The following is a 50611-nucleotide window of genomic DNA, read 5'->3' as shown; positions in this document are numbered from 1 at the left end:
GATGAAGAAGAAGGGAGGAGAGAGAATGTTCAATTGGAGAAATAGGGTAAATTGGAGGGAAAAAAGGAGAAAAAAATAATAAAAGGGGAGAGTGACCGGAACACGTGCAGGTCAACACCAAAGGTCGGAAACCAGGTAAGGTGTGACATCGCAAAAAAAAAAAAAAAAAAAAAAAAAGAAAGCGGTTTTAGGTGTGTTGTTACAAAAAAAAATAAAATGAAATAAAATTATAAGGTATTTTTTTTACAAAAAAGTTATTATAAAAGGTGATTTTTTGCAATATTTCCTAAAAATAAAGAAGTACTAAGCAGACACTTGCCCGGATGGGTCCCTCAATGCTTGGGTTGAGAGATATTATCCTGAAACCTTGGGGATCCATAACTTTGTCTCCGGGTTTGTGATCAGGACAAAACTTTTTTTTTTTTTTTTGAAATTGGGTGTCTCGATGAGATTTACACGCCCAAACTTTCGTGTTTAAATTAAATAAAAAAATATATATATCTTATGTAAGGAAAATTTGACATTTGGTACCAGGTAAAGTATCTTGCTTCACATTTACTACCCCTTTAATTTTTTTTTTTTATTTTACTACCACTCAAACACACTAACTGTTAAATTAACTACCAACTATGTTACTCCGTTACTGTTTCTGTGAAGTGGGGTCCACTCCAACGGCTACTTCCTTATTCTTCCCATTTAAATACGATTCTTCTTGCTTTGCGTTCATTGTAATCGTTCTGGTATCAATTGGAGCAAATTAAAACACAAATTCATCAAATTCAAACACAAATTCCATCAAACAATCAAAAGTGAATTCAGTGAGTGTGGTTAATTGGTGATTGGTGGGTTGAATAGGGAAGAATTGCGAATCTGAAAAAGGTCGGGTCTTTAGTTTAATCAAACAATTTAGGCCAGTAATCTTTAATTATATGATTAATTAGTAACTTTATTAGTACATAGGAATGATGTTTTGGCTTTAATCGAATTGTGGTGGGTGTAAGTTCTACTTAATTTCTGGAAAAGAAATTAGGGTTCTTGAGTCTAATGTTAAATTGGGGGTTTTTTGTTAGGTGTGATAATCATGAAATTGAAAGTGTTGGTGGGTAATTAAAGTATTTAATGTTGTAATGATTCCTTAATTTTGTGAATATGCAGGGAATTATGGCTTTGGTTAGGTGCTCACCCTCAAAATACAAGAAGTGTGACTGTGGTATTCCCATGGCTAGGCTAACTTCATGGACCAGAGAGAATCCAGGCAGGAAGTTTTTGACTTGCAAGTTCTATGATCCCAAAACTGAAACAAGGGGCTACAAGAGTTTTGAGTGGGTGGATGAAGATGATGGGACTGATTGGCAAAGGGATGTGATCAACCAATTGATCCTTGACAAAAAAACTCATGAAAGGTGAGATAAGCTTACTGCAAAGAGAAGTGGAGGATCTTACTGGACAAAGAAGGTGCCTCCTGACTGAGAATGACAACCTGAAGCTAAAGTGCAAAGCTCTCAATGGTGACAGGAAGAGGTACTCTAAAGAAGGGGAGCAGAACAATAAATGGTTTGGGTGTGTAGATGTGGATGTTGTCATTTGTTGTGTTTTGATGATGCTAGGGATGATGTTAGTTGTGCTAAAGTAAGCATAGGATAGTTGTGCTTAAGTAAGCTTAGGTTAGTTGTGGTTATCTTAGCTTAGGTTTGTTGCTGTTAGTTGGTGTTATTACTTGAAGTAAGCATAGGATAGTTGCTGTTAGTTGTGGTTATGTAACAGTAAGTCTGCTGAACTGGAGTGGACTCCTTGAAATTGTAACAACTATAGCTATGAATGGAAAATGCAACATTTATGGGACAACAAACTTAATTTGTTATCATTGCAATGTTAAGTTGTGCAATTGTTCCAAAAGCTAGCTGAATTAATGTACTTAGTAATTAAAGACAAAAGTTGATACTTAAAATTGTTCATTTACTAAAACGTAAGCTACAAAGGGTACATAATTGAACTAAACAATTTTGCTCTTGCCCTTTGCTCCCTTCTTTACTGGTACTGCTGTTGTTGTTGTAGATGCTTGAGATTGCTGAGTGGATGAAGTAGCAGGTTGCTGCTGGTTTCGCTCTTGGGAGAATGACCTATTTGCAATTCTCCATGGCCCTACACCAGCTGCAGTCTGTATGACAATAAGAATACAGACTGAGATAAGCATATTTGACATAAATAAACATGGCAAAACAAGATAGGACTTATAACACAAGCTTACATTATTTGCAGCCCTTTGTGCCTTTTTTTATCCTCTGTTCCTGCAACCAAGGTGTGTTTAGGACAGGTTTGGTTGATGTCTTTGGCTCAGAGGTTGCAACTTCAGGCTTAGGTTCATTCCCACAGGTCTTTGCATAATGACCAAGCTGACCACAGTCTCTGCACCTTTTCTGAAATTTGGGTGGTTTTGGTTGTGGCTCTTTGCTGCTAGATGCACACTCTCCCTTTTCAAGCTTCCTTTTCTTTGATTTTGGCCTGCCTGGCATTACCCTTATTGGAGGGGGAACTGGTTGTCTAAGGTCCACCCTATCCCAATGCTTGGGTCCTGGCATAGGGTTAATTGCAGCCTCATAGGCTAGAACATAGGTGGCCCTACTTTAGTAAGCATCCACATAGTCATCTGGATCCACTCTTTTATCTAATATACATGCAAATGCATGTACACATGGGATCCCAGTTAACTGCCAGTGGTAACAAGAGCACTGCCTAAGTCCTAAGTCAACTGTGACTTGGTCCCCATTCAATTTCACCTCATAGTTGTCCCCCCTTGAATTCTGGACTATGCAATATCTTGCTGCCTTTTCTATCCTACCAAAAACCTTACCCACATATGGCATGTTCTTCCCATCTACTTTCTGAACTGCTTCCCATTTCTCACATTTCCTCTTCATCATGTAATTCCTTAACCACTCCATCTGAGTGAGAATGGGTTTATCCCTTGCATCTTTTATAACAGCATTAAATGTTTCACAAAGATTGTTCAGAAGCATATTGGACTTGCAAAAATCATCAAAGGCATGTCTTGACCAGTGTTTGGCAGGAATATTTGCTAGGTACTCAAAAACATCTTCTGATAAGAATTTTATAGACTCCATTGCAACCTCAAAATCAAACTACAATACACAAACAAACAACTATAGTTCAAAACTAGACAAACAACACAGAACAACACATAATTGGAAGAGTTTACTAAAGGATCAAGAGACTAACCAAAGTAGTTGCTCTAGCTGCATTCCAGAAAAGCTCTTCGAAAGTGGAACCAGTGAACTGGAGCTTAAAGTTAGCCCAGATATGCCTTACACAATATCTCCTTTCAGCTACTGGCACAAGATCATCAAAGGCTTCTAGCAGCCCCTACAAATATAAATAATACAGTTAATCACACTCAATGTACCACAAGTGTTATGGACAAAAATAAAAGGTGTAATGCATGAGTTGAGTGGAAATAACATCACCTTCTGTCTGTCACTCATGAAAGTGAGCCCTAAGCCACCACTGCAATCACCCACATCCTTGTTCAAACATTCTATAAACCAGCCCCATGTTTCTTTGTTTTCCACCTCAACTGTTGCCTAAGCAAAGGGAAATATCTGATTATTCCCATCCTTGCCTACAACAACCAGTATCTAACCTGGGTAGGCCCCTTTTAAATGACAACCATCAAGGCCTATGAGAGGCCTACAGCCTTTGTTAAACCCATTCTTCAAAGCTGCCAGACAGATGTACATCCTCAAGAAAATAGGGGGTTCTGGTCTGTTTATACCATCAACAACCACATACACCCCACTATTTGGATTATACTTAAGCACAACTTTTCCATAATCCCAAATCCTTGCATATTGCTCTAAAGCTAAACCATAAATCATCAATTTTGCTCTGGCTCTTACTAACCAAGCCAAAGAGTAACCAATCTGTATTCCTAGCTCCTTTAGCACCCTTGCTCTGAAAATCTTGATTTTCCATGTAGGATTCCTTTTCCACTCCTCTACATACCTCTCTGCCAGGTACTCAGCTAACATACAAGCATTCATCCTGCTTCTCATGCACCTATGCTTTAGCCTTAGCTCTCTGATTTGCCAAGCTGAACTGTCATACAACCTCCTTGCTGACACCTTAAACTCACACTTCTTCACCTCATCACCACACTTGCATAGAGGCAGTTGGCTTCTCTTTGGATTCCATTCATAATTGCACCTCCTCCTACAGAATGTAGTTATCCTCTTCCCTCCATTATGCAGGTAGTAGTACTCATACCTGTTCTCTATAGCATGTGTTCTGAGTGCCTTCCTAAGCACAGCACTGCTAATGAACTTCTGCTTGTCTAGGAGAACAATTGGCTTTTTGAATTCAGTGTCTTCTCTGAACCAAGGGCTTGAATCTTCTTCCTCATCTGACCCATGTAGAGACTTGAGTTCATCTGAGTCACTGTCCTCCACCTGCAGCTCAAGATTCTTACACCCAATGTCCTTCACTAGCTGACTTAGCTTCTGATTTGACTGCTCGCTAACATCGACAACCTTGAAGCTATTTTCCACCACCCCTACTAGACCTCTTCTGGTTTGTATATGCCACTCTTCCTGTTCCTCTTCACTGTCATCCAATTCTTCTTCACCAGCCTTCCACTCAATGTCTAAATCACTTAACTCAGAAGAAGATGAACCAGACTCTGGTCCACAATCCTCATCCTTGAATAGCCTTTTCTTACACTTTCTCACTGACTTCCTTTTCTTGTTCACCTTCTCCTGCTCAATCACCTCACCAAAAACACCCTTCCCCTTCTCACTCACACCACTCACAGCCCCCTCCTTCCCAGATTCTTTGACAAACCTAGGGCTTCTCCTACAAACGGACTGAATAGGTTTTTTAGATTTTTTAGATTTCAGTTTTGCTCTAGGTAAGGTAGTTTTAGGTGGCTCACTCTCAGTACACTTACTCAACCTTGGGCTACTCCTACACACTGGCACAATGCTCAAATCTGGGGTCTGTTTGGTTTTTGTTAGGCCTTTTACTTTTGAGCACTGTTGTGTTTGAGAGGGGTTGATGTAGGATGGGTTTGAATTAGATGGATTAGATCCATTATCATTTGGACTTGGGTCAGTTGGAATAGAAGGGGCGGGTGTGATCCAGATGCAGATGGGTTGGATATGGATGGGTTTGACACAGTTATAGCAGGAGGGTGATACCCGTCCCACTCTTCCAACCCCATAGTTTGAAACAGCTCCACATGCCCTTCACTATGTTTGGACTCTAAGAAGCCTCTAACATTATCATCATTATCAATCCTCCTCTTCCCAGTTGCCCAAGTCTTTCCTTTCTCCTTATACCACAAACTATAAATCTAAGGAACCTCCCACCCCATCACAATAAACCCTTCACTACAAAGATGCCTCAAGTATCTCACACTCCTCACAAAAGACACTGGGACATCATACTTCTAAAAAACAAACCCATCTTCATAAACCAAATATGACTTCCCCCTACGATGCTTTTCCACAAACCGTCCAAATAACCTAAGCTTAATGTCAATAGTATCATCCTCACCATCCATATTTTCTACAATTAAAGCAAGTCAAACATTGATCAGTCTATTTTATATATATTTTTATTCCCCGTCCCACGGTCATATTTGTGCTAATTTGAGCTCTGTCAAACATACAACAAATCAATTTTTAATACACAAAGTAACAATTATAAACAAACACATCATACCACATTACTGTATACCCACACATGATTAGTTAATTGCACAATTAGGGAATAACTTAGTCTAAGCGCAGAAATCTAGGGTTTACTAAAACAATAATTTTGTCTAAATTGCCCACATTAACAGTATAATATTGCAAATTGACCACAATTGTTGCTTTGTTGGACCACTACAAGTACGAAAAAGGGTTCTTACCTGTCAAATGCTGTCAGGAGAATCTTCAAGCTTCCACTTCAGCAATGAAGTTGACGCTGCTTCCAGTAGGACCTCCTCCTTCAATCAACTTCTTACACGCACACAAACCCTAAATCTGAGGATAAGTTAGAGAGAGAAGTAGATTGACCAAGTGAAAGAGAGAGAAAGAAAGATTCAAAAAGAAAAAAGGAAAAAAAAAAAAAGACTTCTACTTGGCCAATTATGGAGGTTGGGAAGAATTAATGGCAGAAGAGAGAAAGGGAGAAGAGAGTTACGGGGAGAGAGATGGAGTTAGATGGAGGTAGTTAAGTGTGTGGGCCCCACTAACGTTTCTTTAACAGAAACTGTTAAGTGGTAGTTAATTTAATAGCTAGTGTGTTTGAGTGGTAGTAAAATAAAAAAATAAATAAATAAATTAAAAAATTAAAAAAAAATTAAAGAGGTAGTAAATGTGAAGCAAGGTGCTTTACCTGGTACCAAATGACAAATTTTCCCTTATGTAATTAGGAATTCAATCTATGGATAAGATCCATAAGAAGTATATGAAATCTTATAAATAAAAAGATCACAATTTTATTTAAAATCAAAATATTTAATCTCTATACAAGTCAAATTCACAAATGAGAGTTTAATTTAGTTAAATTATTTTTAAAAAAAAAATTGTTTGATATTAGAGATCTTATCCATAAATCTAAATGAAAAAAATTAATTTACAACTTTAAATCAATTATACAATACGTGAATGAGATTGTAAATTAAAATTAATTTATGACGATTTGTTGGGCAATATGGAATGCTAGGAACAAATGGATCTTCGAGGGGGAAGTGAGCAACCCGCAGGGTTCGATGGAGTATGTCTCTAAGCTTATGAGGGAGCTAAAAGGGGAAGAAGAGGCTGCGGGTAAGGTGGGCAGGGGACTGACTGTGTGCTGGAAACTGCCTTTTGCTAAAGGTTGGGTGAAGTTAAATGTGGATGGGGGTGTTTGCGAGGGGTTGGGGTCTTGCGCTGGAGTGGTGGTTCGTGACTGCAAGAGTGAAGTGCAGATGGCTGCTGTTCGCATGTCTGAAGACAGATGGCAGCCCAAGATAGCTGAAGCAAAGGCCCTAATGTTTGGGCTACAAGCTGCGGTGAGCTCCGGGTTTCGAAGGGTTGTGGTGGAGAGTGATTGTCTTGGTCTTATAAATGCAATTTCATCACAAGAAGCTGTAAGAAATGAGTTTCATATAGTTTTAGACGATATTCGTCATGTTAGTAATGCTTTAGAGTTAGTGTCCTGGTCTTTTGTTCGTAGGGAGAAAAATAAAGTAGCTCATGCGCTTGCCCATTGCATGCCATGGAGTGTAGGTAGTAGTCTTTGGATGTCGATTTCCCGTCTTGTGTTGCTCGTTGTTTGAAACTTGATCTCTCTATGAATGGAAATTAGTGCTCTCTTAGAGCATTTCTCCTTAAAAATAAAATAAAATAAAATAAAATAAAAAAAATATAAGAAAATGGTTTTTGTAGTTAAATAACCAATGTGATTTTAGTTTTTCAAAAAATACATAATAATCCAGATATTGTGATAACCAAAACATGGGATTACATCTAGTATTAAATAAGTTAATCTATTAGTGATTTATTATTATGTTAAATATTTTATGCTTACTTGTTGTCACCTTATGTTAGTAGTTTATAAATACATGATCTATATTTTCATATCAGCCTAATAAAATACTTATGTATATATCATTACTCAGATAAATTCAACAGATTTTATTCCATTGTTTATTTTTAAAATTCCACTACTGTTCTTTTATTTGTAACGTGATCGATTTTCATGTTCGTTAATGCATAACTTCAACGGCTAATATCTTCAAGTATAGATTTTTAAAAAATATTAAAATTAAATTTTAATAAATCTTCCTCGTTCTTTTTTACTTGACGTGTTTCGTTTATTACGCTGGCCAATGTAGAGCCTTACTTAACTAGTACTCTCTCCGTCTCTTAATTAGATGCCTACTTATATTTTGGGGGTTTTAAAATTAGATGCCTATTTCTATTTTAAGAATGTACTTTTTGACAATATTCCTGATGAGTTGTCATCAAGATTACCTACATAAAAATGAATAACTTGTAAAACTTTAGTACGGAGTTTATTTATTGTCAAACCTTTCAATTGCTTTCAATAAATAGATCTCATCCTTGTGATGATGATTTTTCCCTTGAGTTTATTTTCTTTTTGTGTTTGTTTGGTGAAAATTGAAGATATAGGGTTTCATAATCTCCACAAGAATCCGGAAGACCACATGAGTATTTTCACTCAAACGACTACGCATTAGTGGATTTGAACTCACGTATTGTATTGCTTTATATTTTTTATTAACACAATTGTTAATCAAATCTATGATGTATTTAATTTTAAGGTGGGTATTTATGTTGGAATTCTTGATCTTTTGGGAATTATATGTAAGTTTCGTTTGAGTATATTTTATTAATAAAATCCCTTTTCTTCTTTGTTAAAAAAAAAAAAAAAAACCTACATACATGAGTAATTTTGTTTAAGGTGGGATGTTGGTTTGAGACTTTGAGAGTTAGGAATTAAACAGGTCTCCAAAATTGCTAAAAAATAATCAAGATTTAATGGAGATAAATCAGAAATCCTAATTAGAGTAATAGGATAGACAAACAAAAAGATTATGGGCCTATCACATCACGTCTCCCCCAATTAAAATTCAGATCTTCTTCCCATCTTCCTTCAACCCAAAGTGAAATTTACAAATATTTTTAAAAAAAAAAAGTTTTACTTTGATAAAATACTTTCCTGTATAAATAAATAACAATCAAATAAAGAAGAAGAAAGAGAAGTCTGCCATCATCACTATCTTTGTCTCTGCACTTTCGTCGGTGATTCACTTTGCAATTCTGGGCTGCTGTTGCTGTTGCTGCTGTTGATAGCCCAGAATAGATTGATTGTTTTAGATCTGCTTTGGTGGGTCTTTCAATGGAGTCGGAGAAGAAAGCGCCTGCTGTTTCAGATATGGGCGCCTGGGCTATGAACATCATCAGCTCCGTCGGTCTTATTATGGCCAACAAGCAACTCATGTCTTCTTCTGGCTATGCCTTCAGCTTCGGTTTCTCTCTCTCTCTCTCTCTCTCTATATATATATATATATATATATATATATATCCGGAATTAATAGTGGCGTTGATAGTGTAATTTGAATGAGTAATGTGACAATTGTATATCGAGTTATTGTTATTGGATCTGCTTTATCTGACCTGAATTGTATTTTTTATTCAACCCTTTAAGTTTTTTCATAATGTAGTATTATTTGTTTTGAAATCTATGTATTGAATGGATTGATCCATATTTGGGGGTTGAGTTATAACTGTGAAATTGCTTGGATTTTGTGATGTTTCACAGCTACAACCTTGACTGGTTTTCACTTCACTGTGACTGCCCTGGTTGGTCTGGTATCGAATGCGACCGGGTATTCTGTGTCCAAGCATGTTCCTGCTTGGGAGCTCCTTTGGTTTTCCGTCGTTGCCAATATGTCTATCACTGGGATGAACCTTAGTCTTATGCTTAATTCTGTCGGTTTTTATCAGGTTTGTGTTTTTCCACTATTACTAGCTTGCCTGTTAATTTCTTTGCATTTATCTTCTCAATGTCTGTGTGTATTGGTCAATGTATATTACTATCTTTGTCAAGTGTTTGATACTAAGGTGATCTTTGATCTCTATTACATAAGGAGCAGTGATTAATATCATCGAAACTTTGTTACATTTAAGGTAAGAAATTGAGAAGATGATGTAGTCAAGGATTTCAAGAAACTTATCGTTATTAAAAGATATTGATCTAGTAATACTTTCCTGTTCTGAAGATATTTGTTGTACAAGAGCAATGGTACTCCCGCCTTGGGTATTTGTTTCACGCTTGGGTATGCTCCCAAGTGTTAGCCATGATTATTCAATGAAGATCTTCTATAAATCCACATTGAAAAGAAATAGAAGACTCCAAGTAACCTAGTGTCTACACCTTAAAGTAGGCAGGGTGGTTGTACTATAAATTGAAAATTAAAAGTTGAGGTGACGAGCATTCCAGAAAGGGGAGGGGGGAATGGGGATAGGGGATAGAACTGATAGCTTTTTCTTGTATGTAGTAGTTGTTATTCTGGTTGGTTTTGTTGTTGCCTATACCGTACTTGTATGCTTCTATGAGGTATTCACAATTCTTGCAGCTGGTGGATTTTTGGAAGAGAAAGCATTGCTTATCAAATTGATTGTTAACAATAAAGATTCCTAGGCACTCAACTAGATCTCCAAAATCTGCTGGAATAAACACATGTATACTAATTATATATAGACCATGTATACTTAGGTGTATGATAATCACCTGTTTAAACTTCTAATTTACATGAGTTGGAGAGAATGAGAGATATCCTCACAAGTCATAATGCTGTGTGATTGTCACTGTTTTGTTCAAAAGTTCTCTAATTTACTTTTTCCAGTGTGATTTATAGTGCTTCTAATTTCCCAAGTGTTTGCTCATTGAGTGCCTATGTTGTTACAGATTTCAAAGTTGAGTATGATTCCTGTGGTTTGCGTTTTGGAATGGATCCTTCACAGCAAGCACTACTCAAAGGAAGTCAAGATGTCTGTTGTCTTTGTGGTTATTGGTGTGGGTATTTGCACTGTAACTGATGTCAAAGTCAATGCCAAAGGTTTTATATGTGCTACCGTGGCAGTGTTGTCAACGTCATTGCAACAAATTGTGAGTATACATTTTCTATACTTTGTTTTATTCTGTCCACTAGTAGGCGTTTAAATGCGGCCATATCTTCCTATCTATCTATTGTTTATGCAGTTATTTGTATTGGATTATTACTGTTACCCACATTTCCCATAAGCAGTAGGAGAGTCAGCCCTAATTCATTGTCCATCCCTCTCTCACCGGTTGTAAATACATATGCTATATAAGTTGCTAAAAATGTGTCGTCTAATGTGTGTGTGTGTGCGTATATATATATATATATATATATATATAGCTGTATCCTTCTAATCGCATGTGTAATTGCTTTTTTTTTTTTGGGTTGGATTCTTCTCCATGTTAAATTGCTAACATGCTCTTTAGGGTAGGAAAATCTTGGTCTCACAGCTCTCACCGGGGGGTGGAGGGTGTGGGATGGAGTGTTAAATTGCTAAAAATGACATAAAAACTCTTACATTTGACGTTTACTTGGATGGAGAGAGACCAAAGTTGACTTAGGATGATAGATGTTAGGAATGATATGAAAAGGTTGGGTTACAAGAGCAGATAGCACTTGCTAGGAGGGCATGGAGAGGATTTTGGTTGAGAATGCTGGAGATATAAATTTTAGTTTATGTAGTCTACTCCATTATTGAGATTAAGGCTCTTATAATATTGCTGTGCAATTGGCATTTACTAAATATCCTACAATATATAAGAAAAGGTTGCATAAATTTAATATTGCAAGCATCTCAAATGCCATGAATCTTACATTTAATTTCATCCTTTAGTTCTATATTACATGTCTAAACTACACAAGTGCACTTTTGACTGATAAAATCTAAGAAATATCATACATTAATATCTTTTCAATATTTATTATAATTACTTCACAAAATATGGGCCTTTAACAATATTGTGCTGTTTGTAGTAGTTAGTAAGAAAGGTTCGGTTATTTGTTGTAAGGCAACTACACCGACTAGTATGGATTAGTGTATACAAATGCACAAATGTTCCGTCATTTCTGTAATTATCTCAAAAGAAATTGTATACCCAGCTGTGGTATACCAATTGAGTATGAGGGTTCGATTCCTTCAATTTTTTTATGGGCTCATTAAAACACATATTCTACTACAATAATTTGTCTTTACATGCAAAGATCTGCACTTAATGTCTATCTATCTGGAGTCTGGACCTCTAAGAAAGACAGTCAGTGTTGAATGTTTGCGTAAGATTTTTCCAGTAGGTATGTCTTTCATTGTGGACTTTTTTAGGACTCCGAGATACATTGTTAACCAAATTTTTCGTTCAAAATATGCCGGGAAAGATAAAATCTAACATGCAGGATGATGAATACCAAATAATTAATTTTATCTTCAAGGTCTTTGAGTAGGAACTAGGAAGTTGCATTAGTATTCTTTGTCTACTTTAGTGGAATCAGATTGGATGACATGACAGCATTGAGTAACTGTTTCGTGACAATTGGTGACCTCAATCACTCAATGCCAATGTAGCAATAGATGGCTTGGGTGTTTGGTTTTTAAATTAGTTTTTGATTTAATCTTTTTAATATTTACACAACCTTTCAGATCTAGGAAGCAAAGTTGGAAGCTGCAAGTTTGCGATTTTGACTATGCTTATAACCTTTTGCATTGGCATATATTTCTGTTTGTGTTGCAGTCAATAGGTTCTTTGCAGAAGAAATATTCTATTGGATCTTTTGAGTTGCTGAGCAAAACTGCGCCTTTCCAAGCTATTTCTCTTATAGTGCTTGGTCCATTTATTGATTACTATCTGAATGGAACATTCCTAATGACATACAAGATGTCTACTGGTGCCCTTGTAAGTACATACTGATCCCTGTTTTGAGGAGCACATTCCAAGCACTTAAGATTATTTGGTACTGTATTACAATTTGATGCTTATATTTCCTTTTCTTGCCAAATGTACTGCAGCTGTTCATTCTTCTTTCATGCTCTTTGGCGGTGTTCTGCAATGTTAGTCAGTACCTCTGTATTGGACGCTTCTCAGCCGTTTCATTCCAGGTTCTTGGTCACATGAAAACGGTGTGCGTCTTGACATTGGGCTGGCTGCTTTTTGATTCAGAGATGACTTTGAAGAACATCATGGGCATGGCAATAGCTGTTATGGGTATGGTTGTTTACAGTTGGGCTGTGGAACTTGAAAAGCAGGCTGCTGCAAAGGCACCCCACCATGCCAAAAACAGTTTGACAGAAGAAGAAATTAGATTATTGAAGGGTGACTTGAATGTTGCCCCTGTGAAGGATATTGAGCGCGGAGAAACAAAAGCGTAAGTATGATACTCTAGAAAGCAAGAATTGACAACTGTTTTTGGTTCAATTAGATTAAGGCATTCTTGTAGGCTTTATCAGCAACAAAAGTACCACGTCTCGCCTACATACATCAATGGCATGAGTTTCTACCAGATTTAGCCTGTAATTTTTTTGTTTCTTACCATATTTATTAATTAATTGTTTCTAAGATGTGGCATAATTTAAGTGTAACTTGTTTATAGACAACAGTTAATACCATTGTCATGACTCATGACTCATGAGAGTGCCAAGCCTAGGCTATTCTTGTTCTCTCCTCTCTATCTGTTATCTGCTACTTAGTTTTCATGTTTTGGGTACTCTAGTAGCTTGTCTCCCATGATCTGATTTTGCCTATCGTTGGAAGGATGAATAATGTGGGGCACATACACTATAATACTATATACTCCGTATTGTTTTTTCTTTAATGAAACTATTTTAAGGATGGAGATATGATCAAAAGTTACCAGTTAAATGAGGATGTACAAATGGGACCAATTTGATATGTTAACAAATTTACTTTTTCATCGATAATTAATTGAGCTAAGTTTTTAGTTTATAAATTTGAACTTCATTCTATACAATAAAATAATTTATATTTAGCTATTTTCGTCTATTTTGCCTTATGCAGGCTTGGAAAAGAGGTTAATATTTCAATTACAATCAGACGGGAATCATTTTTACGACATGTACAATAGATCGATAGACCCTCTTGTTGAAGAAAAAGCTACAAAATACAATGATATAACAGAGAATATATAAAATGTTTGATATGAAACGATAATCGTAGCTTTGTTGAAGGAAAGTTTTTATTTCGAGTATATATGTTAGATTTAATTTGATTCAATCTTTAATATATATATATATATATATATATATATATATATATATATATATGTTAGATTTAAATCACTTTGTAGATGATATGATTTATTGAAGATCTTTTTTCAAGAAAAAAAAATGTTTATAATTGAGCCATAATATAAGTCATAACTTGAATTTCTCTTAATTGGTAGGATATTCCTATTGGTATTAATCCTTCTTAACTCTATCAAAATTGAGAAAATAAGGTTTCTCTTTTTAAGTAAATTCATTCTTTAAAAGACTATAAAAAAGTATATTTCCATATTAAGAATTATTAATATAACATTACATTATATTATGTTAATACGGGTACCTATTTAATATTTCCTTCGTCTCATGATATAATGTTATATTGTTAGTATTATTTTCTTAGCTACAAAACTTAAACTAAATATTGTCATTAATATATTAAAAAAAAAAAAAAGCTTAAATGAAATATCTATATTACCATTGGCTCAGTTACCTTAATTGTGTTTTTGGAGGAGGGTTGAGGTGTGGCTAGAGTTGTCTTTCCCTATAAAAATGAGATATCTATTTATTCGTTTCACTATGTAGTTTTTAAAATATCATATTATTTAATTTTTTGGATACATAATTTTTTAATCAAATTTTTTTAACTTTTTGGATACGTAATTAAAGATGTTGATTATTAAAACTTAAAACTATGTTTTAAAGGATGTGTTAAACAAAATAATCGTTATATTATACAACGGGTGGAGTATACCTGATCAAAGTTAGTCTGTCCCGTTAACACAATCCACAATGTTGAGTTTGGACAAATTTTCAAAAGCCCATGATTAAAGTTAAGTCCATCCCGAATTTGGCCCGAAAACCCAATTATTCTTGGCCTAAAACAACGGTTTTGAGCACGCTTTTTTTGCCCAAAGTTGATTCTAACCCAAAGCCATTGCTTGAAGCGGACCACTAAACTCAACCCGGTCCAAAATCATTAATATATCTAGGATGAAGTGACATTTTATAATGCTCCGTAACATTTACTATCGATAAAAAAAACTTCGAATAATGCAAAAAGTCAAATCATTGCGACTATTATAAATGGAGTTAGTAAAAAAATACGGTTAAGTTGTAACCAGTTGGGCACATGCAATTCTGCAAAATTGGAAGAAATGGTGGGCGAAGAAGAGTAACAGTAACCTCAGTTAAATGAAGAGAGGAGAAGAAGAAGAGAGAGAAAGTAATAAAACCAGCTTTTCCAAAACCCAAGAATACTACTAAAGCATCTGTCTTTTCCTTTTTACTTTCTCTCTCCTCTTTTTCTTTTCATTTCCTCCCTTTTTATTCATATTTACATTATTTACAAAATTAATTAATAAATGAAAATAATTCTGGGTTTGCTCCTTTAGATAGAGATAGCAGATCTACTACTACTCAGACACTACGTCGCTACTCACTTAGTCCTACTCTTGTCTCACTCTTCTTCTTCTTCTTTTTTCTTTTTATTTAATTTACATAAAAACATTGATGATTTTATTTGGAGAAATGTTCATCAAATTTTGAGTTTCTGCAGTTGAATTGTGTTTGTAAAATGGGGTCCGAGCAAAACAGATTTCCACAGCAAGAACGGGTAATCCCTTTTTCAATCTATATATATATATATATATATATATATATATATATATATATATATATATATATATATATATATATTTTTTTTTTTTTTTTTTTTGTTTGTTTTTTGTTTTCGTTGTTAATTTCAGATCTGATTTTGTTCATTTTTTCCTGATTTTCCCAGATGTACATTTGCATTTTGTTGTTTTGTATTTATTTTTGGTAAATTATTAATTTTTTATTACTGATGTTTTTCTGTAAGAAAACCCAGAATTCTTGCCAATAAAATCCTTACCTTTTTTTTTTTCTTTTTTCTTTTTTGAGGAGATGGGTTTAAATGTAGGAAAATGCACATTAATAATTCCAGTAAAGATAGATATAATCTTTTGCTTTTGAAGTTGATAGAGTGATTTTTTTTTTGGGGATGATTGGAATTCTGGATTTTGCTTTGTTTTAAGTATTATTATTACTTCTGGAGGTAGCAGTAGTGTAAATTAAACTATCATATGATATCTTGTTGATTTTGTTTTGCTACAGAATATGCTGATTACTGCTTCCCTTTTTTGATTTTTGGGTTTATTGCTTTTTAATAACCTTTTCTGGGTATCCTTAACGTCTGCTTTACTCTTTCAACCAGAGTTGCGGTCATTGATCGTATTTTATTGCACTGATACTTGTATACTGTTTTCATTGATTGTGAGAATGAGATTAGGGAAAGATATAATGTAGTTAGGATGTTTGAAAATTATGCAGCAATGAAAAATGTACTTCACCTTTGTGTTTTATGGCTGTAATAACTTTAAGACTTAAGTGTTATATGAGTGACAATAATCTTACGTCGTAATCCACAAATACAAAATGATACTCCATGTCGAACAACTACGGAACTAGCTTCTTTATTATTGTCTATAAAATTTATATACCCATATCTTGTTATGTAAGGTAATTGAACTTTGGTGACTTGATTACAAACTCTAATCCATTGTTATTCTTCTCAGCGCAAGAATTGGGGAGGATGTTGGGGTGGACTCCCTTGTTTTGGAGCTCAGAAGGGTGGGAAACGTATTGTACCATCATCTCGTACACCTGATGGCAACGCAGCTGCAAACCAGCCTAATGGGACGCAGGGTGTTGGGTTACCTAACCAACCTCCTTCATTGCCTCCACATCTTCTCGCTCCTCCCTCTTCTCCAGCCTCCTTCTCAAACTCGGCTCTTCCTTCAACTGCTCAATCACCGCGCTGCCACCTCTCGTTGTCTGCTAATTCGCCTGGAAACCCTTCCTCCACTATGTATGCAACTGGGCCATACGCTCATGAAACCCAACTGGTTACTCCCCCTGTCTTTTCAACCTTTACGACAGAGCCATCAACTGCACCTTTGACCCCTCCTCCAGAATTGGCTCACCTAACAACACCCTCTTCTCCTGATGTCCCTTATGCACAGTTCCTTTCGTCATCTGGGAAGGTCAATTATATGCCTGCTAATGATCTTCAAAACACCTATCCGTTCTCTCCTGGAAGTCCTGCTAGTAGTCTTAGATCGCATATTTCAAGAACCTCAGCTGACTGTTTATCTTATCCAGAGAGGGATTCCTGGGATACTTCCCTTTCCCCTGGAGGCGCAAAACATCCAAGAAATGCTTCAGGAGGATGGCATACTGACAGCGGCGCCCAATCTCAGACTTCAAACTTTTTCTGTCCTGCAACTTTTGCTCAGTTTTATCTGGACCAACCGCATTCTGGTGGGAGGCTAAGTATTTCTAAAGAGTCAGATGCCTATTCCAATGGAGCTGTGAATCAGAGCAAGCAAAACAAGAACAACAAGCAAGAAGTGGAGGAACTGGAAGCTTACAGAGCATCTTTTGGGTTTAGTGCTGATGAAATGATCACTACTACTCAGTATGTGGAAATATCTGATGTTATGGATGAATCATTCACCATGGTACCCTGCACCTCTAACAAGCCCCATGTAGAAGAAGCAACACTACTAAATTGGGGACGTGTTGGATCAAGAAAGTCAGAAAATAATTCTCCTGGTGATAAATCAACAAAGTCATGGTCAGATATGAATGGTAGAGCTCGACAGGGGACAGTTTCATCCAAACAATCTGAAGGTAAGTTATACTTTTTAATGCCTTGAATAGTTAATTTAAATTGATAGTTGCACTGCATGTGATATAGGCACATAGTGCACCACTTCTATGGGTGGTTAAATCTAAATGGAGTAACAGGTCTGTGGAGATTTGGTCTTAGGTATCCTTCCTTTTCATGATCATGCAGAAAAAGAAAAAGGGAATGTGTACAAATATGGTAAAATATACAACTATGATCAAATCCTCTCATCATTAAAAGAGATAAATCCTTGAATTTATTTAAAATATACTTTTTTCATAGATTTGATATATACTGTCATCTCCTTTTGTTGGTAACAGTATTGTAATAATCCCTCCGTCCGAAAAGGATAGCTTTCTTTGATATTTGCTTCAACATGTCGAGGTCTCTTTGAATACTAATATCTGGGAGTTAGTCGAGAAGTTCTTGTAATAAAAAATTTTAACACAGTCAAATTGGGTTAGCAAAAAAGTATTAGACATTGTGTGATAGAGGGAGTAGATTTATAATAGGTTTATTCATGGATATTTTCTTCCTCTGTGTTAGCTGTTTAAATGAGATAAATTACTGACGATTTATGGCAGGCCACAAGCCTCATATCTCCAAATCTCCAATAAGATTTTCAAATACCTTGGTCATTTTGGCAATAAAATAACTAATTTACTTTTCCTAACCTTCATTTTCCCAATATAAAATACCCTTTCTATTGTGCATCTAATAACATTGGCCTAACCCTAAAAGGCCACCATTGCTGTTAAAATTCCAGACAATAACTTCTTGTGTTATAAGGAAAATTCCACTGGAAAAGGGATATGTTGTGAAAAAGACAAGTTCACTGTTTTGGTTGTTGAATTGGTTTTATGGGTGAGAATTAGATGAAGCTTGTATATGATGTATAAACACTCCTTTGTTCTTTTAATGCATTAACATGCAGTTTCAGACCTAAAATTTGGCTTATAAAAAATCACGTTGAAGCATCTTATATGAAACAGTGATCACTATTCTCTCTACATGTTTCTTTTTGGTTCGATTATCAATAAAAGGGATAGGGTGATGGGGGCAAGGAGAATGAACTATGAAGGAAACTATGATAGGAAAATGAAGAAGGATTGGTGACCAGGTCAAAAGTATGGTTTATTTGTAATCTGCAAATTATGATTATTTTAAGGTAGGTAAGGGAGTGAGAATATATTAGTCATAAGAGTAGTAGTAGACTAGTAGTTGTGGCAATATTAAAATCTTTTCTTTTCCCTTTTTTTCTGCTCTTATGAAATCAACAAAAATAGAATAAAAAGCTCTTTAACATGCATCACAAAATTTCCAAATTTCTTGTTGATTAATGATAATTATTCTTTTTACCTATAATACTTGATTTCCTAATCTGTTGAGATATCGAACATCTCCATTTCTACTTCCCTTGTCCATTTTGTGCAATATAATTGTTCCGTTCCCAACAATGTTGCGTGCTGTTATAACCTGGATTGTAAGACCCTCCTTTGTTTTTGGGTTTCAACTTTTTTGGGCTGGGTTGAGGGTTTAGGATTAATTAAATTAAGGGTACACTAATGATTGCAATTAATGTCATGAGATTGCATAAGCAGCACCTTGTGATTGTTGCATGATTCCTTACAGCCATCATTTAACTAGTCATCATGGTATAAATCATATCAATTCATCGAAGTTTTTGAGCATGTAATTGGATTATACTTGAATATAAACTTCTTACTTAGTAATTTAGTATCTTAAATAATTTATTAATCTTTATTAATTGAGGTTTTTACATAAAAGCTAATGAAGGGAACACCTCAATTTAATTTCATGGTTAGAGTAGTATACACAATATTCTGTGAGAGCTGTCATTTAGCCGATCTTTGCCAAGATTTGTTTAGGACCAAAAAAATAAATAAACTGAAGCATGCATCATGCTTCTTAAAATATATGAGGCTTTGCCAATTGATTGGGTTTTGAGGGGATGCTATTCAGAATGATATTTGTTCAGTGGTATGATTTAAGGTTGGACTGAATTCTCCTAATTGGCAGTATCACATTTCTTGTCTGGAGAAAAGTAATATAGATATAGGAAAAGTCTTAGTTTATGCTAAATTAGGCTGAAGCATGACTTCTAGCCTGTTGAGGATTTTACTTTATCATTGATAGATTTCTCCTTTTTCCTTTTACTTAAGTTGTACCCATCCTTCCTTTTCCTACTTGACATGATTACTTGATTGGGAGATTTGGGACAGGAGTTGTCTTTAGCACAGACTCAGGATTATGTGGCTATGTGCCATACATGGCGGGCCCAACTCTTTCTTTATTTGTAACTACGCAGATACTTCTGAATCAAGATCCATAATTGTTTTAGTAAGTTCTTTTGGTTCTATAATATTGGTGTCCTCATTCTGGTGGCGGCGTGGTGCTGTTAGTAAAGGTATTTCATGTTGGGGTTATTTACATAGTTGGTTGACAACTTGAAGGATTGCTTTTACACGAGTATAATGTCCACAATTTACTTGAAAATAGATAGTGAGGAGAGTTTTTCGTGTATATGTATGCTGAACAGTGGCGGGGACAGGGGGAGGAGAAGGAAAAAACCTTGTATCCATATGTGTTTGCTTTTGATGAATAATTTAACTAGTACCTATTTGTAGCTTGCTATTACTATTGTACAAGTGTGACATTCTTGAATCTTGAGCCAGTCTTTAGATATTTAGGTGTAGAGTCACATGACTTATCATTTCATTGCCTATATAGCAGTTTATCTATGCTGATTTTAACTATCATCATTTTATGATTCAGATGAGCAACCTGGAAATGTCTCTGGCCAGAGTACACCAAGCAACCGTAATTTGACAGATGATGAAGAGATGTTTTCAAACATGGGGAAATCCAAAAAAAGCAGGAAGGTAAATAGGGGTCTTTCTTGCTCGGATGCTGAGATTGAGTATAGGCGAGGGAGGAGCTTGCGAGAAGCTAGGGGAGATATCACATGGCATTAGTTTTTAGTAGTTAGCTTTCGAACTGTTTATGTCCTCAGCTTCCAAACCCCCAGAATCTGATGGCAATGTCTTCTAATCTGGCTTGAGTGTTTTTGTAAGTGGCAGCAGCATGAGTCTAATTTGTAACTGAGCTTAGCCTCTCTTATATAGGTGACATGATGTTGCGCATTGTTGACATCTATTGGTCTAGGTTTTGCAAGTTGGTGTGCCCTGCCTCTTTTTAGCTTTCTATAGCTGGTGTGGGAGAATTGTGGTAGGCTGGGTTTTCTCGCAGTCAGTTGTAAGAAGCGAGATACTTGGAATTGTTCATATTTGAAGATAGTTGAAATTGGTTATGCATCTAGACCTAATACTGCTAATATAGTAATATGTATATTGATATTTCATTTTCTCCTGTTTTTTCGTTATCTCTGTTTTTCAAGTCCAAATTTGCAAGTGCGACTATTTTCATTAAATTTATTGAGAAACTGGTAGCTTGATTTCCTTGCACTATGCGGGTGGCCTGGCAGTGTGAAATTGTGAATATAGGTGCATGCAGCGCGCCATTTACCTGATGGCCAGTGGCTAATGAGGTAGCTTTGGTCGGTGAGGTGGCCGATGTTTTCTGATCATGTGCTGATGTTATATGGGGAGAGTGTTGTAAAATAATATCCTCTGATTTTTGGAGAGAATGATACTAAAGAAATACAAGTACTGAACTTGGTGGTGCTAGTGTGCTACTATTTGGTATTTATTCTCTAAAATCAAGATGGGAGAGTTCTAAAGCCTTAAGGTTATTCTATAGACTACTCACTAAATAATAATTCGTAATAAATAATAAACACACAGGTTGAATTTTAAAGTTTCAAACATAAAAGTTTGAGTTTGAGGTTATTCTTTCCATCCTTGAGATTGAATAATTTCTCTTTATGATACAAAAAGATGGAGCCTAAGTTCCTTACTACAATACATTATAAAAAGTTTCCTACAATTTTTTATTTTTTTTTATTTTTTTTGACAAAGAGAATAGACAACTAATAAGACCAGGAAATAAAGTTACGATGACGAGCTTGAGGCACAAGCCAATTAGCCGGCGAGACCCATGAGCGAGGGACCTTTTTTATTCTATAAGCCGAAAGATCCCTTACTTCGTCTCGGATAGCCCCTAGCAACCAAACACAAGAGATATCATCCGCGGACTCTCGAGTAAGTAAGAAGGGAAACCACCTGAGCACAATCCGTAAAAATCTGTAAACGAACAATCCCCTTACGTCTAGCCGCTCGAATCGCCCACAAGCACGCTTGAAGCTCCACCTGAAGCGCCAACCCCGATCCTGTGGCCCTAAGGCCACCACCGAACACCTAATCCGAGTGAAGATCCCGGAAAACCCAACCTACGCCTGCCATATTATCATGAGTGTTCCAGGCCCCATCAAGTAAAAGGCAACAATCTAGGGTATCAGAATCGGACCCCTGGAGACAGCCTGTTAGTGGAGGTAAAGGAGTAACCAGATGGGAATGCTTAGTTGGAATTATGTGTTGAGAAAAGGCAGAAGCCTCTGCACCCCTAGAAACCCTGTCCGCAGCCAAGTGAAAAATCAATGTCGGAGAAACCATTGCATGGCAAAAGACCTTGTGATTACGAGATAACCAGACAACCCACATGAAGGAAATGAAATATGACAAACCACCCAAATCCTTTACATCCTTATAATCTGCAACTGTATCTGTGAACCAAACATTAAATGGTTTATTCTGCAATGAAGCTCAAGATGGCCAAAGGACCACTAACTAACTAGTCAGAAACAAACGCACAACCCCGAAATAGGTGAGAAGTTGTTTCACAATTCTGATGACAAAAAACACAGACAAAGACAGGCATCCCACGCTGATAAAGATGATTCGTTAGGGGCAAAGCGCCATGCAACAACTTCCAGACAAAAACCTTCAATTTTGGAAGAAGAGAGACCCCAAAACTGTTTCCACCATATATTAGGAGCTGGTACGCTGGCCACAGAAGCCATTGAACTACGAACCAGCAATGCATATGCCATCTTAGTGGAAAAACCTCCATCTCTAGTAAACTTCCAGTAGATGAAATCATCCATGAACTGTGGGGCCTTTCCAACAAAAGGATTCGCTGACAAGGAGTCAAACTAACGATGAATCAAGGAAGTATCCCATGCATTTGTACGCGGATTAATAATAGAAGAAACATGAGTCGACAAAGACGACTCAACAACTAGATCTTTAAACTTAACCGGGCCTTCCGAGGCCCAGTCATCCTTTAGCATTCGCACCTTGGAGCCAAAACCCACTTTCCAAGCTAGACCATTAGACAAAGCTGACATACCATCCATAAGACCACGACACCCCCAAGAAGATCTGGAAATTCCTCCCATCTGAAACGAGCTAATTAAGGATAGAGTATTTGAAAAGCAAAACCCTTGACAAGAGGAGTTGGGGGTGATGGTGGATACACCAGCATTGTTTAGCCAACAGGGCCGAATTTAACAAGGCCACACTCCGAAGGCCCAAGCCTCACATTCCTTTCGGAAGATGCAAAAGGGAAGTAGAGCGGAAAGCCAAATCCTTAGAAGTAGACGAAGACCGCCACTAGAAACAAGACAACATACCATCAATCCGATCGCAAATGGAAGCCGAAACCATAAAAATTGACAAAACATGATTGAAAGAGGCAACTAGAACCGAATTGATAATTACCAACTTAGCGGCCGCTGATAACTGCAGCGAAGCCAAATCCGAAAGACGCTTTGCAATAGAGTCCAGGAGATGACCAAACGCTCGCTGCGACCTTACTCCGCCCCATATCCACCGGGAGACCGAGGTAAGAACCCAAAGACTAATGGTGATGCTCTGTTTACATCTGGATCCGATCCGGCTTGCACACTTGACTAATGGTGAGTGGGTCTCCCAACAAGACTAATGGTGATGCTCGAACTCGAGACTTTTTTTAATTGACATCAAGTTGCTTACTACTTGAGCTTAATTCTTGTTGATAAAAAAACCTAAAAATTAATAAAGAGAAAATCCAAGTTTATTTTCTTGATAAACAACATGATTCTAATATTTCACCTCACCATTTGATAGACAATATTTGTTTAGTATGAATATAAATTTGGGCTCCTTTGTAAATCAACTATCGATTCATTTATTGTAAATAACGGTTTATTAGATTGAAATGTGTATTTGAAAGATTTATGTCTTCGCTATGTGAAATTAATAGATATATAATGAATCAAATTATTGAGATGATTAAGTTCGTCCACTTGGGTCGTCGTTATATCAAAGCTAGAGGTACTAACGATCTTTGGGCTAGTAAAATAGGCCAAAGCCTAATTGGACGGATCCTATAAGGTCATATAAAGGGCCTAGATCAAGCATAAGAGGACGAGGCCCATGATGGACCTTATCACTCTAGGTGGCCGCGCCATAAGGGTTGGTTTGGAGGGTTTTGGGCTTTCTAACCTAGTCTAATTATTATAGGATTATAAATAGACTAGGTGCTTAGGTTTTTCTATAGAACAGTTTTACTGATAAGTTGAAACCCTAATTAGCAAAGACGAAACCAAGCCTCTCAAACCTCCCTCTCTCTCACGAGTCTCTCCTCCCCTTAGGCGTCGATTGTGTGCTCGTGGTGGTGGTGTTCGTGTGGTGTCCGGTTGGCCAAGGAAGGTGGTGATCGCGGTTTTCCCTTTTACTCGACCAATCTAGCATTGGTGGACGCATGATCAAATTCCGTGGACTAAGTAGAGGAGTCACGCTTGGGGCTCTATTCTCTTCCTAATTGTCAATCGAATTGCTATGTGGAATTCATGCTTCAAAGGTAGAATTATGTGATTCTTGTGTGTTATGCATGTGATCCTGATAGTTGATTCATGTGTTTTATGCATGTGATCCTGATAGTTGACCAATCTAGCATTGGTGGACGCATGATCAAATCCCGTGGACGCATGATCCTTATTTAGGTGCGTATGAATATGATTCATGAAACTCTGCTTATAGTACCTTAAGTCCTACTGTAAGTAGCAGTAGCAGTTAGGGGAGTTAGGAGTCCATCACATTTAAAGTTTATAGACATAGGATCCGTACATAACATACTAAGAACACCCACATTTGGGGTTTGAATACTAGAGTTATCAGGGAAGGGTTAGCAGCTAGCTTCCACAGCACCTGATGCCCATCAAGCATTAGACCAGCCTGGCCTCTTTGGAGACATTTATTTTACTCTTATCACTCTTTGGAGTTTGGACTAGTAAAAAAGAGGAATTACTCCCCGAGTAAAATTGAACTCTCTTCTCAAAATGAAGCAAGTTTAAACGGTGATACAGAGCTACACCTTGAAAATGCTGGATTTCCGATTATGCGGGCGGTTTGAGGCGGCGGTGATCCTCCTCAACATCATTTGCTGCTTCTTTTTCACCGGCGGCGCCGCCAATATCGACGGTCAGTCTCCCGTAACTCGAATTGCTTTCGGATCATGCTCCAATCAAACCAATCCTCAGGTTTCTTTCTCTTTTTCTTTCCTTTTATAGATTAGTAGTACCAATTACTAGTAACACTTGGAATTTGAATTGGAATGCAGATTATATGGAATGCAATCAATGATTTCAATCCCCAGTTATTCATTTGGCTTGGTGATAATATTTATGGTGATAATAAACGCCCTTTTCGATTATTTGGTAAGCAACGCACTTTTGGGCCTTGGAAAAATCTTCCCAGATTTTATCCTTCTTCTCAACTTGAAATGCAATCTAAGTTTAACTTGGCTAAGACCCATCCTGCCTACTCTCGTCTTCGTAACCGTTCTAAGGTATATATGCTCTTCCCTTTGTCCCGAATTTATTAATATGGACTAGTTGCTTATACTATTTTGAGATGTTCGGAAAAATAGTAATTGTGCATACATGGTAGATTATTGGAACATGGGATGATCATGATTATGGATTGAATGATGCTGGTAAAGAGTTCACTGGCAAGGACATCAATCAGAGGCTGCTGCTTGATTTTTTGGATGAGCCTGTGGATAGTCCAAGGTGAATTTGTGTTTACAATTACATCATACATGTGTTTAATTGTTATTGTGGGTTTTGATTTGATGCATAATCTTTGTCACATTGTTTGCTAATTGACACAATTTATTGATTTTGACTCTCTTTTACTACGATATTTGCATGTTTTAAGTGACTCTTTTACTACCAAAACATATCATTTAATTCCTGACCTTATATTGAGTTGTAAACTTTTAATCTTATACATTTATGGTTGTTGCATCGTTTGTTTACTAACAGGAGAAAGCAAGCTGGTGTTTATACGTCCTACACTTATGGCCCTATTGGTAAGCAAATTAAGGTATGCCTTGCTTTTCCCCCTAGTAGTTGTCTAGTCTTTAAGCCAACAGACAGTGGTATTTGCATTGCGACCGTAATAAAATCTAGTTCCTCTTACCATCTATGATTAATTACCTTAACAAGAGGAGTTGTAAACTTCCCCCGCTTCCTTTGGCCACTTGGAAGCACTTCAGTTTTATTTATGTGACCTTCTTTCTCAAGTTTTTCTTTTGCTTATGAAATTGAGCTAATATGAAAGATGTTGTAAATCTAGTAATCGGCAGCCTATGCGAATTCCTTTGACTTGTGAATCTCCTTATCGTGCTCTCAAGAGATGTATAATTGTACACATATATGGACCATGGTCCTTATCATGATCATGCACTATAACCTTTGGAAGTTTTCTAATATGCTTTAACATTAAGTCCAAACAATTTGCCACACATGAATTTTAATAAAGACGTGGTCTTTGAGCCTATAGTGATTTTCCTAGAAATGTATTAAAATAGGACATTAATTAATCAAAAAATGCAATTTATTGTAAAAAGTAAGAATTATATATCTTACCCGCCTTGACAAGATTAGATGCATGTCTTTAACACCACCATTTGAATTAACTTTAGCATTTGAATTTTGTCAACCATGTCATTAAGGTTTTGGAACAAAAAGGTTGCCTACTTTTCTTATGCTCCTCCAATTTCTTATGTGTGTCTTCTACTAAATGAATTTTTTAATTGATTAAATGAAAGGTAGGGCTTACTTTCTACCTTTCATGAAGATCTAATTTTTAGGTCACTTCATCAACTTTTTTAACAACCTGGAAGGGACTGTTGTATTATAACTTAAAATCAGGGACTGTTGCGCTGCCTTATTGCTAATTTTCTTCTAAATTTGGGGCACAAGTTTCAGTGCTACTTTGTCCTCAATATTGAACTCAAAGTGCACTTGCCTTGATGGTGTGGCGCCTCCTTTAATTGTCTCACGTTTCTTCCGTATGACTCGTCGCAAAGGGACTTGTGGTAGCCAACATCCTTACTTTGGCTATAACTTTATGTGGCACAAGGAGTTGCCAACCAATTCGAAAGGACTCATTCTCTCCGCAGAAGTGTGAAGCAATAACATAATGGCACAAACACTCCTTAAATCTTTTGGTCATTGATATGCTCCGTATGATTGTAGTTGATGACCTGTCATATAGTTCTTTAAATCTGATCCCTGCATATCAAACAATGTAGTCCGACAGCGCCTAATAAACTTGGTATCACAATCACTAATGATTTCCTAAGGCATATCAAGACCAAAATACTTCAAAAAAACTTTGCTATGAATGGTACCTTTGCTGAACACGTATCATAGGCCCTGAAATAAATACATCATACATTGAAATTCAATCAATCACCATCATTACTAAACAATGCCCATTCATATTAGAAAATCGAGAAATAAAATCCTTAAAGTGACACCCATGGCTTCTCTTAAACAGACTACAGCTGGAGTAGACTGCTAGGAATTAGCTTTAGAACAGTAAGGTAATAAGCTAGGAAGAGGTAGAAAATGGCAGTCAAGGGATAGATTGTATTATCAAACAGAGTATTCACAGGGCCTTCTTTCGAGAGGAAGGTGCTCTCAAAACAACTTTCCTTAACAAATTTCTGCATGCCTTCCCCCTCACCCCCATCTCCTATTAATACCCAAAAATTAACCAGCAAACTCTAGAAGCTGCTAGCAAAAGGAATCAAAATAACAAACTCAAAAACTAACTTATTCATGAATTACTACTTTACCCTCTCCCCAAAACTGATTTCTTAACAACTTCCCTCTCCTCAATTGTTAGTATTCTTAGGCCTTCTTGCTTAAGTGAAACGGATACCAGGCTTGGGCTGATCCCTTGCATAGACCAACCTCTTTCAGATGCTCTTCTTTATTTAACCGATACCTGTGACAAGATTTACCTATGCCTCCATTTTCACCTGCCCCCTGGAATTTCAACACGTCCTTTCCCGACCAGTATGCCATTGGCACTTCTATTGTCACATACTTGTTCATCTCAACATCATCCTCAAATAGTTAGTAAGAGACATCCATTTCCTTCCTACCTGCTCACCTGGGTAGTATGCTAATATGTAACAGAGGCTAGATTTCTAAATCTGTAAAAGGGTTGCTAATTTGCTATCTTCTATTTTCAAATTTCTCATAATTAGGTGCAATTTACTTTGGCTTTGTTACTTTTCTTTCCTGTCCACTATTATGCAGTTTTTACTTTTATATTTTTCAGGTCATTCTTCTTGACACTAGATACTTTAGAGATCCTATATCAAGTGGTGGAAGTGTTTTGGGAAGCTCACAATGGGAATGGTTGGAGGAACAACTTCATGGTCCACCAACAGCCATTAGTATTATTGGCTCTTCTGTACAGGTATTGTAGAAATTTATAGACCTTTGTTAGCATATTGGTACTTCATAAAGGGACTTAATGTTTGCAAATTATGGATGAGCATTACCTATATCATATGATTTCTGATCTAATTAAGGTTTTTAATGGCATGAGGAGTCTCCATGTGCTTATGTAGTCTGTAACACCTTTATCGTGTTATGCAAAAGTGTGTATGCTCTATAATACATTACTACTACTAAGTACAGATCCCACTAGGGCTAGCCGGTTAGGAGCCTAGGAGGGTCTGGGAAGGTGAAGATGTACAGAGCCTTGATAGTGAGTAATGTAACTAGTGAATAGGTTAAATCTGTCAGATCCGCGCAAAGCATACTAACTACCAATTGCCTTTTATTTGTGTGTGTGTCTGTGGGGAGGGGGGTAAGATGTTAAATAAATTCTATCTCTAAACACAAACCAGTAGTGCCACAAGTCCATATTCCCTTTAACCATTCAATTAATATCTTTTTCATAATTTATTAATAAAATCATAGTTGGTCCCTGTATATCCCCTATATTAATACTTATACGAGTATGTTTTTATGTTACTCACTTAAATTCTCTTGAATCTTAAATATAGTATGTTCCTCCCGCATAAGAAATGCAAAAGATTAAAACTTTTTTTCCGATGATTTTAATAGTATTAAAAGGCTAGTTAGTAACTGTATGTCTAAGGAAACTAACATTCATGCTAGTTGATGTGTTCATTTTATATATATATTTATCCCCGTCCCTTGGTCGTAATTAGTAGTGTTTTTGGCTCCTACGAGCCACTTTTATTACTAATTTGTGTTTTCCAGTGCTTTGGTAGTTTTGCTTGAGTTTTGTAGGAATTTGCGTACTTGGAGCATTTTCCCGGGTTTTCCGAGGAGCATCTACAAGTATTGGAAGACCGCGACCCAGTTCGATAGCCCAAGACCGATTGGAGGGATCAAATCGGTGATTAAGGGCTCGAGTATGAAGATCCAAGGAGAAAACTCGGATTGGGCCGAGGAAAAGAGGCCCAATCGAGGTTTTGGTGGCCCAAGAGAAGCGGCCCGGACCAGGTTCTCCGCCCAAAGGCGCGCCCGGCCGGGCGGGGCGGAGCAACATCTTGAAGGGTCCCGCGCCCGGAGCACGCGCCCGACCGGGCGCGAGAAGACATCTGAGGCAAAGGAGGCGGGCCCGGTCGGGCGAGCCACTTCCCGACCGGGCTCGATAAGGCATTTGAGGAAGAAAAAAAGGCGGGCCCGGTCGGGCGGCCCCTTGCCCGACCGGGCGCGTATAGTTTTAGGTGTTTAGTGTTTTCCGTTCAGTTTTGTTTTAGCGAATAATTTTTGCTTAGTATTAATGTAATTTTATTAGGCAAGATTAGTACTTCTTCATAATTCTCTTACTCTAGTTTTTATTCTCTTCCTTCTCTCTACTCAACTTTCTCTCTCTAGACTTTTATTTTCTTTCTTGTTCCTCAACTCTATTGTAATTCCGCCGTCTTGGTACGATTTCTCTCTTAATTAATCTCAGTATTTTATTCATTCTATTTTTCTTTCATGTCTTGTTTAATTATTATGTTTTGCTTAGTTTTAATTATGTCTGAGTAGTCTTCCTTCTAGGGTTTATGCGGATCTAATAAATAATATGAAGGGGGTAATTCTATGATTGTTGATTATTAATGCTTAATTGATTTCCTATTGATTGTTTTAATGCTATGCAATTAGATTTGGCCAGGTTTAATTGTATGAGTTTAGCAACATTGATTCGAGATTCGAGAGATGAGAATTGATGTTTAGGCTTAGTTTCAATAAGCAGATTAATTTATAAATGGTTAGGTCGAGATTCGAGAGATGAGATTTAATACCGGTAAATTAATTCTGTGATTGTAATACGTAGCGAAAGCCCTTTATGATCTGATTAATTAATGCATTGATGATTGATTATTGTGTTTTACCCTGGAATATTGTTTATTAGTGAACCTATGCCCTAGGCTTTATTATTATTGATTTCTTCCTTAATTATTCTCTTTACTCATAATCTTCGTAGTATAATTTATAATCACAACAAATATTGGTTACTTTAATAATTTAGACTATATTACTTAATTAGGAGTAGAAAGACTAGTTTCCCTGTGGATTCAACCCTACTTCCCTATCTGCATAAGCTAGTGGACTTAGGTAATTATTTTTGATTAGGTGATACGACTTTAGCCTGTCAAAATTTGGCGCCGTTGCCGGGGAAACGGTTTTATTTTTATTTCTAATTGTTTTTGTAGTTTAGATTATTTTTCCCTTTTGCCTCAAAGGACATTAGTTCTTTGAGGTAGTTCTAATATCTGTCTTTTTAGTTCTTTGTTTATGCCCAGGTGTTCCAGATCAGGTTACATTCCATTCGATCCTGAGATCGAACGCTCGTTTCATAGACAGAAGAATTTTTACAGGCAGATCCTAGCAGGTTCTGGGAGTAATAATATTCCTAGAAATCCATTACCTACTTCTAGTGATTCGGAGCATTCTACTGATTCAGAACTAGAGATGGGTACACCACCACCACCTCCACCTCGCAAGCTTAGCGATTATTCGCAACCATCGCTGACGGATTTCCCACATCTTTCTCCTACACCTGATCTCGAGGGAGTCCAGTTCGAGATCAAGCCCCAGTTCATAACGATGATAGAAAGAAAGCAATTCAGTGGAGCAAAGGGTGAAGATCCTAATCTTCACATTGCAGATTTCTGTCAATACTGCAATACTATTAGGCAGAATGGGGTAACGCAGGATCAAATCAGGGAGATTCTTTTTCCCTTTTCTTTATGTGGAAAAGCTAAATTATGGTTTAATGGTTTGAATAGAGCTGCACTTGGTATTACTAACTGGGAGACTCTTGCGTTGAATTTTTATAATAAATATTACCCTGCAGAGAAAACAGCTTTATTGAGAAGCGCTATCCAGAATTTTGCCCAAGAGACAGATGAAGCATTATATGAAGCTTGGGAAAGATTCAAGGATCTGCAGAGGGAGTGTCCCCACCACAATTTGGCGAAATGGCAGTTGATTTAAGCTTTTTACAATGGTTTAGGAAATGCATTTAGGACAATTTTAGATTCCGCAGCTAGCGGTAGATTTATGAATTTAAATGTTGATGATGCAGGTCAGGTTATGATATGGCAATCCATAATTCCCAATATGGGAATGCTAGAGGTTTTGCTAACAAGGGCAAACATCATGTTGATTCAGTCACTTTATTGCAAGCCCAGCTTACTTCTATTTGTCAGAAACTAGATAATCTTACTACTAACAATCCTAATTCTGTTGCTAATGTTTCTGCTGTTTCTAATAATGCTAATGATGCTTTCTGTGAAAATTGTGGAAGTGTAGGTCATTATGAACAAGATTGCAGGAGTTCAATGGAGCAAGTTAATGCTTTTCAAACCTACAAGCAAAATAACCCATACTCCAATTCCTACAATCCTGGCTACCGGAACCATCCCTACCTATCTTACCGTAGCACCAATGTTCAAAATCCTCCACCTCCACAACAACCACAACAAGCACCCCCTCCGCAGCAGAAATATTACCACCCTCATGCTAACCAGAAACCCCCTACTACATCTTCTGACCCTGCTTTATCAGAAATTAGGGCAATGCTGACCAGTATACAAAAACATATGGAGAGCAGAGACCAACAGATTGACTTTATTATAGCCCATAATAAAGTCATGGACACCCAAATTGCCCAATTGTCCTCTACCCTTCAATCTCGTCAGCAGGGAGCTTTACCAGCGCAGGGAATTCAACCTACGGATCATGCTAATGCAATCACCCTAAGGAGTGGTTCACACTACGATGGGCCCCTGATGCCCAAAGAGGATGAACCTGAATTAACTAATATTGCTAATCCTGATTCCGTTGTACCAATTTCCCCTGCAGGGCTGCAGGGTAAAATTCCTGATGCTAATATTTTTGATGATTCATTGCAGGGTACAACCTCAGGGAAGGATGCACCCCAGGAGGAGAGTAGGGAAGCACCACCAGTTATCAAATTACCATTCCCTAATCGCCAACTAAAGACTAAGTTGGACAAGCAGTTTGGTAAGTTTCTGGAGGTTGTTAAAAATTTGCAGGTAACGGTCCCTTTTACTGAACTTATTACACAGGTTCCTGCATATGCTAAATTTATGAAAGATATTTTGACTAGGAAGAGGGCCTTTAATGAGGTAGAAACTGTAGCTTTTACTGAGGAGTGTAGTGCATTGTTACAAAATAAATCTCCTCCTAAATTAAAGGATCCTGGTAGTTTTTCTATCCCTTGTCATATTGGTAATGTCTTCATAGATAAAGCATTATGTGATTTGGGTGCTTCTGTTAGTGTAATGCCATCGTCTATTTGTTCTAAATTGAATATGGGTGAATTAAAAATTACTAATATTACTTTGCAAATGGCAGACCGTTCTGTTAAATATCCCCTAGGTATTTTAGAGGACGTCCCTGTTAGAGTTGGTAAATTTTTCATCCCTGTTGATTTTGTTGTTTTAGACATGGCTGAGGATACACAAATACCCATTATATTAGGTAGGCCTTTTCTCCATACTGCAGGAGCCATTATAGATGTTAAAAATGGTAAACTAACCCTATCTGTCGGTGATGATAATATTACTTTTAATTTAGGGAAGGTTTTAAAAGGTCCTATGCTAGAGGAAAACTGTTGTTTGATTGATGTTATTGATATAATGGATGATATTTGTGAGAATAGCTTGACACAGATTCTTGCAAGGGATCCCTTGGAAGAAATACTTTGTGGTAATTTGTCTGCAGGTGATGCGAGTGTCTGGAGCAAGGAGGTGGACATTATTGAGAAAGCTCTTGCCATAGAAGAACTTGATGACAAAGAAAATAAGAAGGTAGTAAAATTAGTTCAGGAATCGAAACCTGTAGAGGTAAAGAAACCTGAACTAAAACCTCTCCCTTCTCATTTAAAGTATGTTTTTCTTGATGAGCAGGAAATGCACCCTGTGATCATTAGTACTGCACTTGATGACCCACAAACTTCCCAACTTCTAGAGGTTCTCCGAACCCATAAAAGAGCAATAGGGTACAGTATTGATGATCTCAAGGGTATAAGCCCAGATTTTTGTATGCACAGGATACACCTAGAGGACAACTACAAGCCCTGCATTCAACCCCAGAGGAGGTTGAATCCCAATATGCAAGAGGTGGTCAAGAAAGAGGTTATGAAATTACTTGATGCAGGTATTATCTATCCTATTTCTGACTCCAAATGGGTAAGTCCTGTACAGGTGGTTCCTAAGAAGGGTGGGATGACAGTGATTAAAAATGATAAAAACGAATTAATTCCCACTAGAACTGTTACAGGGTGGCGTATGTGCATTGATTATCGTAGATTAAATGTCGCCACTAAAAAGGACCATTTCCCTCTCCCCTTTATTGATCAAATGCTTGAGAGGTTAGCTAACCATAAGTTCTTTTGCTATCTGGATGGGTATTCAGGATTTTTCCAAATTCCGATCCACCCTGAAGATCAGGAAAAGACTACATTTACATGCCCTTATGGCACTTTTGCATATCGTAGAATGCCTTTTGGTTTATGTAATGCACCTGCTACTTTTCAACGTTGCATGATGAGCATTTTTCTGATTTCATAGAGTCTATCATGGAAGTCTTTATGGATGATTTTATTGTCTATGGTTCTTCATTTGATTCATGTCTAATTAATTTAGCTAAAATCCTTAACAGATGTGAAGAATGCAACTTGGTCTTAAATTGGGAGAAATGTCACTTTATGGTGACAGAGGGAGTAGTCTTAGGTCACATTGTATCTGATAAGGGCATACAGGTAGACAAAGCTAAAATTTCAGTGATTGAGCAATTACCCCCCCCCCCAGTTAATGTTAAGGGAGTTAGGAGTTTCTTGGGTCATGCGGGGTTTTATCGCCGTTTTATCAAAGATTTTTCTAAAATTGCTAAACCACTGACTCAGCTTTTGCTTAAGGATGCCCCTTTTGTTTTTACTGACGAGTGTCTTGAGTCTTTCAACAGGATTAAGCAGGCTTTGATTTCGGCACCCATCATATGTTCTCCCGATTGGAATCTTCCTTTCGAGATCATGTGTGATGCAAGCGATTTTGCTCTAGGAGCCGTGCTTGGACAGAGGAAGGACAAAGTTTTACATGCTATCTACTATGCTAGTAAAACTTTGGATGAGACTCAAGTCAATTATGCCACCACGGAGAAGGAGTTTTTAGCTGTCATTTATGCTTTAGAAAAATTTAGATCATATCTAGTTGGTTCTAAAGTTATTGTTTTTACTGACCATGCAGCTTTAAAGTACTTGATAGCCAAAGCTGAATCAAAGCCTAGGCAACTCCGGTGGGTTCTCTTACTCCAGGACTTCAACATTGAAATAAGGGACAAAAAGGGAGCAGAGAACGTTGTGGCAGATCACTTGTCGCGAATCAGGTATGATGAGGGTAAGGATTTTCTCCCTATAGATGATTTATTCCCTGATGACAACCTGTATGCAGTTGTAGAGCAACACCCCTGGTACGCCGATTTTGCAAATTATTTAGTGGGTGGTACTCTACCTCTTGACTTGTCCTACCAACAAAAAAAGAAATTCCTGTATGATGTTAAACATTATTTTTGGGATGATCCTTTTTTGTTTCGTGAGTGTGCAGATGGACTATTTCGCAGGTGTGTCCCCGAATGAGAGGTACATGGTATTCTCACTAGCTGCCACACTTCACCTTATGGAGGACATCATGGTCCCTCTAAAACAGTGGCCAAGATAAACGAGTCAGGATTCTATTGGCCCACCATGTTCAAAGATGCTAACATTTTTGCCCAGGCTTGTGACTCTTGCCAGAGGACTGGCAACATCTCGCGGCGGCATGAGATGCCTCAAACTGGGATTTTGGAAGTTGAAATTTTTGACGTTTGGGGTGTTGACTACATGGGACCGTTCCCTTCTTCTAGAGGGAACCGTTATATACTAGTCGCCGTAGATTATGTATCCAAGTGGGTAGAAGCCATTGCCACTCCTACCAATGATGCCAAGGTGGTCCATAGGCTTTTCAAGAAAACTATTATTCCTAGATTTGGAGTGCCTAGAGCCATAATCAGTGACGGAGGATCCCACTTTCATGAGCGGAAGTTAGATACCCTCCTAAAGAAGTATGGTGTTTACCATAGGACAGGGCTAGCCTACCATCCCCAAACTAGTGGCCAAGTCGAAGTGTCTAATCGCGAGATTAAGGTCATCTTAGAGAAGGTGGTAGCAAAATCTAGGAAAGATTGGAGCGATAAGTTGGATGACACCCTTTGGGCATATAGAACCGCATTTAAGACCCCTATAGGTACCACTCCCTATAGACTTGTGTATGGTAAAACATGTCATCTTCCGGTGGAGTTAGAGTACAAGGCATTTTGGGCTATTAAGGAGCTCAATTTGGATGCTAAGCTAGCGGGAGAAAAAGAGGCTTCTACAACTTAACCAACTTGACGAGTTTAGGTTGATGGCCTATGATAGTGCGCGAGTCTACAAGGAGAAGACTAGGAGATGGCACGACAAAATGATCCTTCCGAGAGAATTCAAAGAGGGTGATAAGGTGTTGTTATTTAACTCTAGGCTTAAACTGTTCCCAGGAAAGTTGAAGTCAAGGTGGTCGGGTCCTTTCACTGTAAAAAGGGCCAACAAGTTCGGTTCTGTAGAGCTGTTTAATGAGCATGGTAATGAGTTCAAGGTAAATGGTCAGAGGCTTAAGATTTATCATGACGGGGCTACGATTGGTGCAGTTGAACTACTACACCTGACTAGCTCCAGCTCGCCTTGAGAATACTATGGTAAGAAGGTCGTGCGGGACCTAGATAAACCAGCGCTTTGCGGGAGGCAACCCGTATTTTACTTGTTTTCATTTTTGTTTTTCTTCTTTTTCTTATGAGAGGAGAGAGGAGGGAATTTAATGAGTTTTATGAGTTTTTGGTACAGATTACAGGAAAAGGGTTAGTGAAAATTCGAAGAAAGTTAGGTCGACTAACTTTGCTCTCGGGCCCGGTAGGGCGGAGCGTTGCCCGACCGGGCGCGAGAGTAAGGGTTGGAAATGCTTGAAATTGGCCCGACCGGGCAAGAGAACGCCCGGCCGGGCGCGAGAGTTGACGTATACGGACTTTAAATTGGCCCGACCGGGCGGAATGGTGCCCGACCGGGCGCGAGAAGGAGATCAAAACTTGAAGAAATTGGCCCGACCGGGCGGTGAGGCGCCCGACCGGGCGCGAGAAAGGGGTAGATTTTTTGTGGAGATCGCCCGATCGGGCGAAATGGCGCCCGACCGGGCGCGAGCAAACGACGCATCAGAAAGTCAAGGTCGCCTGACCGGGCCCCATTCCGCCCGGCCGGGCGCGACATCACTCCCCCCCTCACCCGTCTTCTTTCTTCTTCTCCTTTCCTTCTTTCTTTCTTTCTTTCTTCATTCCTTTTTCACTCTCCTTCATTTTATCTCTCTAAAACTCAAATTTCCTCTAACTTCTCTCTAAGATTTCTCCTTCATTTTTCACCCAAATCCAAGACTTTTTTACATATTCTTACTCCTCTCTTCATCCTCTACATTCCTATATCAAAATTTTACATTTTCCACAAAAATAAATTTTCGACCACCACTTCCAATGGCGGCAAAGAGGGCCAGAAACTTTCTCGGGGGGAGTTCAAGCGGGTCATCCCAACAATATGACCCGGCTCTTCAACTTGCTCAGTGGCCGACGATCAAGATCGCGACGCCGGAGCAACGGGAAAAGCTCGAGGTGCTCTACGGACGCGAGGTAATCCCCTCACGGTGGTTACACCGTCCCACTTTAGAAGCTTTAGGTATTTATGGCTTTGTTAAGAGATTTTTGAACGATATTGGTATGCGTAAATTTGTAAATATGCATTATTCGACTTATCGTGAATTAACTTGTGAATTCTTATCTTCCCTTGTTATTCAAAACCATAAAAGTGGTCCAAAACTAATTTTTAGGCTTAATAATAAAAACATCACTCTCTTTTTTGTGGAATTTTGTAAATTGTTTGAACTGGAACCGGAATTAAATAGACAATGGAATGTTGAGTTTAAAATGGAGGATGTGTATTTAGCTTTGACTGGTATTCCTCATGTTTCTGCACAACATGCTAGTGCTAGGCCTATCCACCACCCCGTCCCTAAAATGTGGCAAAGATTTGCCGGTGTATGTTTCCTAGGTAGGAATGAACCCCATAACTGTCAGACCAATGAACTAGCTGTAATTGGCCATTACATGTTTGGGTATGAGAAATTGAACATAGCCCGGTATATCATCCACCACCTAGGTAGGCATGCTACGGCCAGCAACCACCACACTACCCCCATCCGTCTTGGTGGCTTTATCACTAGGATAGCCATCAAGAAGGCCGGTTTTGTAGAGAGTGGACCCCACCGGATGACTAACATGGGACCCGACACCTACATGACCTCTAGGTACCTTGAGGAGCTTGGGTGGTTGCGGGTAGACGAGAATCAGGTCACCCATTGGTGCATTAGGACAGGGACTGAACAACCATTGCCCATTTTTCCTTTGCCCAACCCAGACCTGACCGTCTTTCCCCCAGGGCAAGAGTCCTACACTTATGCCCTATTAGTTGCCCATGCTAGGGGTGAGGATCCACAGCAGGCCCAGGCCCAACCACAGCTTGTAGTTCAACCCATTCCACAGCCACCATCACCACCCCGACAGTCCTATTCCGTCCCTCGCGGTGACTCTGACCCAGTTTGGGACTTTCAGAGTATTGGCCAGGCCATAGGTCGCATAGAGTAGACCCAGATCGAGTTCAGACAGATGATTGGCTCTGTCGACCATAGGCTAGGCTACCTAGATAGGAACCAGGGTAGGGGGCTCTACCCTATTTATGATGATTACGCTCGTCGGGGCAACATTCCCGACGATGCTGTTTACCCAGACTGGTTCTAGCCCCCACCTCAGGGATACGATAGGGATCCCACTGCCCATGGTATTTACACAGACTATTCTTCGTTCCATGGGTACGGTCAGGACATTCCTTTTAGGGGACCGCCGGGGGGGACTTTTCATGCTAACTATTTTGGTGGTAGCTCCTTTGGTGCAGATGGTGCAGGTTCCAGTGGTGGAGCAGGTGGGTCCTCTCGGATGGACCAGGATGAGGAAGAGTAGCCAGCTGGGCTACTTTCGAGCCAATGAGGACATTGTCCGATCTTGGCTTGGGGGAGATTTTTGGATTTGGTATATATTTTTCTTCTTCCTTTTTCTTTATTTTTGTTTATTTTTGGTGTGTTTTGTTAGTTTAGATTTATTGCTTTTTAGATTAGTTTATTTCTTTCCTTATATGAAAAGTACAAAAAAATTGAAAAAACAAAAAATACAAAAAATACGAACCAATGAACTGTAAATCATGCTTCCCTGTGGCCCATACTTGAGAAAAATTGTTTTGATTCTTGGTATTTGATTTTGAGCATTGTGGATTAGTTGATCATGATTTGAAGTTTAGTTACTTGGATTCCTAAACATGCGTCAATTTTGTCCAACTACTTGTGAATATAGTGCTTGACTAGTTGATTTGGTTAGGAATGTGTGATTAGTTCCTGGTATGTCAATGAATTTGAGTATTGATTTGCAACTATGAGTAGTGTTTCATGACTCACTATTATGCACATGTGGAGGACGAAGGCATTTGTTCTTTTAGGTAGCCTTCAGATTTATTTAGATACATTTGTTCCCTTCTTGCTACCCATGTTGTTGCTTGTGCCCTTTTATTGTTTTTAGCCACATTACAAGCCATATTTGCCCCATTGGTTACTAGTCCCAAGCTTGGCTTGGGGGAGCTATTAGTGAGTGAGGTGAGGGAGTTTGTAGTGTGCACTTTATTTGCACAATTTGGGTGGGTTTGAGAAGTTATTTGTTCTTGATCATATTTTTGTTTTAATGAGTTTTATTGTGTATATATTTGAAAAAATAAAAGTGTGATAGGAAAAAAAGAAAAAAAAAAGAAGTTCAAGAAAAAAAAAAAGTGAGAAAAAAAAAAAAGTGAACTTCTGAAGAAAAAAAAATGTTTCATGTTCAAATTATCCAAGTGAAGGTTTATCAAAAGAAAAGAAAGAAAAAAAATTGAGTTTCATTGTAAATAATTGAGCTTGAGTTTAGAGTTTGTTTATTCACTCTAGTTTATATTATTATATTTTTTTTTTATGAGTGAAATTTTGTAAGTATTGGGTTGGTTTTTATGATTGGAGTATATTTGGTGGATTTGTGTTGGAGTTAGTTTTGTTGGAGATGTGTATGATCATTATATTTGGTCATGGGTTTATTAGGATATGGCTCCCTTTTAGCAAGGCTTTTCTCTCACATATTCCCAAATTTATCTTACCCTTTACCCTAGCCTTACATTACAAGCTTTAAAGACCTTCCGACCTTGTGCATAGAGTTGTGTAAATGTGAAAGTGTTGTTTATCAATGCAAGTTATGACTTGACATATTCCGAGTCGACTAATAGGTTGAGTGTATGTCTTTTTAAACACACGAGTATTGTGAGTTTGGAAGGGCATTGTTCACATTAAAGGGGTTGGGATGGAGAGCGATCGAGTACATCTTTTACTCGCCACATGAATGAGAGTTGAGTGTGTGAGCACTAGTCTTGAATTCTATATGCTCTTGTGGTTTGCTCTACTTGACAATTGTGGGGGAGGAAAGGTGATTAGATGGATAGGATTGGTTGATTTTGAAGCATGTTCACTTGATTTGCCTTGAATCGTTTGTGCTTGATTTTTATATTGGGGTGAGGCATGTTTTTATCGTTCATTGAGGAGCTCTTTGCTTAGGGACAAGCAAAGGTTTGGCTTGATGTGTTCATTTTATATATATATTTATCCCCGTCCCTTGGTCGTAATTAGTAGTGTTTTTGGCTCCTACGAGCCACTTTTATTACTAATTTGTGTTTTCCAGTGCTTTGGTAGTTTTGCTTGAGTTTTGTAGGAATTTGCGTACTTGGAGCATTTTTCCGGGTTTTCCGAGGAGCATCTACAAGTATTGGAAGACCGCAACCCAGTTCGATAGCCCAAGACCGATTGGAGGGATCAAATCGGTGATTAAGGGCTCGAGTATGAAGATCCAAGGAGGAAACTCGGATTGGGCCGAGGAAAAGAGGCCCAATCGAGGTTTTGGTGGCCCAAGAGAAGCGGCCCGGACCAGGTTCTCCGCCCAAAGGCGCGCCCGGCCGGGCGGGGCGGAGCAACATCTTGAAGGGTCCCGCGCCCGGAGCACGCGCCCGACCGGGCGCGAGAAGACATCTGAGGCAAAGGAGGCGGGCCCGGTCGGGCGAGCCACTGCCCGACCGGGCGCGAGAAGGCATTTGAGGAAGAAAAAAAGGCGGGCCCGGTCGGGCGGCCCCTTGCCCGACCGGGCGCGTGTAGTTTTAGGTGTTTAGTGTTTTCCGTTCAGTTTTGTTTTAGCGAATAATTCTTGCTTAGTATTAATGTAATTTTATTAGGCAAGATTAGTACTTCTTCATAATTCTCTTACTCTAGTTTTTATTCTCTTCCTTCTCTCTACTCAACTTTCTCTCTCTAGACTTTTATTTTCTTTCTTGTTCCTCAACTCTATTGTAATTCCACCGTCTTGGTACGATTTCTCTCTTAATTAATCTCAGTATTTTATTCATTCTATTTTTCTTTCATGTCTTGTTTAATTATTATGTTTTGCTTAGTTTTAATTATGTCTGAATAGTCTTCCTTCTAGGGTTTATGGGGATCTAATAAATAATATGAAGGGGGTAATTCTATGATTGTTGATTATTAATGCTTAATTGATTTCCTATTGATTGTTTTAATGCTATGCAATTAGATTTGGCCAGGTTTAATTGTATGAGTTTAGCAACATTGATTCGAGATTCGAGAGATGAGAATTGATGTTTAGGCTTAATTTATAAATGGTTAGGTCGAGATTCGAGAGATGAGATTTAATACCGGTAAATTAATTCTGTGATTGTAATACGTAGCGAAAGCCCTTTATGATCTGATTAATTAATGCATTGATGATTGATTATTGTGTTTTACCCTGGAATATTGTTTATTAGTGAACCTATGCCCTAGGCTTTATTATTATTGATTTCTTCCTTAATTATTCTCTTTACTCATAATCTTCGTAGTATAATTTATAATCACAACAAATATTGGTTACTTTAATAATTTAGACTATATTACTTAATTAGGAGTAGAAAGACTAGTTTCCCTGTGGATTCGACCCTACTTCCTTATCTGCATAAGCTAGTGGACTTAGGTAATTATTTTTGATTAGGTGATACGACTTTAGCCTGTCACTAGTAAGTCAAATAGTAGTATTGTATTAATGCCGGTGTATAAAAAAGTGTGCCAAGGCATTGAGGTGTTAGGCGAATGGGATACAACAGTTTTTTGAATGCAAACAGTAATCAAAGAGGTGCACTTGAGGCCGTGAGACGCACACAACTTAAAATGTTTCTTTCTTTAAAATATTCTGATATTTATTGAGAGTGCCTCATTTCAATGAGGCACGGCTAGGAACAGCAGGACCCTCATTGCCATAGTGTTCCCTTGGGCTTTAAATAATGAAGTCACTCACTAACTTAGACTAGAGTGCCTAACTTTACCACTCAATAGTGATCCCGTTATCTGATATTCAAGATGGAAACATGGAACTAGCTGCCTCTGACAATAAAGCCTCGAGGAAGAAATATTGCTCTCCTGAAGTTGATCTGCCATGGATTGTCAGATACCGCTCGGCCATTTTTGTATTCAGTGCTTTATCTGGTATGTTGGCATATTTTTTAACAGTCACTGAAATTTCAATTATGGGATGGTCTTGCCTTTCACATTTTCTTTTCTTGATTTTCTTCTACCAGCTATATCTATTTTTTTTTTTTTTTCCTAATTTGTCCTACTAAGATTTTAAAAATCCCCACTGTGAAGGTTTAGAGCACTTTAGCTTCAGCTAAACTAAATTTTAATATATTTGTAATTCACTGGCAACCCTGCTCCCATATACCGAGTATTGTAACATGTTTAAAGTGGTTGAAAAAAAAATATTTAATCAACAAAACTTCTAAGCCACTGAAAATAATTTATCTAAATAGTTTGTTATTTAACTTTCCCTTTCACTTGATGGACCAGCATCTTCTAACTAGTGGTGAAATGGTAATGGAACTTTCATCTTAAAAACCATCGATGAACCATTTTATCTGAACCTCCTTTTGTCAGGTCTCTGTATCCATAGTACAATATTGTTCCCTGCGTTAGAGACAGTTCATTTTGAAATAAGATATTGCACATTATTAAACATTTTCTGCTCTGTCGTGTTTCTCATCACGTGCCCCAAAAGACTTACAACTGGCCAAATCACTAAATTGAATAAAGTTGTTATGTTGAAGGCTTTTGACAGATGAAGTAGCATAGGCTAAATTAGGAAGAAATGGGACACATGATGAGATATAGGAAGGGACTTATGGTCTAGATGTGCTTAATTGTTTAACTGCAGGGTCACGAAGACTGTCACTTTGGAATTGATCCGTTTAAACTTTAAAGTATATTGCTCATGGTGATGATTCATGATTCTCTTCCTTCATGCTGAGTCAAAGCAATTTATCTTTTTTTTTACTGTTTGTGGTTTTGTTTTTCCCTTATTTGGTGTGTTTGGGGATAGGGATGGGGTAGGGGTGGGGAGATACAGAGTATGCTTAATCAAAATTGCGTAATGAGATCCCAAATGTCTGGTGGGGTGGCCAAGGTAAAGGGGTGTGTGTGTGTGTGGGGGGGGGGGGGGTGTTTATTCTGATTTATGTAGCTCAATTCACATTTATATATTTGTTTTATTCTCAGCTGCTTAAGTTTTCCCTTCAATGCTGCAGTTTGCCTTCTTGTATTTTTTGGACTGGCATTTTCAGCAATAATTCTCAGCAGAAGATGGCTTCGCAAATGCAAGCATGATTGACCATGTTTCAGCTGGAGACACATCGATGGATATTATTTACGTGCAATGAATGGGTTACCTGGATGATTTAGTAGTCATTTCTGGAATCCTGTCTGATCTTCTCTTTCTGCTCACTCCTCAGGTTGTTGCTAGGTCAAATGTCTCAATTTTTACCCTGGGAGCCTGGGGTGGACAGGTTCCAATTAATGGGGTGTGAAGTGGTTTTTAATTTTCAATGGCAGGTAGTCGCTTTTATCCTTATTTATCTCAGTAACATTCTATGGAGTGAGGTTTCTGTCTTCTCACTGAGATGCAGGATCCCCTTGTTCAAGTTGTATCCGGCTGGTCTGCTAGGGGATGGAGCAATTAGCAAATGCATATTGCGTATGAAATTCTTCATTGTACAATGAATATCCTTAACTCCATGCTTAACCTGATGAGCAGTTTGAATGTTTCATATGATGTGGATATAAGTCTGACACTGAAGTTAATTTTGCTACAAAATACTCTCTAGCAGATGCGATAAGCCAGATAAGCCAGAGGATTCTAGTACTATACTCTTTATAGTCTTAGTACATAATGTACAAAAAATGGTAGTTTAATACAACCCTCGTGTAATCTCATATTGTACGAAAAATGGTTGTTTAATACAACCCTCGTGTAATCTCATATTGTACGAAAAAATGGTTGTTTAATACAACCCTCGTGTAATCTCATATTGTACTGTAATCTTTGATGATGTTAATCTAACCTTAATAATTATCTATGGAGGCTGCATAGTCGTCAGCTGTGATGGTGCCAATTATTTTCATTGTATGCATCAATTTTTTTAGGCAGGACTAAAAGTTTTGGTGAACTCTTAATTTCACTCTCTTTTTTGGACACCCCCAAAGAAGTGTAACACTCTGCAGGGATGATATGAGGAAGTAGGCCAATGATATAATACGAAATACGAGCTACAAACTCTACCGGAGTATGTAATTAGGGGGAGAGAAAATTGACTAGTTTGCTATATAAATCCTACATTCCTGTCCAAGTAAGGTTTTTTTTATTGAACAAGTTTCAGTGTTAGCAAGTTGTCCTGAGACTCCTATTGCAATTGACATGATTTTGGAACCCCATGTTGTGCACATATATGATCATTTTTTTAACATTAGAATAGGAGACTATTATACTTTTTAGGGGTTTTTTTTCAAGAGATCTAGAAAACCACATAGAAAAATAGTACTCCGTAGATTTTAGCTAATGATTTTTTTTATTTATTTTTTTTTTTGGCAATTTCTTTTAAAATTAAAAAATTCAAAAGCCATTAAAAAATACTCGTAACTAATTACTCCGTAGATTTTTAAATTTAAGTGTCACATAAATATAAAAATAATTTGGGAGGTTTAATACGGAGTAGAACAAATAATAAAAATGAACCATTAATGCATCACTACTCACTAGGACAAAATTTAGTTTTTTGTCGTTGCCTTGTACCAAAAAAAACAGTGTACTTTTTGCTTTATTGCATCTCTTCCCTTAATTAATAGCCATAATAACGTCACTTGAGTATAAATGACGGTTTGATAAGATGTTTGGAAGATCGATAAGATAAATGGGAAAATGAAATGGCATTAAAGCTTTTTTATTTATATTACAACTTTAAATTCCAACCAAAGACAAAGGCTTTAAAGGTATGAGGGGACTTATAATTAGCTTAGGGTGTTGTAAATTTAAGTGGTTGCATTGATTCTTGAAATATGATGGCATGGAGTATCAAAGACATGAATATGAATGGGTTTTTATTTTTGGAAAATGCTATACATAGCCCTAAGGGCTACATATAAGCATTTAATTTACTCTTGAAAATTGTTTAAATTTAGAAAATCATGACAAAAACACACTAATTACACCGATTTGCGCGTGTTTTTGTCATGAATTCCTAATTTTATACATTTTTCAAGAGTAAATTCAATGCTTATATATAGCCCTAAGGGCTATGTATAGCATTACCCTTTATTTTTTTTATCTATGTGTGAGATTCCTCTTCTGTAAAAAAAAATAAATAAATAAATAAAAATAAAAAATAAATAAAATAATGTATGAGATTAAGATTAAGTGATTAACCGCCATATGAATATATGATGTTAATTGACATAGTATATATTACTCCCTCCGTCCCTTTTTTACATTCCTGCTTTCTTTTTTGGGTATTTTAAAATTACATTTCTATTTTCCTTTTTTAGAAAGTAAATTTTTACCAAATATTCCAAATTATCCCTATTTTTCTGTTTTGTAATTAATGTTTTCTCTATTTTCTCACTCTTATTTTCAGAATCCATGTGCATCAATTTAGATGAATATGATTGGTCCTTTTTTTTCCACCAAAAAATGTTATTGGTCCTTTTTCTTTTCAAAGGATTGATGACATGCGCAACATTAAATATTATTCTATCTTTTTTTGATTCATATGAGCCACAAGGGCGGGTACAACGGGGGGCGGGGGAAATTCCAGCATATGCTGGAGGCAAGGATCGATCCCGTAACCTCGAGGTTACGAGATGGGAGTGCTACCATCAAGCCAACTCCACATCCTTAAATATTATTCTATCTTTGTTTTACTCAAATACATCAATTAATGTCTTGTAATTCCCATTGTACTTTGTTTTATTCCAAGTTTTTTAATTCCCATGTAATTTTACAAATAGGAATGTAAAATAGGGACGGAGGGAGTATAGTGTAATGAGTTTATTTGGACATAAAAAATTTTGTTCGAATTTGCAATTATATAATCCACTAAATTTAAAAAGGCAAAAGTTAATGAGCGCTCCCGGGGCGTTAGATAAGAGAATTAAAAGTGGAAATATTAAAACTAACATTAATTACACCGAATGACGCATGATTTTGTCATGCATTCCTAACTTAATACTCTTTCAACCAATAAAATTATTCCTTAACTAACGCCCTGGGGCGCTCGTTAGCAAGATCCATTTAAAAATAATACTCAGTTTAAAGGAACTAAAATATATAAACAAGGATCTTAAGAAAATTACAGGCTCTAATGATAGAGGTTTGATAATTATGGTGTTATAAATTTAAGTGGTTGAATTTGAAATAGGATATAACTATATAAGCAACACTTATTAATTACTTCAAAAATGAATATGGTGTAATCATTTTTAGAAAATAAATATAGGATTAACCATGACGCTTGTTAATCTAGGCTTGTAAATTAGTTGTAATTTTTTTTTCCTTTTACATAAATGTTACTCCATATTTTAGTTGTAACATTTATTTATTTATTCATTTTTTTTTTTGGAATAGAGTTGTAACATCATATAATACTTGTATGGTAACTTTCTAGCATAGTACTTGCATGCATGGTAGCCTTTTAAAAAACAATTGATAGTTAATTCACCAAAAATAAATAAATAAATAAATAAATGAATGAATAAATAAAACAAAACAATTGATATTACTCTAGACTCTTAACTTGATTCACCTTCATTAATCCTTTTCTCAGTATCTTTTTTTTTTTTTTTTTTTTTTTTTTAATAGAGCTATAGTTGTTATCTTGATGTACATATATATGTGCTTTTGCAAGCAATAGTAATAAAGTTTGTTTAGATTGGTACTCCGTATTATCTTGCACATATATACGTAGTGCTTTTGAGGTTTATTTTTACTCTATTTTAATTTTTACACAAAAGATTTTACACAAGTGTACATGATGACCTTTGACGTATAATTTTCTCAATTTCGTAAAAAATTAATATTCTCTTAATAAAAAATTATTTGTATATCGCTAAATTATGCAGCTTCAAACAACTTAAAGCAAAATACATAATTACATTTGCTTTTTATTTTTTAAAGAAAAGATAGGCAGAACTTATTATTACTCGTATTAACATAATCATATTTACTTCAAAAAATGTCTTATTATTACTCGTATTAACATAATCATATTTACTTCAAAAAATGTCTCCTTGTCAGTCAATTATAGTAGTAATGTAAAATTTAAACAAAACTAAAATAAATCAAGATTTCAAGAATATTACAAGCTTTATTATAAAAACAGAAAATGATTTACATAACTCACTCATGGCGTTCTTCCATAAATTAATTGAAATGCAAGCAAAATTTGACCATTTAAAACGAAGTATTTTATTAGTACGTTAAACATATACTTCGTAAATATGTATTTTTATACCACGTAATTATTATTAAGTCGACAGTACACTCTACGTCTCTACGATGTAAGCCCTAGTTGTTCTCACCAAAAAAAAAAAAAAAAGAAAAAAGTTTACAAAAAGTCAACCTAAAAGGATTAGTACATTCCCAATATTATGTAACAAATTGTTTTTTAAAATTTAAATTCACGCATGTAATAATACAATAAATTGATGTCTTTCTCTCTTGCGCGCTTCTGAAGGAGAAATTGAAAAGACAGAAAATTAAAAATAATGATGATGGTCTAGTACGAGTATTCTAGTGTAATCATACTACTTAACGTTTCTTCATTCTTTTCTCAATGGAAATATGATCATCACAGAATTGTCGGACGACCAACAGTCTTCTTCGGAGAGGGATTTCTGGGGTAAGCTTGTTTTTCCTTTTGATTTTTTGTTAAGATATTATTTGATTTGATATGCTTATCTTATATTTTTATTTTATAGGATATTATTATTTTCGTTGCCCTTCTTGCTGCATATTTTCGTATGGTTTAATTCCCAATTTGATGAGTTTTATTCATGCCTTGAATATCAAACCCTAGTATTTTTGTGATGATTTCATTAGGTTTAAACATGGTTTAAGGGGTTTAATGGACTGGTTATATATGCTGAAAAAGTTTTGCATGTTTTAAAAGGATTTTCTTGTTGTTTATACCATGATTGTGCTCTAAATTGACTTAGTAGCATGTTAGGGTTTATAGGTGTAAGTTTGATGTGTTAAACCTTGATTTTGGGCATGTTTTGGAGCATGAGAGACTGAAATCCTCGAGTACATGTTTTTTGATTGTTTGATATATATGTAAAGTTAGATTGTTTCATGCCTTAAATAAAAAACCCTTTACATGTTAAGTTTGATTGTTTGATATGTAAACTTTACATATCTTAAGATTATATCATGCCTTAAAGTTTGATATGTAAAGTATATATTAATTAGTTGCAAGTTTTTCAAGCCCTTTACAAACTTTACATTTTTTATATTGTTTGATTGGTTTTGTTAAATAAAAAAAATAAAAATCTGTAATTTCAATTGATGTAGGGATCAAGGTTTTGCCAAAAATACCTATTACCGTGAGATTGCCAAATAATTCGTTCAATTGTCTTCACATTTCTCAGGTTTTCTTTTGTTTTCTTTACTTTTTTTTTTTTTTTTTTTCTTGCTTCTTTCTTTGTAGGTTATTGCATCATAGTTTAAAATCTGTTTTTTTGTCAAATAATTTGTAGGCTACGGCAGAGTCTTCAAGTTCGGAAAATATGTACAACAGATTTCGATCCTTGGTCTCTGTAAAATGTGACGGTAAATATAAAATTTCAATTTGCTCCTTGGGAGTAAGGCGCACTATTATGGCGACCTTAGGATTGGAATTTACCGGACCTTGTGAAATGGTCTTCTCCCTTAAAGGTCGAAGGGGAGTTCATCTAGTCGGACATTTCTATAACTGTATCACTTCACCTACTAATTTTGTTGCCCGTCCAATGTATGTTCCTCTTTACTTATTTATTCTTTTAAGTGTTATGGTATATATTATGAATAGCATATGAAGTGAAATAATTCTAGGACAAATTTCCTTCTTTTGTTTCTAATAAAATTTCCTGATTAGAATTCTTGTCTTTAACTTTTACTCCCTCCGTTTCATAATGATGTTCCTGTTTCGTAAATCGATGCAAATTTTGACCCAACTTTGACCGCAAATATCTTTAATCTCACACTAGCAAAAATTATAAAAGTTAGATATTAATAATCTACTCACTAAGACGAATCAAACTAGATCCCACATGACTATATTTATTCTTATAGATTAAGAGAAATTTAGAAGATTCTCTCTTTCTTAAAAAAGTCAAAAAGTCAAAACAAGAACATCATTGTGGAACGGAGGGAGTAACATGTAATAGTCAAACCATTTATGTTCCTTCAAAAAAAAAAAAAAAAAGTTAAACCGTTTATGTTAGTTTGTTCATATTCCATCCACAGTGGGTGTTCAGGTTACAATCTTACATATAAGATATAACTATTTTTTTTACTTCTTTCTCCTTTTCTTTATTGGTTATAATGAAGATGGATATTGAGTAAAATGTTTTGGTGCTTGTGTCTAATTTTACCTAGTAAGCCTCAATCGCTTTACCTATGCTGAATACGCTAATTATTCATTTTGGTCTTAACTCATACATATTCTTTGGGTGAGACAAAGATTTGAGGATTGTTGTAGCGTGGGAGTTTATATGTGCTTGTTATTTTAAATTTTTCAGTGTTGTCAATGATGGTACCCTTAATTTGCAATCTTCGTTTGCCTCATTTTTGTGTGTATTTAGTGAGAGTGGAAGAGGGCGAACAAGCATTTGCCAATTGCTGATGAAATCGAAGGAAAAAACAATGCAAGGTAAGGCCTTGTTTATTTGCCAATTCCTGCATGCGTAAGGTCTTGAGTTATAGGACTTTCACTACATGACTGCTGAATATTGTGTAGAATGCGAAACTTAAGTTTTTCTAGGAAAAAATTAATTTATACTTGTATACTTTGATTGACTCATTTTATTTTCCTTTTGAATTCTAGTGAGAAGAAAAAGAAACGCAAAATAGGAAACAAGCATTTGCCAACTGTTGAAGATATTGATGCAAATAACAATGGAAGGTAAGGCCTTGTGAACTTGTTTCAATTTATTTCTTCATACAAAATAAGTTGATTTCTTGAATTGGTATAGTATAAGCTTACCATTTTGGTAGTGTCTCATTTTGTTTTTTGTGTGTGTGTGTGTGTGTGTGTGTGTTTAGTGAGGAAGGAAGAAAACAGAAAGCGGAGAACACTCTGCCAATTATAGCTGCGGATAATGATGGTGATACTAATGAAGGGTAAGGCCTTGTAACAAGTTCCTTTTTAACCAAACAAGTTGGTTTTGTAACGTGAATTTTTAGCCTCTGGGATCTCCTGTAAACCCATGTCTATTTTAATTCCATTTATCTATTTAGTTTAGATATAAAAATAGAAATGACATAATATTCCTATTTTAATAGAAATGACATTATATTCATGTCAGTTTAATGTTTGTTCATGCATAAATGATTGTTCATGAAAGTAATCAAGGGTAATGATGTCTATTTTAATATACCTAACCTGAAATGTTTATTGACTGTTCATGAATTCTA

The 50611-nt window shown here is 36.8% G+C and overlaps 4 protein-coding genes across 4 annotated transcripts; all 4 read left to right on the top strand.

Moving 5' to 3' along the window:
- Positions 1–6694: 6694 nt before the first annotated feature.
- LOC145592332 (uncharacterized) lies at positions 6695–7321 on the top strand. The gene has a single exon (XM_081648773.1). The coding sequence runs from the start codon at positions 6695–6697 to the stop codon at positions 7319–7321; it is 627 nt and encodes a 208-aa protein (XP_081504899.1).
- Positions 7322–8663: 1342 nt separating this feature from the next.
- On the top strand, positions 8664–13259 carry LOC145592533 (UDP-rhamnose/UDP-galactose transporter 2-like). Its single transcript, XM_081649033.1, has 5 exons — positions 8664–9037; positions 9331–9515; positions 10480–10680; positions 12337–12498; positions 12612–13259. The coding sequence occupies exons 1-5, from the start codon at positions 8908–8910 to the stop codon at positions 12969–12971; spliced, it is 1038 nt and encodes a 345-aa protein (XP_081505159.1). The 5' UTR covers positions 8664–8907; the 3' UTR covers positions 12972–13259.
- Positions 13260–14969: 1710 nt separating this feature from the next.
- LOC145591049 (uncharacterized protein At1g76660-like) lies at positions 14970–20926 on the top strand. The gene is made up of 3 exons (XM_081647438.1): positions 14970–15435; positions 16418–17534; positions 20329–20926. Exons 1-3 carry the CDS (start codon positions 15397–15399, stop codon positions 20526–20528), a joined length of 1356 nt encoding a protein of 451 aa, XP_081503564.1. The 5' UTR covers positions 14970–15396; the 3' UTR covers positions 20529–20926.
- A 3936-nt stretch (positions 20927–24862) lies between these two features.
- LOC145591048 (uncharacterized) lies at positions 24863–29757 on the top strand. The gene is made up of 5 exons (XM_081647437.1): positions 24863–25033; positions 25114–25341; positions 25443–25564; positions 25820–25880; positions 28134–29757. Exons 1-5 carry the CDS (start codon positions 24875–24877, stop codon positions 28281–28283), a joined length of 720 nt encoding a protein of 239 aa, XP_081503563.1. The 5' UTR covers positions 24863–24874; the 3' UTR covers positions 28284–29757.
- The last annotated feature ends 20854 nt before the right edge of the window (positions 29758–50611 follow it).

Source organism: Chenopodium album, chromosome 18, assembly GCF_948465745.1.
Source record: "Chenopodium album chromosome 18, dcCheAlbu1.1, whole genome shotgun sequence".
Classification (NCBI taxonomy): Eukaryota; Viridiplantae; Streptophyta; class Magnoliopsida; order Caryophyllales; family Amaranthaceae; genus Chenopodium; species Chenopodium album.
Note: the sequence above shows the minus strand (reverse complement) of the source record. Positions and strands in the feature narration are given on the sequence as shown.

Bases quoted from the DNA above. Each gene is read 5' to 3' on its own strand.
- LOC145592332 (XM_081648773.1), top strand. From the start codon at position 6,695: ATGACGATTTGTTGGGCAATATGGAATGCTAGGAACAAATGGATCTTC.
- LOC145592533 (XM_081649033.1), top strand. From the start codon at position 8,908: ATGGAGTCGGAGAAGAAAGCGCCTGCTGTTTCAGATATGGGCGCCTGG. The intron at 9,038-9,330 runs GTTTCTCTCTCT...GATGTTTCACAG, and splicing joins TGGCTATGCCTTCAGCTTCG to CTACAACCTTGACTGGTTTT. The intron at 9,516-10,479 runs GTTTGTGTTTTT...ATGTTGTTACAG, and splicing joins ATTCTGTCGGTTTTTATCAG to ATTTCAAAGTTGAGTATGAT.
- LOC145591049 (XM_081647438.1), top strand. From the start codon at position 15,397: ATGGGGTCCGAGCAAAACAGATTTCCACAGCAAGAACGG. The intron at 15,436-16,417 runs GTAATCCCTTTT...TATTCTTCTCAG, and splicing joins GATTTCCACAGCAAGAACGG to CGCAAGAATTGGGGAGGATG. The intron at 17,535-20,328 runs GTAAGTTATACT...TTTATGATTCAG, and splicing joins TTCATCCAAACAATCTGAAG to ATGAGCAACCTGGAAATGTC.
- LOC145591048 (XM_081647437.1), top strand. From the start codon at position 24,875: ATGCTGGATTTCCGATTATGCGGGCGGTTTGAGGCGGCGGTGATCCTC. The intron at 25,034-25,113 runs GTTTCTTTCTCT...ATTGGAATGCAG, and splicing joins CCAATCAAACCAATCCTCAG to ATTATATGGAATGCAATCAA. The intron at 25,565-25,819 runs GTGAATTTGTGT...GTTTACTAACAG, and splicing joins GAGCCTGTGGATAGTCCAAG to GAGAAAGCAAGCTGGTGTTT.